The sequence below is a fragment of the Spermophilus citellus genome (assembly GCF_964194105.1).
Source record: "Spermophilus citellus genome assembly, chromosome: 10".
Taxonomy (NCBI): Eukaryota; Metazoa; Chordata; class Mammalia; order Rodentia; family Sciuridae; genus Spermophilus; species Spermophilus citellus.
Genome location: NC_138197.1, coordinates 127,044,187 through 127,104,406, shown reverse-complemented (window position 1 = coordinate 127,104,406; position 60,220 = coordinate 127,044,187). Strand labels below are relative to the sequence as shown.

At 57.7% G+C, this 60,220-nt stretch overlaps 5 protein-coding genes and 2 long non-coding RNA genes across 14 annotated transcripts in view; 2 read left to right on the top strand and 5 right to left on the bottom strand.

The window, feature by feature from the left end:
* Positions 1–2,280: 2,280 nt before the first annotated feature.
* Positions 2,281–8,618, bottom strand: NOL12 (nucleolar protein 12). 2 transcript variants are annotated; one of them, XM_081311407.1, is made up of 6 exons: positions 8,375–8,618; positions 6,796–6,901; positions 6,477–6,525; positions 5,882–6,024; positions 2,947–3,044; positions 2,281–2,714 (listed from the first exon to the last, which is right to left on the bottom strand). In XM_081311407.1, exons 1-6 carry the CDS (start codon positions 8,458–8,460, stop codon positions 2,549–2,551), a joined length of 648 nt encoding a protein of 215 aa, XP_081167533.1. In that variant the 5' UTR covers positions 8,461–8,618; the 3' UTR covers positions 2,281–2,548. The 2 variants fall into 2 exon arrangements, with proteins under 2 accessions (XP_081167533.1, XP_081167534.1); XM_081311408.1 differs by lacking the exon at positions 8,375–8,618 and adding an exon at positions 7,870–8,213.
* A 4,164-nt stretch (positions 8,619–12,782) lies between these two features.
* Positions 12,783–15,964, bottom strand: LGALS1 (galectin 1). Its single transcript, XM_081309214.1, has 4 exons — positions 15,824–15,964; positions 14,519–14,598; positions 13,132–13,303; positions 12,783–12,980 (listed from the first exon to the last, which is right to left on the bottom strand). Exons 1-4 carry the CDS (start codon positions 15,830–15,832, stop codon positions 12,834–12,836), a joined length of 408 nt encoding a protein of 135 aa, XP_081165340.1. The 5' UTR covers positions 15,833–15,964; the 3' UTR covers positions 12,783–12,833.
* A 135-nt stretch (positions 15,965–16,099) lies between these two features.
* Positions 16,100–26,450, top strand: LOC308657484. 6 transcript variants are annotated; one of them, XR_014023939.1, is made up of 6 exons: positions 16,101–17,047; positions 17,904–18,009; positions 18,884–18,984; positions 19,076–19,201; positions 19,463–21,920; positions 23,930–25,355. It is a non-coding gene; the product is annotated as an uncharacterized lncRNA (long non-coding RNA). The 6 variants fall into 6 exon arrangements; XR_014023943.1 differs by lacking the exon at positions 23,930–25,355 and having other exon boundaries at positions 16,108–17,047; positions 19,463–19,565; positions 20,176–21,446; XR_014023941.1 differs by lacking the exon at positions 23,930–25,355 and having other exon boundaries at positions 16,100–17,108; positions 19,463–21,446.
* A 131-nt stretch (positions 26,451–26,581) lies between these two features.
* PDXP (pyridoxal phosphatase) lies at positions 26,582–32,690 on the bottom strand. Its single transcript, XM_081309213.1, has 2 exons — positions 32,051–32,690; positions 26,582–27,835 (listed from the first exon to the last, which is right to left on the bottom strand). The coding sequence occupies exons 1-2, from the start codon at positions 32,634–32,636 to the stop codon at positions 27,519–27,521; spliced, it is 903 nt and encodes a 300-aa protein (XP_081165339.1). The 5' UTR covers positions 32,637–32,690; the 3' UTR covers positions 26,582–27,518.
* A 3,314-nt stretch (positions 32,691–36,004) lies between these two features.
* On the bottom strand, positions 36,005–46,685 carry SH3BP1 (SH3 domain binding protein 1). Its single transcript, XM_081310760.1, has 18 exons — positions 46,434–46,685; positions 45,217–45,259; positions 44,898–45,002; positions 43,791–43,867; positions 43,452–43,563; positions 43,287–43,363; positions 42,707–42,848; positions 42,375–42,443; positions 42,144–42,234; positions 41,631–41,776; positions 40,907–41,018; positions 40,527–40,608; positions 40,372–40,452; positions 39,584–39,700; positions 38,974–39,071; positions 38,539–38,692; positions 37,839–37,933; positions 36,005–36,772 (listed from the first exon to the last, which is right to left on the bottom strand). The coding sequence occupies exons 1-18, from the start codon at positions 46,490–46,492 to the stop codon at positions 36,360–36,362; spliced, it is 2,073 nt and encodes a 690-aa protein (XP_081166886.1). The 5' UTR covers positions 46,493–46,685; the 3' UTR covers positions 36,005–36,359.
* LOC308658136 lies at positions 40,559–42,302 on the top strand. Its single transcript, XR_014024147.1, has 3 exons — positions 40,559–40,622; positions 40,888–41,039; positions 42,169–42,302. It is a non-coding gene; the product is annotated as an uncharacterized lncRNA (long non-coding RNA).
* Positions 46,686–51,453: 4,768 nt separating the features above from the next.
* GGA1 (golgi associated, gamma adaptin ear containing, ARF binding protein 1) overlaps positions 51,454–60,220 on the bottom strand; it is a 19,224-nt gene continuing 10,457 nt past the window's right edge. For both annotated transcript variants that reach the window (XM_081310160.1, XM_081310161.1), the window contains exons 8-17: positions 59,614–59,754; positions 59,455–59,536; positions 58,279–58,386; positions 57,252–57,404; positions 54,611–54,675; positions 54,098–54,270; positions 53,548–53,735; positions 52,740–52,909; positions 52,411–52,521; positions 51,454–52,326 (exon numbers count right to left, since the gene is read on the bottom strand). In XM_081310160.1, the coding sequence (XP_081166286.1) occupies positions 52,216–52,326; positions 52,411–52,521; positions 52,740–52,909; positions 53,548–53,735; positions 54,098–54,270; positions 54,611–54,675; positions 57,252–57,404; positions 58,279–58,386; positions 59,455–59,536; positions 59,614–59,754 (1,302 nt within the window). In that variant the 3' untranslated portion in view covers positions 51,454–52,215. The remainder of the gene's footprint in view (positions 52,327–52,410; positions 52,522–52,739; positions 52,910–53,547; positions 53,736–54,097; positions 54,271–54,610; positions 54,676–57,251; positions 57,405–58,278; positions 58,387–59,454; positions 59,537–59,613; positions 59,755–60,220) is intronic.

Here is a 60,220-nt window from a genome sequence, read left to right as displayed (position 1 = left end):
AGAGTCATATCCTTCTTACCTTCTCCTTCATCCTGCCAGCTGAAATACAGATTTGATGGCTGCACCTCAAGCAGCCATCTTGGACGATGAGGCAGAAGCCATGTGTTAAGAATGGCATAAAAACTAAAACACTGGTAGAGAATCCCTGGGTTCAATCCCCAGTACCACAAAAACAAACAACTAAACGCCAACCTTCCCACCCTTCAGCCTTCCCAGCTCCAAGCTGGTAACCTCCTATGTCTGCCAACTAGAGAATTAGTTGTTTCTTAGTTTTGTTTGATACATACAGCTAAAACCCTTTTAAATTTTATTTATTTATTATTATTATTATTATTATTATGTGTGTGGTTCTGGGGTTGAATCTAAGGATATTACCACTGAGCTACATCCCTAGCTCTTTTTCTATTTTTTCTTGGGACAGAGTCTTGCTAAACTGCCCAAGCCTCAAACATGAGATCCTCCCGCTCAGGAGTGGATGGGATTAGAGCATGTACCACAGGCCCAGGTGGAACCCTTTTTTCCTTCAGCCCTGAGGATTGGACCCAGGGTCTCAGTGCTGCAAGCAAGTGCTCCAGCACTGAGCTGCATCTCCAGCCCTTTTATTTTGAGACAGGATCTTGCTAATTGCCCAGGCTGGTCTCAAACTTGCTATCCTCTGCCTCAGCCTCCTGAATTGCTGCGATTACAGGTGTGCACCACCGTGCCTGGCTTCACCCATCTTGAAGAAACTCCTAGAGGCCCAAGTCGTCCCCCAGGATGGAGGGCAACAGGAAGGGAGTTTCAACTCTGTGTTCCCTGATCCCAGGATTAGCTAAACCACTGTCACTCAATTTTCTGGCTGTCTGGAAACACCTTGGCACACACGGGAGGGGCAGGTCGGGACTTAACACTTGTAGACAAGGAAAACTGTGAGTGTGATGGGCAGGGCCTGGAGTCTGGACCTGTGGATGTCTCAGCTGAGACAGCGACAGAAGACACACCCTGAAGTGTCCAGTGTGGCCAAGTGGCTCAAGCAGGTGGTCTTGCTTTGGCCCTGAGGGAGGTGTTTTGTCATCTTCCATAAAGCTGCGCACGGTGGTCTGCAGGATGAGACCCACCCCCACACTGGGCCGAGTACCAGAACCCCTTGGAGGGCCTGGAAACAGGTGCATCTGCGCAGCAGGGAGGCGGCCAAGAGGAGTCACCACACCCCAGGCACAGGAGGAAGGAGGGAAGGAGCCTGAGGCCTTCCAGCCAGGAGCCCTGAGGCCTGTTCCCATGCCTGGGTGTGGCCTTCAGACGTGAACTAGCTGTCATTAGACACCCCTGGGTGGGTTCTGGTGGTGCCAAGGAGGGAGGCCAGGTTCCCTAGGAATGGCCTGAGCCATGGTTCCTGAGCCTGCCTGCCAGAAGGGTACGGCTGCTCCTGGCACCCCCAGTGGAGTTGGGTGAGGCCCATCCTTGATCCCCTCCCATGTTCTGAAGTGAAGCCTGTGGCCCCCCAGGCGCTGCCCTGCACCATCTCCCACACTAGCCCGCGGGCTTTCCTGGGAGCTGGGAATTCGACTTATCCTGCCAGGACTCACGGCGCCAAGAGGGAGCACAGCTGCCTTCTGAAGCCACAGCGAAGCTCTCTCTGGCAAGAATATGAAGTGGCAGCCCCGGGCGATGGCCAGGGTGGGTCAGTTCTGGAGGGGCCGCACGGTGCTGGTTGGGATGTACTTTCTTTAACAACTGAGGACGCTGGGGTGGGGCTCAGCGGTACAGCTACCTAGCACTGGGATCCTTGGGTTCCAGCCCAGCCCAGCCCCACCCAAACAAACATACAAACAAAATGAAAGAAAGAAAAAGCCGAGGATCAAGGATCAATGAATGCTCCTTTGTTGGGCCCTGGGAAGCTGCTGGCAGCCTGAAGTGGTCCCAGATCTGGGCTCTCCATCACCTCAGCTCCAGCTGAGGAGCCTGATGAGGCCCTGGGGAAGTCTGAGAGGAGTGCAGGGCCTGCCACTGTCCAGCCACCCAGAGCAGCAGGTGGACTCTGGACTTTGCCATGGACATGCAAGAGGGACCCAGAGCTAACATGACCTTAGCACACCCTCAGGGAGAGATGCCAGAGAATGAGGATGGGCCCCGCCCCAGCCATTTCCACCACCCCAGAGGCCAGCCCTTGGGACGTGGAGACAAGTGCCCTGGGAATAGGGTGGAGGGGCAAGGGCTAAGGGCACACCAGCATCCAGCCAGGGGGACAAGCCCCAAATTCACCCAAGATTGGCCTTTCCTGACCAAACCGCAAGGCACACATTTGGAGTTTCAAAAATCTGATGAGTTCCAGACAGGGGTACATTTGGGAAGATGCCTGACCTGGCTCTGAAGTCCCCTGCTGGGGCCAGCTCTCAGCTGCCTGCTCCTTCCGGGGTTCAGGCCCCAGAGTGGTCCTCGGACAAGGACAGTCCCAGGCCTGGGAGCCCTCAAGTTTGGCTGTGGAGCCACCACCTCAGTGCGCAGGTTATGGCCAAGCTGAGGCAGGACAGGACCTGCAGCCCAAGCTGGCACTGCTGGGCTCTCAGGGTCACTCCCCGCCATGCCGGGATTTGCCTGTCAGCCGGCGGCGCTGGGTCTTGCTGGTGCGGGTGGCACTCGGGGGCTTCTTGGTGGAGTCCTGTGCCCGTCGGGGATGTTTCCTCTTGACCTTTTTCCGGCTGTGGGCATGCAGCGACGCTGTGAGGGAGGAGATCCTGTGGAGGGTGGAGGGGTGAGGCCCGGCCTCAGTGGGCCCTGGGAATAGGGTGGGGGGGCAAGGGCTGGGGGCACACCATCATCCAGCCAGGGGGGACAGGCCCCAAATTCACCCCAAGATTGGCCTTTCCTGACTCCAGAGAACCTGCAGTCCCACACCTGGCCCCCTAGCTTCCCCCCACAGGCCAGGAGGAGGTAGCTCCACAGGCATGGTGACAAGCCAGGGCTCACCGCTGAGACAGCAGGGGGTCTTTGGACTTCCTGGGTAAGGCTCTGGTTGGTTTCTCCACAGACGACATCTCCTCCTTGGACCCGTCCCCAGCATCTGGCTAGAAAAGCACAGGAGAAGAACTGTCACAGAAAGTGGATGGGGCTGGGGACGCAGCTCAGTTGGTAGAGGGCTCGCCTCCCGTGCACGAGGGCCGGGGTTCAATGCCCAGCACCACAAAACACAAAAAAAGGGGAGTAGATGGATAGGGACCAGGCTGGACACCCTAAGTGAGCATAGCTATGTCCAGTGGTGGGCATGGCCTGCTGCCGAACTGGCCTGGAGCCAGGGCAGAGAAGGCCTTGGCCAGATGGCCCACATCCACCCGAAAACCAAGATCACACAGGGGACAGCCCTATTTCAAAGTCCTTCCTGCCTCAGCTTGTAGCTTACAGGACAGTCGAACACTCATGAATAAAAAGTGAGCAAACAGGTGACAGGACTGGTCCCTGCATCAGATCTCACACAGGGGCCAGCACAGTGGCAGATGAGAGTGAGATCCTTACGGACAACACAAGGCGGTGGCTTCGGGCAGGACACTGCAACCATGGGACGCAGGTGGGTCTCTATACCCAGGTTCACACTCAACTGAAAATATTTGGGAAAAAAATTATTGCTTCTGTGTTGAACACGACAGACTTTTTTCTGGTCATTATTCCGTAAACAACGCAGTGAACTATGCACCTTACACCGGGCTGGTATTAGACGTCACGAGCCATCTAGAGACTATTCTATTCAAGAGACACAGACACCGGCAGATCTTGGAATCGGAAGTCCTGGAACCAATCCTCCTTAGCCGCAGAAGGACAACTGCACATAATAAATCCTGAGGCGAACCAGGCAGATGCAACTGTGATTGCAAGTGGTATTTCATGAAACAAGGTTACATGTACTCACGAGGAGGCTTTCTGCTATTTTCAATTACTTTCTTTTTTATTTTTATTTTTTTGGTACCAGGGGTTGAACCTAGAGGCATTTAACCACTGAGCCACATTCCCAGCCCCCTTTTTATTTTTTCCTTTCAGACACAGTCTCACTAAGTTGTTTAGGGCCTTGTTAAATTGCCAAAGCTGGCCTTGAACTTGTGATCTTCCAGCCTCAGCCCCCTGAGCTGCAGGATTACAGGTGTGCCCGCTACCCTGATCAATTATATTCTTTTCTTTTTATTATTTTTGCCATGCTGGGGATGGAAGCCAGGGCCTCGTGCATGCTGAGCAAGCACTTTACCACTAAGCTACCTCCTTAGTCCCTCTTTTTTTTTTTTAGAGAGAGAGAGAATTTTTAATTCTTTTTTTTTTTTTTTTTAAGTTTTTCGGCTGACACAACATCTTTGTTTGTATGTGGTGCTGAGGATCGAACCCAGGCCACATGCATGCCAGGTGAGCGCGCTACCACTTGGGCCACATCCCCAGCCCTCTTTTTATTTTTTTAATATTTGTTTTTTATTTATAGTTGGAGACAATACCTTTATTTCATTTATTTTTATGTGGTGCTGAGGACCAAACCCAGGGTCTCACACATGCTAGGCGAGTGCTCTACCGCTCAGCTACAATACCAGCCCCCTGCCCCTCTTTTTTTTTTTTTTTTTTTTTTAAAGAGAGAGTGAGAGAGAGAGAGAGAGAGAGAGAGAATTTTTTAATATTTATTTTTTAGTTATCGGCGGGCACAACATCTTTGTTTGTTTGTGGTGCTGAGAATCGAACCCGCATGCCAGGCGAGCGCGCTACCACTTGAGCCACATCCCCAGCCCCTGCCCCTCTTTTTAATGCTGTGAACTACTGATGATTCACAACCCACAGGTTGAAAACTCATGCTCAGTGTACACAGATGTGCCGTGTTACTGCTGCTTATCACGCCAGGGGAACAATCACAACAAACAGCAATCTTTGAGCACTCATTGCTGGGCAGGCAAGGTACCAAGCGATTCACATGGATTGGATTCATCCCCTTTTGAGAATTGAACCCTGGGTCACCACAAAGATGTATCCTTTTTTTTTTTTTTTTAACTTAAAAAAAGAAAAAGTGTGTTTGTGTGTGTGTGTGTATATATATATATATATATATATATATATATATATATATATATATTTACTTATATATTTATATTTGTAGTTGGACACAATACCTTTATTTTATTTATTTATTTATATGTGGTGCTGACGATCGAACCAGTGCCTCGCAAGTGCTAGGCGAGTGCTCTACTGCTGAGCCACAACCCCACTCTCCCCTTTTCATTTTTTAAAACAGGGTTTAAGTGGCTGAGGCTGTCCTCAAACTGATAGATCTCCTGCCTCAGCCCCCAGAGCTGCTGGGATTACAGGTGAGTGCCACACCACACCTGGCTGGAGTCACCACTTTTATCTTCAGAGCAATGCCACAAGGCAAATGCTACCATGAGCAGCTTCCAGTTTATGGATGAAGACAGGGAAGAAGGCAAGTCAAAGAAACTTGCCCAAGCCGGCTGCGGTGTCCCACACCTCTAATCCCAGTGGCTTGGGGGCTGTGGCAGGAGGATCACAAGTTTAAAGCCAGCCTCAGCAACTTATGAATCCCTAAACAACTCAGCAAGACCCTGTCTCTAAATAAAAATATAAAAAAGCACCCCTGGGGGGCGGGGGATATAGCTCAGTTGATAGAGTGCTTGCCTCGCATGCACAAGGCCCTGAGTTCAATCCCCAGCACCACAAAAATAAATAAATAAACACACACCCCTGGGTTCAATCCCTGGTACCAAAAAAAAAAAAAAAAGAAAGAAAGAAACTTGCAGCTCCTTTACTCCCCAGTGGTGCAGCCAGGGACTAAAGGGTCCAGACCGCAAGAGCTCCTTGCACTGGGATACCTGTGACATGGGCAGTATCCGGCAACCCCGTGACGAGCATGCCCCAGAGCAGGACCCACCTCAGGCAGGGGTAGTCCGAGCAGTCGGGCTCCAGAGAGGTCCAGGTCGCTGATGGTGGTCACGGTGACTGTGTGGTTGGGGTGGTCATACTGCACAGACTCTGTCTTTGCCGTCACCAGCTGGTCTAGCTCATCTGCCTCCTCTGCAGGGCAGCCACAGATCAGGCCTCAGCCCCACAACAAGCAACGGAGCTGCAGCCTCCCTCCCAAGCCTGGACTGCAGGGGCCCTTCCACCCTGGCCCAGAGCCTGGCCTGCAGACAGATGTTACCAATTACCCACTCTTCCCTCCTTGCTCTAGGCCAGACCCCATTCACAAACTGATACCAGAGCTGCCACCGCCCCTCTCTCCAACTAGTTCCTCCAGTCCTTGGAAACTGGGTTCTGCTCAGGCCCAGCTTACCATGAGGTTTGGGTCTCCTCCTGGTCTCTGATCCACTGTGCTTAGAGATATGTGAGGCCCACCCCTGGTGCCCAGGTCATCACCAAGGCTCCTGAAGCTAAGGAGGTCACCTGTGCAGTTCTCACCCTCTCCCCCCAACACCAGAAGCCCAGCCTCCCTGGATGTTCTCCAGGTCAGGCCAAGGAGGACTCACCCAGCGCCTCCTCTCTCTCTGCCAGCATCTTCAAGTATTCTTGGTGGCGCTAAGGGCACATGGGAAGGGCACAGTGAGTATGGCCTCTCCTTCAGTCTCAGCAGGGGCACTGCTGACCTCAGGGCATGTGGACCAGGGCTGATAGTTCAAGGTCAGGAGGAGACTCCATCCTCCACCTTCCCCAGTCCCAGGCCAGAGTCTCTCCCTGTATAAAGGCCTTCTCAGTCCTGTCCTGCCCCACACCCCTCCACCTTCCCTGTGGCCATCTCTATCAGGGCCATCTGGGGCTGTAAGTCCCCCTCCATCCATCTTCCTTCACCTCCTCCCGGAGCTTCTTCTGCTCCTCCTTCAGCCGCTGCTTAATCTCCTCGATGGCTGCCTTCTTCCGCTCCACTTTCCGCTTGTGGAAGCCGGTCAGGTACTCCCTACATGAAGGAAGCAGGCCAGAGGCAGGAGAGTTTGGAGGAGATAAGGAAAGAACTGGCTTAGGAAGAGAGTACAGCCAGTGCTGCACCATGTGTGCAGGGCTCTACCCACCCACCCTCCTCTCACCTCACCCACCCTCCTCTCACCTCACCCACCCTCCTCTCACCTCACCCACCCTCCTCTCACCTCACCCACCCTCCTCTCACCTCACCCACCCTCCTCTCACCTCACCCACCCTCCTCTCACCTCACCTGTAGGGATCAAGCCCCATTAACAGACAGGGACATGGAGGCACACAGTCTAGGTTACTTGCCCCAGGTCACACAGAGTACAGTCATGCACCATTTAATGGTAAGAACACAGTCTGAGAAATGAGTTGCTAGGTAATTGTGTTGTTTACATATCACAAAGTATATTTACACCAACTTAAATAGTATAGTCTACTACACATGGAGGTGGCATGGCACACCATCATTACGTGAGCCATCACTACCAAATCATCATTATGGAACATCTGACTGTGTAAGCTGTTTTTCTTTTTTTTGTTTGTTGTTTTTGTAGCAGGGATTGAACCCGAGGTGCTCTACTACTAAGCCTCATCCCCAGCACCTTTTATGTTTTATTTTGAGACAGGGCCTCACCAGGTTGCGGAGGATGGCCTCAGTCTCCCAAGCTATGAGGTTAAAGGTGTGCGCCATCACACGGAGCTAGACGTTCTAAGTTTAGCAAAATTTGAGATATGTTGCCTCTTTCCACTCTACACTCTCCAGAGCTCTCAGCTTCAAACAAGAGCTGATAGTGGACACACAGAACTGGCTGAGGCCCCTTTTATACTGGCAAATATCACCGCTCAGGGAATTGAGCCACCGGCAGGGCTTTCAGGAACACCAGATCTGCAGAAGTTCTCCACTGAACCAACACTCACTTCCTCAGGCCCCTGGCCCCACCCTAGGACCTGCTGATTTACCCTCGGAGTTTCCGGGTGAGACCCAGGCATCTCGCTCCCTACCCCTGCCCTTTTACATCTCCTAGTGCCGGCTGCTCTTTAGATCTGAACCTTTTGGTTCTGACGCCCAGCACTGGGTTTTTCGCAGGGTCGCCACCCTGTGCCATTTGTCTAGCGGGGCGCTGGGCCTGGGGCACTGCAGGAGCTCAACAGGCGTCTGGGGAGTGAATGAAAGCAGACAAGCCACTCTCGTTTCATTGGCTCATCGATCATCAGCGACGGCTGAGCGCCTACTGGGCGCAGTGTCGATGGAGCCAGCTGGACTACCGAGGTCCGAGATGCGGCTCTAGGCGAGCCGGGGGAGACGGGCCACCCCAACGGGCGGAGCTAGCAGAGCCCGAAGGACAGTCTGGCTACGCCCCGGGGCGGGGCCGGAAGAGCTCTCCACGCGGGCGGGCGCAACCCGGACCTGACCTAGGCCTCGCCGGGTAGCCCGAGGGGGACGCTCTCCCGCCCTGTCACTCACCGCCGCTTCTCTTCATTGAAGCTGAGAACGAGCCGGGGACGCCGGTCGTCGCCATCTCGCTGCTTCTTTTTCTTGTTGCGACCCATAATGCTGAGGTTCCCACCGGCACAGCTTCCTATATCGCCTAAGAGACTTCCGGGTGTAGCGTTCACGGCCTTCCGGGAGCACTTCGCAGCGTGGATCCGCAGTTCCGCCCGTCAGGCCCCGCCTTTTAAAGGGGCCGCCTGTTCTGTCTCCTCCCGCAATGGGTTGTATTCTGGTTATAGTCCTCCCAGACCCCATGACTCGGACAGTGCCTGGCGCTAGAGGGTGCTCAACGTGGAGTTATTCGTGAATGGCCAAAATTCTCTGGTCCTAATTTAGGTCTGATGCCAACTGGTTGGTGATTTCCATGAGAGAGCCAAACTGCTTGGATTTGTAGTCTGGTACCCCGCCTACAGGCTTGTGACCCAGGACCAGTTGCCTTCCTTGTGTTTCATTCACCCTATTCCTAAAATGGCAATAATATTCGTGACTTTGTAGGTTTATTGTAGAACGGTGCTTCTGGAACTTTGACATGCACTAGATCACATGCAGGGCTTGCTAAAATGCAGATCCCTGGGCTAGCAGGTGTGGAGGTGCCCGGCTGTAATCCCAGGAGCGCAGGAGGCTGAAGCAGGAAGATCACGAGTTCAAAGCCGGCCTCAGCAATTTAAAATGCCCAGTTGTGAGACCCTGTCTCAAAATAAAAGATAAAAGGGCCGGGAGCCTTGGCAGACGCCTGTAATCCCAGCAGCTTCGGAAACTGAGACAGGAGGATCGCAGGTTCAAAGTCAGCCTCAGCAAGAGTGAGATGCTAAGCAACTCAGTGAGATCCTGTTTCAAAATAAAATACAAAATAGGGCTGGGGGTGTGAGTGTGTACTGTGTGCTTCGCACACAAAGAAGAAAACTAATTTCTGAGAGAAGGGACTGGGGCAAGGCTGGAACTTGAACCTGGTTCTTTGGCCTCCTTGTCCAGCTCTCTGGGCCACTGGTCTGTGGGACATTCGCCCAGTAGCCAACATGCCCCCGGGTGGGGGTAATATGTCACAGTCTCCCTCCCCCACTCAGAGTGGCTGTAGATCAAGCGGAAAGGCCCTGCTTGATAAACAGAAACTGCCTCTCTCTCCCCCTTCCCTCTCCGTAGTCCATTCATTTGGACTTCGGGCTGAGGCATGTTCCCAGAGCAGCTGTCACCCCTGCTTTACAGAGGACAATGCAGAGGCTCCGAAAGGGAAAATGACTTGGCCAAAGCCACACAATAAGCGATGGGATCAGAGCCGCCCACTGCCTGCTGCCCCAGACACAGAGCAGCTCGACCTTCCCTGGGCTTCTTGTCGGGCTCAGAGATGGGAATGAGTGAGGCAGCTGCTGGCCTGGGACCCAGGTGGCAGGCTCTGCAGGGTCACCCCTCTCCCAGCCCAGCCCCAGCCACAGGTCCTATGGGGCTCGGGAGGCCACATCCATGAATGTACCCAGTGCAGAGTGAAGTCGGCAGGGAGTCTCAGGTCCCTTTGTCGCAGGAAGGGAGACAAGGACCACCCACACCCTTGTTGACTGGGTTTCTACTTAGTTATTTTTGCATCTATTGATCATGTCCTGTGTGCCAGGAGCAGCGGGACACGGCGTGTTCTCTGAATAGAAATGAGGATAAGACGAGCAGGGAGAAACACGGTGGCAGCTGCCACTTGCTCAGCAGGTCACGTCATCATTTCTTGGGGGGCATGATCCCCATTTTGCTGAGGAGGAAACAGGCTCAGAGAGATGCAGTCTCTTGCTTGAGATCACAGGCAAGAGCAGGAGATGCAGATGACGTCCAGGGGTCTAAGAACAGAGCTTTTCTTAATTTCTGTGGACCCAGTTTCTTAGGCTCTTGGGGTACCCTGAGTCTTAAAGCGGGTGAGGGGAATCACATCTACAGGGCCCCTGTCGGGTCCAGGCACAATACATTTCTCCCCCCGCTCCAGGTCCCTCTGCCTTCCCCTCAGAGTCAGGACCCAGGGTTGCTTTAACCACTGAGCCGCATCCCCAGCCCTTTTTATTTTTTTGATTTTGAGGCAGGGTCTAGCTAAGTTTTTTAGGGCCCCGCCAAGTTGCTGAGGCTGGCTTTAAATGTGTGATCCCCCTGCCTCAGCCTCCCCAGCCTTTGGGATTACAGGTGTGGGCCATCATGCCTGGCTCCAGCCCTTTTTATTTTCTGAGACAGGGTCTCCCTAAGTTGCCAAGGCTGGCCTTAAACTTGTGATCCTCCCAGGCACCATACATTTATATACCTTACCTCAGCTAATCCCCACCACCCCACAGGGAAGATACTAGTATTAATTTGACAAATGAGGAAACTGAGGTTCAGAGATGTTAAGTAACTGGTCCAAGGACACATAGCAGTGGAGTGAGGTTTAAACACAGGTCTATCTGATTTCATGCTCAGTGGTCTCTTCTTGGCCCCAGGGATCTCCTCTGCACACTGTAGTCCCAGTCCAGAGTGCGTGCTCGGCTAGTGTTGGAGAATCAGTATGGGGGACTGCGAAGACCTGAGACGGGCCAGGTGCCATGGAGCCTGCCTGTAATCCCAGCAGCTCAGGAGGCTGAGGCAGGAGGATCTCTAGTTCAAAGCCAGCCTCACCAACTTAGACAGGCCTTGAACAACTTATGAAGACCCTGTCTTAAAATAAAATATTAAAAAATGGGCTGGGGGTGAGGCTCGGTAGTTAAGTGCCCCTGGGTTCAATCCCTGTACCAAAAAGAAAAAAAAAAACAATTTGAGGCAACCTAGGGGACATTTCCCTGGTGTCCAGCAGAGGGCGCTCTTGGGAGCCCCAGGAGAGCATGGAGATTGGGTGTGGCTCGTGGGACCGGCCACCTTTATGATGCCTCTTCTTTGGCCTCTAGGGAGGTGGCCCACCAGGTCCCAGGGAACCCACCAAGATGCAGCTCATCCATCCACAGTGACCCCCACATTATGGGTGAGAACACTGAGGCAGCATAGCCGGTGCCAGATGTCCTGGAGCACAAGAGTGGCTAAGCAGCTGCCACCGCCCTCAGGAGACTGTGCCCAGGGTTGGGGGAGCCTGGTGATGTTCTGACTTGAGACTTCCAGAACGTTGACGGAGTTCCCACAGCTGCTTCCCAGGGAGGTAGAAGGGCCCCTGGAAAAATGTGGCCCAGCAACAAGCGGAGGGAAAAGGCACAGGGAGTGACCGGGCCACCCACCCCGGTCCCTCATGAGCACCGGGTCAGCATTGTCAATCAGGTTCGGGCTGCTCGTGAAGAGGCATCCTCTTTGAAAACCATGGAGGACCAGCTCAGAGGCTTCATCAGGCCCAGAGTGACCTCTACTCTCCTGTGCACCAAGGAAGAGGCTGTGGGCAGCAGGAGGCCTCACATTAGCCGGCCTCTACCTCTTGTACCTTTGCAGGGGTCCAGTTACCTCCCCAGCTCCTCCAAGCACAGAAATGGGGGCTGGCAATAGGGGTCAGGGGACCGTGGCTTTCAGATTAGCCTCCTGGTTGTCCTTGCTCCAGCAAAGGGGCACCAGAGCTCGGATGCATGGGGCCCGCTCAGCCTCAGCTGGGCCTGGCACAGGACCAGGGCTCCTTTTTTGCATTCAGAGCCCATTTCCTCCTTTAAACTGGAGTCATGACATCTCAAAACGCAGTGCAGTGAGGAGGAAGGGAAAACCACCACCCACTGGGCACTTGCCATGAGCCACGCACTGAAGTTGTCCTCCTTCATGTGACATCTCATTTAATCTTCACAACAACCCTAGGATAGGCTGTGTGTAATATTCCCTTTCTATAAATAATAAACTCAGGCCCAGAGAGGTCAATTAATATGCACAAGACCACACAGCTGGCAGCCCCTCCTTCAACTCCAGGTTGGTTTTTTTTTTTCCTCCAAAGTCTTTTTTTTTTCTCTCTTCTTCCTTTTGAGACAGAGTCTCACCAAGTTGCTGAGGCTAGCCTTGAACTTGTGATCCTAATGACTCATCCTCCCAAGTTGCTGGAATGATAAGCATGCATCTTTTTTATCCCCTTAAATGGAGTCTCCTGTTCAAACCCCAGCACTGCACAACAATCAATCAATAAAGACGGTTTGCTAGGTTGGCCCCAAACCCCTGGGCCCAGGTGATCCTCCTAAGTAGCTGGAGCTGCAGGCAGAGGGCTGCTGCACCTGCTGACTCCACGTCTTTGAGCTCCTGAAGGTAAATGAGAGGGGGCTGTTGTTCCTCCACCTTCTCCCATCCCACCCGGCACCAGGACCGAGTGGGTTCAGTGCCCTCAAGGGTGGGCTGAGCTCTGCTCTGTCTGGGGAGCCCGGGGGAGATGGTACACGTGGAGGAGGTGAAGGCAGGGGACCTTTCACCCCGGACACACACACAAGAGGCTGGCTCAGGGGAACAGAGGCAGCTGCCTTTATTGGCGGCCTTGGGCCGGCTGGTGTCACTCGAAGGCTATGCACTTGATCTTGAAGTCGCCGTCCGCTGCCACATAGTTGATGGCCTCCAGGTTGAGGCGGTTGGGGAACTTGAACTCGTGTCCATCTGGCAGCTTGATGGTCAGGTCCGTCTGGTCAAAGGAGAAGCACACCTGGAGGTGGAGAGGGACGTGAGCCGGGCCGCAGCAGGACCCGGCCATGCTGACCCCGTGACCAGGCAGTGAGGGAGGGACCCAGGGTGGGGCCCAGGTCTAGAGACCTCAAACCCAGCACCCCCCCCAGGGCCCTGCCCCCCAGAGCCACCTCCACGACACTCCCAGGCTGGAAGGGGAAGGCAGGCTCCCGGTGCTCGGCCCCCCAGGCCCCGCCGTCCTTGCTGTTGCACACAATGGTGTTGGCGTCCCCGAAGGCGTTGAAGCGAGGGTTGAAGTGCAGACACAGGTTGTTGCTGTCTTTGCCCAGGTTCAGCACGAAACTAGGGAAGAACAGGTGAACTTGAGGGTACCTTGGCCAGCTGAGGCCACCTCTGGTCAGTCCCTAAAGCAGACTAGTCTGTCACCCAATACACCACTACTGCACCTTGCTGGGAGACTCATCCAACCAGACCAGAAATCCGTATTCTAGTCTGGCCTTGCTGTGTGACTTGAGCTAGTCTCTGATCCTCTCTGGGTCTCAGTTTGCTCGCTTGCGCAATGGGGGCTGCAGAAGAAAGATCTCTAAGGGTTTTGCTGTGCTGATGGCCCCAGACTCTTGCAGATCTAACCTTTTTTTTTTTTTTTTTTTTTTTTTGTGGTGATGGGGATTGAACCCAGGGCCTTGTGCATGTGGTATCCCCAGCCCGTGATCTAACCTTTTTGGTCAAGCTCAGGGACCCTCTCCAGATGGTGACCTCTGGGAGGGCAAGTGTCCTGTCTTGTACATTTCTGAATCCCTGTTGCCTAGCACTGAGTGGGACACAGCATACACTACCGCCTGAATGATCCGAGGTTTTTTGGGCTGGAGTGTGGCTCCGTGGCAGAGTGTGCACTTAGCACGTGGGAGGCCCTGGGTTTGATTCCCAGCATCACGCAAAAAAAGGAAAAGATGGCTCTTTGCGTGGAGCGATGAGTGTGAAAAGAGTGGGTGTCTCTTACAAAGAAACCATCGCCATCACTGACATACCCAGCCTCTGTCCTCCTCCAACTCACCCCTGGCCCCGTGTTTATTGATTAAGAAACAGGCCCAGAGAGGTTGGTTGACTGGTCCAGGGTCATAAGGCTGCTGAGAGGAAGGGCCCTGGATGAGCGAATGAAGGTCTGAAGATACAGAAGGGTGGGCCAGGGACGAGCAGCCCTGGGAAGGAGGGTCTCTAAGGGAGAGTGGGTGGCGCCCCCCTGTCCCCTTCTCCAGGCCCCAGCCTCAGATCCTGCCCGGAGTCGGAAAGGGAGGGGGCCAGCCAGGGTAAAGATGAGGCCTCAGCTGGTTTAATTTAGAGGCTGGGAGGGGGAGGGGGCGAGGATGGTGGGGGCGCCAGACCCGGCGGAGGAAGTGACTCACCCAGAAACGCAGCCAGCAGCTGGCCGCGGACCCACTGGAGAAGCGGGCTTCCCGCCGGCCACGCCCACCCCGCCGCCCCACCCTGGCCTCCGAGCGCCATCCCCGCCATCGCCATCCCCGCTACCTCCCACCGCCACCAGCGGTCACCTCTCACCTCTTGGCGTCGGGAGCCACCTCGCCGCGCACTCTGAGGCACTCTCCGGGTTTGAGGTTCAGGTTGCTGGCGACCAGACCCTGTGGCACACAAGACCCGCCCGCTGGGTTAGGGAGAGGTGGCTTCCTGGGGCGGCTGGGCGTGGCAGTGGGGTCTTTCCCACCCTGTATCCTCTGACCAGGCCACCGGGAAGCCTGGGGGACAGGACAGGTTCTTACAGGGAAAGCCCCTCTCCCCACAGGGACTCTGAAACATGGGGTGCTCCCCACCAAGGGCTCTGGATCTTGCCCTGGGGCTGCGGGACCTGGTTCAGAGCAGCCTGGGAGGCGGGGTTCAATGCCCCTCATTTAGCAGAGGCCACTGGCAGCGCTGCAGCCACTTGCCCAAGGTGACACTGGAGGGGTCTGTCCCTCTGCTGGAGAAATGGCCTGGGGCTACAGCAACCTCCCCCATCCGGGTCAAGTTCCTCTCTGCAGAGAGGTGCAGGGGCCAAAGAGGACACCGAGGACTATGGCCAGGCCCTTCTGCAGGAGGGAGAACCCCCAAAGATTAGGGCTGCCCCTCGGGATGGTTCAGGGTTAAGGAGACTGACCAGGACGCCGGCCACTGCCTGGCACTATGAGCCCTGGCACCAGGGCGGTGGGCAGGAGTTAACTGGAGTTAAGAGGTTCCTTCTGCCAGAAACTTGAAACCTTCCCTAGGGGCCTAGGGAGACTCCGGCCTCCCCTTCCCTCCCTCACCAGCCCCTTCAAGCGGGATTCCCCACCCCCACCTGGTCAGCCCAGAGGAACCAGCCCCACCCCCGGCCCCAGGAGACCTCCACCGGCAGCCCCCTGGCTCCTGCAGACTTTTTAGAGCTCTCTGGAGCAGAGGGTGACTTGGCCCAGGAGCAGTGACTGGAGACAGCTGCAGGGGGGGAGGGGACATGAGGCTCTGGAGTGCAGGAGGGGGAAAGGACAGTGGCCTGGACCAAAGTGCCCCCCCCACTGTGGCCACACCCTTCAAACTCCCACTTCTCCGAGCTGCAGAACTGAGCTGCAGAATCGCAGAATGTGGGACCTTGGCAGAACCAACTCCGCTGCCCCACCCTGGAGCAACCAGAAAATTCTTAAGCCACAGAAGGCCCTGGGGGACCAGGCGCCCACCCCCATTTTACAGATGTGGCCACTGAGGATCAAAGAAAAGAAGGCACTTGCCCAAGGCCATACAGCTGGGACTAGAGCCCCGCTTCGGAATGGCCCTGCACTCCCCTGGTCATCTGCTCCCCGCTACCCCCAGTCCTTGGGGTAGGGGACCCACACTCACACAAGCCATAGTGAAGCCTAGAGGGTGTTCCCGGGGTCTGCTGCAGGGCTGTCAAAGGACTCCTCAGAGAGATGGGCCGGCCGCTCCCACCCTTTTAACTGGACCGACCCGCTGAGTCCCGCCCCCTGGAAGCTCAGCCAATTGCAAGTCAGGACTGGGATAGGGGCCACCAAGGCGGGGTCAATGGAATTTCTAAATCAATTCTGGAGCAGAGGTGACCAATCAGAGTGGCGATTCCCCTCCCTCCTTCCTAGCCACGCCCCCAGGGTCCCACTCCACCTCCTATCTTTCATACTCCCCCCATCCAAAAAAAAACTTATGCGGTGGCAGAGATTGGGGGGAGCCAACGGAAAATAGTTTGAGGATGAGCTAGACCCAAAAGTTGGCGGAAAGGGGCCTGAGGCCGGCAGCTGAGCACAGGGGGCGCCCAGAGAAGAGGGTCGCCCAGAGAAGAGGGCTGAGGGGAGCAGGATGCGCCAGGGAACTAGAGCTGGGGTAGGAGAGGCTGCGACCTGGGAGGACCAGGGCGTGGCTCCCGCTGAGTGCCACTGCGGAGGGCTAGGGCCCGTGGCCACGAGGCCCTGGCCCCACCCGTCCCCCACCCCGCCCCGGAAGCGGTGCCTGTAGCTGCCGCACTCGCTGCTCACTTTGCGCTAAAGAAAGGCTGGGCCCCGCGCCAGGGCTGAGGCTGTCAGCCGAGGCCTGCACCTCGGGTTGCCTGGGCGGAGGGGGCGGCCGGGGATTCTCTCTGAGAGTCGCTGCCCCCGGGAGCGCAGGCCTGGGAGGTGGCCTTCGGTGCGCCAGGCCCTGAGGGTTGGGGTCTCCACTCTGTGCACCCCTGCTCCTCCCATCTCCTGTCTGAAGCCAGCCTCCTCTTCCCCACGTGCACAGCAGATATTCTCCTGAGCACCTACTGTGTGCCTGTCCCTGCTCCGACTTCAGAGGATACCGAGAGGAGCCCCTCCTAGTCCCTGTCCCTCCCGAGGAGCCCATGGTTGGGGTTAGGCGGAATCTGACCAAGAAGCTAATGAAGAAACCCGGCGGTTCTAAGGCGAGTGGGATGGAGAAAGGGAGGCAGGTGGTCTCAAAGTGCGGCAAAGAAAGACTGGCCTTCCCGCAGGACACAGGCCTGAGGACAGGGAGTGTCTGAGCATGAGGAGAAGGTGGGGGGCGAGACTGGAAGAAAGCCAACTGTACCCGGTCATGAAGGGGCTCGTGGGCCAGGTAAAGGGCTTGGCAAGTTTCATCCGAGGGTACTGGGGAGCCACGGAAAGTTGTAGGGAGGGTGAGTATTGAGACTAGACATGGGATATAGGGAAGGTTTCCGCAGCAGAGTTGAGGGGGCCTGCGGGCAGTCACCTCACATTCGGGACCCAGTGAAGGGAGGGGCACCAGGGGCTTGCCAGGGAGTTGCCAAGGGGACCTGCTCTGTGTGGCCGCCCCCCTTCTAAACTGTCAGCACTGAAGAGGGAGGGAGATGCGACGAGGAGTGAGTCACATCTGGAGGCCAGGCCAGCACCACCCACCCCTCCCGGCCTCCCCAGCCGCGCCCCCACACCCCCACACCCCACTTTTGTCCAGATGACTGAAGCCCGCCCCCGCACCAGATGACAGGGGTGTGTGTAGGGCCGCCCTCTGTGTGGGGGACCCAGAGAAGGGGGCTACACCCAGGAGCCCCTTCCCTCTCCCCAGGCCAGTGTTGCCTGGTAACCCAACCACAGAAGCTTCACTTTTTCCTGTGTGCCTCCCCCAAACCTCAGTCCTAGGGAGGGGCCGCCGGACCAGCCCAGCTCCACTCCTCTCCCAGAGATGCACCCTGCCACGTCAGAATGGGGCCTCAGGAGGTGCCCCACACCGAGGACCAGCCAGGAGTTGGGGTCTCGGGTCCTGGGAGCTGCTCGCCCAGTCTCACCTGACCTGGAGGGTGGCCAGCACCAGGGAGTGGTGGCTCCTGGGCAGGGACGGGTCATTTCCGTCAGGGTCCAGCAGCATGGCCAAGGGTGCAGGTCCCCAGGAATGCCCCACTGGGGTCTGGGGACTTGGGTGCTGCTTCTAACCCTGTTGTGCTCCCCACCCCCAGGGAATCCCGGCCGCCCGGGCTCTTGGCTTGCCTCAGTCTCCCCATCTGCAAACTGGGCCTGTGAAATGCTGCTCTCCTGCTGAGGGTCACACAGGGCCTGACTCAGGTCAGTGACTCATGCATCTCAGGTTTCAACTTGCCTCTGGCCCTTAGGGCCCTTTCTCCCAGACTGAGTTTATCTTCCTGGGGGATCTGTGAGGACTTTCCCTCTGGTTCCTAACACGATAACTGGGCTCTCAGGGAGACAAAAGATATCCATGCCTGGCACAGAAGCCCACGCCTGTAATCCCAGCTTCTTGGGAGGCTGAGGCAGGAGGATGGAGAGAGTTCAAAGCCAGCCTCCTGGGCAAAAGCAAGACACTAAGCAACTCAGAGAGACTCTGAATCTAAATAAAATACAAAATAGGGCTGGGGTGTGGTTCAGTGGTCCACTGCCCCTGAGCTCAATTCCAGGTACTCCCTCTGTCCCCCCCCCCAAAAAAAAAGAGAGACCTTTACTAGAGACCCAGATCTCCGAGCATGCCCAGCCCTTTGGTTAGATGAACAAAGTCTCCAGTGCGTGCGTGTGTTCCAGATCAATTCGAACAAAAGCGTAGTCAATTTAAATGTCACCAGATTCAAAGACCTACACAGCGAGCCCACAGCTGATTTCAGGCTGGACTGCTCAACCAGGAAGCAACATTCTGAACCCAAACATCAAAGGATTGATGTGGGGTTTAATTTTCCCAGAAGCTTGCTGGAAAGTCGTACTTTTCTTCCCAGGAAAACCCTACGTATAGTCAGATAGCTCTGCCCTAGGACATCGCTCTCTTCCCTGAATGAGGGGTCTCTGCACCCTGCTTTGGGATATGTATACATTTGCTGTGTTTTATTTTTATTTAAATTTTTTTTTAATTTTTTTTTTTTTTGGTACTGGGGATTGAACCCATGGGCACCTAACCTCGGAGCCACATCCCCAGCCCCATTTTCATTTTGTTTAGAGACAGGGTCTCACCGAGTTGCCGAGCGCCTTGCCATTGCTGAGACTGACTTTGAACTCGCCATCCTCCTGCCTCAGCCTCCCAAGCTGGTAGGATTACAGGTGTGTGCCGCCACACCGGGTCTGCTTTGCTGTTTTTAAACAAATCTTTGCTTGTGACTTGCTCTTGGTGTGTCTCAACGTGTCTTTTCAGTGGTGTAAGCCGAGAACCTGCCTGGCGGGGTTGAGGACCCACTGCCCCCCTTGGAAGGGTCTTCACAGATCCTGGGACATTCCTTTGGCAATCCAGATGGCACTCTAAACTGAGGAACCACCCGTGGTGAGTTGAACTGAATGCTTTCTCTCTTTCCTTTTTGTACCAGGGATTGGACCCAGGGGCAAGTAGCCACGGAGCCACATCCCCAGCCCTTTTTATTTTTTATGTAGGATAGGGCCTCAGCTATGTTGCTGAGGCTGGCCTTGAACTCATGAACCTCCTGCCTCAGCCTCCCTTGCTGCTGGGATTGCCCGGCTACATTCTTTCTCCTATTTCATGCTGCAGAGTTTCTGCTTCTGACCTGCTGCTTTTTGTTTCTCACAGTGCAAGCCGAGCTCCTGCTTCACCCTGATCTGCGGCCTCTGGGATTGAACCCTCTTAAAGGACACGCCCAGCCTCTTCATTTTTAGCATTTTCATCCCTCCAGGTCTCCCACTGCCCTTGCATTTCTCTTAGCCCAGCCCCGGGATGTAAAGTTGTGAAACACTGAAACGCCTCACCAGCACAGCCCCAAAGGAAAATACCCAGTTGCAGGGTTTGATTATTTCTGAAGAACACACCCCCCTGTTGGCTTTGTTTAAGGACCCAGTGGCTGCCCCTCCCCGGCACCAGACAGTTCCCCTTAGGCTCATCTTGTTGTGTGCCTCATGCCCACGTCCGCCCCAAGGAATTCTTTGTGAGGATTTTGTGTCATTTCTATTCTATTCTTAAGGAAATTTGTTTCAGGGCTCACTTGGGTGAGATTAGACTTTGAACTTAAAGACTCAAGGGGGGGGGGCTCTGGTTTTCCTAAGTTTGGGAACCAGAACTCAGAAGCTTTGGAGTGTCTGGTAGTCAGAGGGGTTGCATTTCCCCTGAGTACTCGGGGTATCTCCAGGGACGCGGGGAGCAAATGTTGCCCCAGGAGGAAGGCTTTGTCCTTGGCTCTTTGGTGGCAGCAGCAGCCAGGTGAGGCTGGCCGAACTGGGGTACTGGAGCTCCGGGGGAACTGAGTATCCCATAGTCTTTCTTTCTTTCCTTTTGATCTCCACCTGCAGGTTCGAAATTCTTTCAGCTGTTAAAATATGGGAAATTCAACGTCTATCCCTGTAAACTCACTTGGGATTCTATATTAAATAGTTGAAATTTCTACACTCAAAGCACAGATCTTACAAGGCCCGGCATAGGGTCCCATGTTAGTGGAAGGCATGAGAAAGATCTGTGAGGAAACCAGTGAGTCGTGATCAAGTCCCGGGAGTGAGAATGGGAATCCTGTTTGGGGCTTAATTAGACTGAAACCTTGAGAAGTGAACGAACACTGACCCAAGTTCTCAGGAGGGACGGAGTCTCCTGGGCACCAGCTGCAGATTTGAGGAGAGAATTTCAAAAGCCAACTCCGGGTCCTCAGTCCCCTGTCACCCAATTTTTAAATTTGACCTTTGGGGCATTCAACAAAAAAGATAAGGGCCCCATGAAACCTTGGAGACAGCGACAGCAGGCGGGAGAACCAGCCCAGGGCTGGCCCTGGCCACAGGCCCGGCCCCTCAGAGATATCCAAGGGCTCCACGTGAAAGAGGGGAAAAGGTTGGAGACCTAGAGGACGTCACCATGGCAGACTGTCCCCAGCAGGGCCCATGGACATAGGGGCCGTGCCCCCTTCATAGAGAGGGGGATCCTGGGGCAGAGATCGCCTCACCTCCGGAGAGGGACAGAGGCCATCCGCCCCATCAAGGTGCCCTGGAAGACGGATGCCTGAGGCCTCTCAAGTCCCCTTTGACCTTCTGGCCATCACCACAGAAGAGGCTGAGTGGCTCCTGATGTGGCAGCCTGCTGGACGCTGGAGCCCAACCCCTGCCTTCCTTGACCCCCAGGACCTTTCTAATCAAACTTGTGTGGCCACTGCACCCTGAGGCCACTTGACTCGCAGAACCTTTCACTTGCAGATTTAAAAACTTGATTTTCAGTCCAGTTCTTCAGGTCCTAAGAAAACCTCCTCACTGGACCCACTCCTTCCTGAACCGAGGGGCCCCTTGGGGATCTTTTAAGCAGCCCACAGGCGGTGCCTCACAGGGACACCCTTCAAGGAGTCACTTACCCAGCAGCCCTCCTGAGACCCCACAGGATTTTTCCTTAAGTACAGCCAGCCCCTTGCCAGGTGCCGCGGGCACGCCTGCGATCCCAGCGGCTCAGGAGGCGGAGGCAGGAGGATCACGAGTTCCAAGCCAGCCTCAGCAACTTAGTGAGGCCCTAAACAACTTAGGGAGACCTTGTCTCTAAAATATGTATATATGTATATAAATACAAAAATGTAAATATAAAAACATAAAAATATATACGTATATACATTATATTTTTTATTTTTTTAGTTGTAGATGGACACGATACCTTTGTTTTAAATGGGCTGGGGATATGGCTCGGTGGTTAAGCGCCCCTGGGTTCAATCCCTCATACCTACTCCCCCCAAAAAAGCAGACTAACAAAAACTCTCCAAATCTCCAGCACATGTGCATACCAGATCAGCTGGAACAAAGGCACAGTCAATTTAAATGTCACCAGACTCAGAGACCTACACCCGCTGCCCACAACTGACTTCAGGTTGGACTGCCCCCAGGAAGAAACAATGTGAACCCCAAACATTGACATGGGATTTGATTTCCTCAGAAGCTTGCTGCAAACTTGTACTTTTCTTCCCAGGAAAATCCTATGTGTGGTCAGAGAGCTCCACCTGGACCGTCACTGTCATTGTCACGGGGAGGTGAGGGGTGTCTGCACCCTGCCTTCGGGATGGGTCTGCCTTTGCTTTGCTGTCCTTCAATCAATCTCTGCTTGTGCCTCAACATGTCAGTCAAGAACCTGCCTGGAGCCGGGCACGGCAGCAAACGCCTGTGATCTCAGCAACTGGGGAGGCTGGGGCAGGAGGATCCTAAGTTAGAGGCCAGACTTTGTCTCAAAAATATAAAGGGCCAGGATGGATGGAGCTCAGTGGTAAAATACCCCCGAGTTCGACTGCTAGTACCACAAAACAGGGGACCTCCTCAGACCCATTTGGTGCCAAACAATCTCCTCTTGCTTAGGCTGGGGTGGGGAGTTGTTCAAGATTCCGGAGTCCCCTAGAACAGTGACTCTCTCCTTTTACCGTGTCACCCCCTACTTGGTGGCTGCCACCGGGTGGAACTTCAATGCCTCAGTCTGGCTGGGCACAGAATCACGAGCCACTCAGGCAGGAACAAAACTTTATTTTTGAAAAAGCCGCCAATACTCCGTGGGGGGGGGATTCCCCGGAATTCCCCCCTACTATCCTTCCCCAACCAATGGGAACTCTCTTTTTTTTTTTTTTTAAAGAGAGAGTGAGAGAGGAGAGAGAGAGAGAATTTTTAATATTTATATTTTAGCTCTCAGCTGACACATCTTTGTTGGTATGTGGTGCTGAGGATCGAACCCGGGCCGCACGCATGCTACCGCTTGAGCCACATCCCCAGCCCCCAATGGGAACTCTCCAGGAGTCCGGTAACATGAGTCCCGTAGCAGGCCAAGGTGAACAGCAGGAGTCCAATTTCCATATGAATGTAAATCTTAACATAATCATATCATCTCAATGGCTAGCTGGCGTCACCTTACAACCGAAAGTGCCATGCATCATATTATTTGCTTGTGGCTCCTAGCACTTCAATAGGAGTAGGAAGGCAGGTTTGAATGGGGGGCCGCCCGGCTGCAGGTGTGTGACTTCTTTGAATCAGTCCCAGGCCTGGAAAGCGGGCATGACCGCATTCCCAGTATTCCTGGCTGCCTGTGAGGTGTAAGGATGCGCCCTCCCTCCTGTGGCCCCCAAGGCCAGGCCTCGCCCGGGGATTGTCTGCTCCCCTGGGTGCAGGAGCGCCTGGCAGTGCTCTGGAAGCCCCGTCCCTGCAGCCTGGCCTTTGGCTGCTGCTGAGAAGTGGACTCCACTTGTCCAGATGGAATCTGGGCCAGCGCAGCCCTTCGAGGCCTCCCTTCCACCTTGCCCAGATGGAGGCTGTGCTTCCTCCAGCTGGCACTGGCTGGAGGGCTGGAAGCCACAGAGGCGCCATCCCCTGCCCTGCCAGCTCAGAGTCCTAGATATCAAGTAGGAGGGACCCGGGAGATGGGCCTGCCCTGCCCCCTGCTTTTCCTCCAGTACTAGGGTTGAACCAGGGCACTATATTTTAATTTATTATTTATTTTTTGGTACCAGGAATTGAACCCAGGGCCCTTAATCATTGAGCCACATTTCCAGCCTTTTTTATTTTCAGAGACAGGGTTTTGCTAAGCTGCTTAGGGCCTCACTAAGTTACTGAGGCTGGCTTTGAACCCGCGATCCTCCTGCCTGAGCCTCCCGAGCTGCTGGGATTCCAGTGTGCGCCACTGTGCCCAGCTATATTTCATTTTTTTTTTTTTTTAAAGAGAGAGTGAGAGAGAGGAGAGAGAGAGAGAGAGAGAGAGAGAGAGAGAGAGAGAGAGAGAGAATTTTTTTTAATATTTATTTTTCAGTTCTCGGCGGACACACATCTTTGTTGGTATGTGGTGCTGAGGGTCGAACCCGGGCCACACGCATGCCAGGCGAGCGCGCTACCGCTTGAGCCACATCCCCAGCCCCTATATTTCATTTTTTGAGATAGGAAGTTTCTCACTAAGTTGCTGAGGTTGGCCTTGAACTCTGGTCCTCTTGCCTTAGCTTTCCCATCATGCCAGGTGTCTGTTCCCCTGTTTCGTGACACAGCTTCATGGTGCAGAAACCATCTAGAGAGGGTGGTCCCTTGACCGAGCCCACCCAGGGAGCTGAGCCAAGGAGAGAAGGCTGTGGTCCTGGGCACCTGCCCGTTTAACCACTCCTTGCTCCAGTGAGCTGCTGGCCCTTTGCCTCTCATCTGGGGTCTGTCCCCCTTGTGATCACAGACCCCCCACTTCCTTTGGGGAACTGTCCCTCCTCTGAGTGGAGCCCAGACTTTTTTCTTAATTGGCCTGACCCTGCAGGGCTCAGGTCTAAGCCTCTTTAATTTAGCATTTTATTTTGAAGTCAAAGACTCACAGGAAGCTAAGCTCAGAAAATATTTGAGACCCAAAGCAGAGGCGCGGGGGGTGGGGAGGAATGTATTGGCTCCAAAACATAAAACTTCAAAGCTGAAATTAACACATTTACTGTGCTCAAACTTAATGAAATATTAGCTTGGTTGGTCATAAAAATGTCATTCCATTGGAAAACAACTTTGTAGGTTGGGTTTTTCTCACTTTGAAAGTGTTTCCAAGTATTTCTAGAGGTCAGTCAGTCCTCAATATGATCCCGACAGAGAGATAATGTCTAAAACAAAAGTATAAAAGTATACTTAAAGTTATATGGTAGAGAGATACAGATATTATGTCTTGATAAAAAAGTGTTTAAAAAGTCTCTAATGTGGTACATGGCGATCTTTGAGCGTTTTCTCTGGTGGGTCTGACGCTTGTGTACCAGGAGGTTTGTATCTGCAGGTTACAGAAAACTCAACGAAATTACAATCAAGGGAAAGTGTTCTCTGAAGTCGGGGGCTGTGGAGGGTTTTGGCAGGATTATTCAGTGGTTCAGGGAAATCATCAGCAATCTAGTCCTTGAGCAATCACGGATTGCAGCTACGTAGCCAGTCCTTGCCCTTACGAGGACCAGCTGAAGGACTTGGGGAGTGAACCCCGATAACGCCTGTTAACATCTGTAACAGGTTTACAAATGGTTCGAAATGTAAATATGTAAGCCAGGCGCCGTGGCGCATGCCTGTGATCCCAGGGAGGCTGAGGCAGGAGGACTGCGAGTTCAAAGCCAGCCTCAGCAACTGCTGGGAACTTGTGGGAAGGCTTACCTCACTGTTAAAGGCCACAGTGAGCAACTCGGTGAGATCCTGTCTCTAAATAAAATACAAAACAGGGCTGGGGATGTGGCTCAGTGGTCGAGTGCCCCCGAGTTCAATCCCCAGGACCAAAAAAAAAAAAAAAAGTAATATGTAGAGAGCTGTTGGCAAACTGGGCAAATATGAACAACTGGCGACACTTGGTGAAGGACTTGGGGGTGTTGGAGCCACTCTTGCACTCTTCTGTTGGTTTGCAACTTCTAGACTAAAGCGGGTGGCCCCAGCACTAGGAGGGCTGGGGCAGGAGGACACCTCAGGTACAGGAGTTGGAGCCAACCTGGGCGACAGTGAGGTTCTGTCTCAATAAATAAGTAAACAATAAAGTTTTGGGGAAACACTTGTAAGTTCTTGTGGCCTCTCTGCCCTGCCACCTGCAGCGGAATCACGAGGCAGCCCCATGTCACAGTGGCTACAGCAGCCCCCAGCACCACATCTGAAGCGGAGAAGATCGAGCCCCTCACCGTGGCCTTTAACAATGAGGTGAGCCTTCCCACAGTTCCCAGCAGACCCTCTATGTCTCCTTGGTCACTGTCTACGGCACACCTAGGACCATCGAGACCAGAGGAATCAAGTAACCGAGACCGTTTCAACTCAAGCTTTAAACTCACCCACTTCCCTGCTCGGAGGAGTGTGCCTCCAACTACACCCAGGGACGTCAGGGTTCCGTTGGCAAAGAAGGTAGGGAATGGCTGTCAGGTGTCAGTTGGGACCCTGGCCAGGGGAGAGGCCCATGATCCAGGTGGCGGACAGCTGTGTCCAATCCCCAGGGTATGGGTTACCACGTGGGCAGGTGACATAAGCCGGGCCAATGAGAGTCTGCCCTGGGACACTGGGTGCTGCCTGGGGGGCAGAACCAGAGTTGCCTGGCCGGTGCCAGAACCACCTCAGAGAACCCATACCTTTCGACTGCATGCTGCAGCCAGGCTCTGCCCAGGCCTCCTTCTCCCCCAAAGAATCCTGGCGGGAGAGGGTCCCTGCGCAGGAACCCCAGCCCTGGCTCTGCAGACACTGAAGCTGAGCAGGAAGGAGCTCGAGAAGGCAAGTCAAGACAGGCCTGGAGCAATCCGGTCCCTGCCCCTTGGTGGCCCTGGGGTGCAGCAGGGGGACACACTCCCGAGCATCTCACCTGAGCTGCTGGGGGTGGGAACCTCATCCTGCACCTTCCTGTCCTCTCCAGAGGGGCTGCAGCGCCTGCAGTCAAGGCAAGTCCAAGTCACAGCCCAGAGGTGTGCCCAAAGGCACCGGCCTCACCCCCCACCCTCAGCTTCCTGAGCTGTGAAACGGGACGAGTGGGGGACGGTGGTAGAGACCCGAGGGTTTCCAAAGGGCTGAAAGAAACTGGTGCAGGCCCAGCTCCCTGGCAGAGCACCTGCCTGGGCAAGGCCTGCGTTCTACGCCTGGCACCACCAGAAAGAAAAATGACTCACTAACGTGGGGGTGGAAAGTGAGGGCACTACTGCAGCAGAGAACACTCCGGAACCCGCAGATCGTCCCATGAGCAAGGTCACGGGTGGGCAAGCACCGGGAAGGCAGGCCCCGCAGGCCCCGCTCCTGGGCCAGACACGCGTGTGCACTCCCACTCAGACTTTATTAAGCAGGGAGGACTGGTTACAACCAGGGAGGGGGCAGGGAAGGCCCAGCCCCCCCACCGTCACTGTCACACAGTATAAATAAATAAATAACAGGAGGGGGGTAAAGGTGGCACAGCAAACACTGACCACAAAGGGGGCAAGAAGCCTGCCCGAGCCGTGGCCACCTCAACACTAGACAGGTACGGGGATCAGGCAGGGGTGGGGCTCTTGGTCAGTCTTTGGGGAGGGGTATCTTCAAACTTGGCCCCTTAACGTACCGACTCGGAACCCCTGGCTGGTCCATTTGGACCCAGATTGTCAAGAGGCCACTGTCTCTAGGACTTTTGGATCATTCTATTTGGGATCTAAGAGACCAGTGGGTCGTTATTACTGACGGGTCCACCCAGGACCTAGGACGTTCTCCGATCATTGTCACCTAGCCCTCTGACTGGCACCCCTGGGCTCCAGGACATGCAAGGGTCACTGTTCCTTCAGCTCCTATTTGGTCCACTCAGGACCCAACACTAGTGAACCACTGTCACTTGGCTTCAGAATGGAGCCCTCACGGCAAGGGCTGTGGTTCTGAGACCTCCGACAGGTCAGGAACCAAGGGGACAAACCCCAGGGACAGGCAGGGCTCTGGAGGCCCCAGGGAGGGCGAAGGGGCAGGGAATCCTCAGTTGGCACCAGCGCCCATGTTTCAAGGAGGGGGAGGCTGGGTCAGGCCAGGAGAGCCTTCAGGCTGCTGGGGCGGCTCCTGGAACAGCAGAGAGCCTGGCCATCGTTGGGAGAGGGCAGCGGCCTGCAGACCCTCCCTGGGTCCCAGCCCCCCAGTGCAGAGGCCAGAGGAGGGGGCTGTGGGCCACGGAGACTCCTGCCTGGGGCCTCCACCTACAGGCTCAGAAAGGGGAGGACGGGGCTGGGCTGCGGCGGGTGGGCTCAGTCCTCCAGGCCCTCGGTCAAGTCCGCGATGCTATCCACGTAGTAATGGGGCACCAGGTCGTGCTGGCCGGCCGCCAGGTAGGCCTGGGCCTCCTCCAGGCGAGAGACGCCGGTGAGCGTGAGCACGGTGGTCATGCCACAGCGGTGGCCGAAGAGGATGTCGGTCTCCAGGCGGTCGCCCACCATGAGTGTGCGGGCAGGGTCCACGCTGAAGTGCTCGGTGATGCACTCGAACATGTAGGGGCTGGGCTTGCCCACCACCAGGGCCTCGCGCCCCGAGGCCATCTCCACTGCGGCTGCCAGGCTCCCGGTGCCTGTGGACAGAAGGGGCAGCGGTCAGCGGGGCTGGAGGGGCCAGGGACGGCATCAGGCCCTGGAGCCAGAATCTGGGAGGCAGAGTGGCCCAGGAAAGGCCGGGCACGGCTGTCGGAGGCTCCCAGGTGTGTGTGGACGGCACGGACCCCACACCCAGAGGCCTGTGCTCCGACTCCTCCACCGTCCCTCCTGGGAGGGCTAGTTAACCTCCCAGTGCCTCTGAATCCCCAGCTCTAAAGAGGACATTGGTGACACTCATCTCCCATGGGTACTGTAAAGGCTCAAGGGGCCACTGCAGGTAAACGGGGCTGATTCAGTCAGTCCTGCCTGAAGTTCAGTTTTACTCTGGCAGCTGTGTGCCTTCAGGCAAGCCACTTAACCTCTCTGGAGTTTCCAGGGACTTGCTGCAAAATAGGAATCCAAGTAATACCTTCCTCCAAAGGGATGCTGTGGGCACCACGGGGGCCAGGGCTTTGTAAAAAGAAAAGCACATCACCAACGGCACTTGTGGCTGGAAACTGGCCCAGCCTGTGTGGAACGCAGCGGGGTAGAATGTTCCCACTTCTGTCCTCAAGGCAAGGGCAGTGATCACCAGAGAACGCCAACTAGACACAAAACGCTACACGCCCGCAGAGTGGGGTACAGTAACCACTGCAGGCCAAACGTGGAACCAGCCCAAGAGTCCAACGATAGGTGGACTGTCAGGAAAGGCCAGTCCTGCCCCTGCCCAGGACCAGCCGGCTGCACAACGGGAGTCCTGTGCCTGTCCCACAGGCTCGCCCCTTCACACTGGCGTCCTGAGCGGTGACGTGAGGACCCACTGACTAGGCACGTCCTGGACTGTCAGAGGCTGAGCTGGTGCTCATGGGTCCTGCGTCACAGATGGGAAAGCTGAGGCTCAGTGACACCAAGGAACTTACCCAGGGGCAGCAAAGCACCTTGCACTTGGGTGGGCCTCACCCAGTCTTTGGCTGGGCTGGCTTGGGAGGGTGGATGGTTTCATTTTATGGGGAATTTTGTGAGCTAGTTGTTAAAAGAAGACACAACTAAAAAAGTCAACTACCGCTGGCCGCAGTGGCACACACCTGTAACCCCAGCAGCTTGGGAGGCCGAGGCAGGAGGATTACCAAGTTTGAGGCCAGTCTGGGCAATTTAGTGAGACCTTATCTCAAAAGTAAGAAGGGCTGGGGATGTAGCAGCTCAGTGGTAGAGCTCCTGGCTTGGGGAAAAAGAGAGAAAAAAATAGACTCTCAAAACCCATCATTAACTAATTATTATATCACTTTTTTTTGGCAGGGCTGAGGATTGAACCTGGTGGCGCTCCACCGCTGACCTACAACTCCAGCCTTCCTTATTTTTTAAATTTTGAGACAGGGTAAACAAGGCTTGCTAAATTGTTCAGGTGGCCTCCGACTTGTGCTCCTCCTGCCTCGGCCTCCCAGTAGGATTACACGCGTGTACCACTGCACACAGTTCACCGTTCCACACGTTTACCAACCTGCGCGCTGAGGTAATTTACACTCGTGAGGATAGAGATGCCACTGGATCTCCCCAGCTCTGAGGTCAGGGGCCTCCCGCGCCCCGCGGTAGATCTGAGCCAGCCACGTGTGAGCGCTCACCCCCAAGCCAGTGAGCGGCGTCAACTGAGCTCGGCCAGCTATGAACCACTTCTCAGCACTCAGCCACCCGGCCAAACACCCTGGGCCCCCTCTCCCTTCTCCACTCCACTTTGCTGAGCCAAAGGCACAGAAAGGAAGAATGGGTGGGGACAGCAAGAATCCCTAGCCCTGCAGCCTTCAGATAAGGAACTTCGCCAGTACCACAGCATCAGGGCAGAGGCGGAGGGAGGGCAGGACCCAGAGCAGCACCTGGCAAGCCTCTCCCTGGCACTGCCCCGGAGCACCCTGCCTGTTTTCTGGTTGGTTTGTTTTGTGCCGCGACTGAACTCACACACTGATTGAACTCAGGCTGCTCTACCACGAGCTATGCCCAGCTGCTTCTTTCCTTAAGAATGGGATGGGAAGGACTCCCCCGAGTCACTCCAAAGTGGTGTTCTTGGCTCAAGAAAGGTCTCAGGCACCAGCACTTTCCTTTCCCAAGATGGAGTGGTCACCCTTGGGCCCCACGTCCCACTTTATTCATTCTGCTCATGTTTACTGAGGCTCAACCCGATGCCAGACACAGGACAGAGCAGCCCACACAACAAAAGTCCTTCCTCCGGTGAGCACGGGTAGGGAAGTCTGTGGATCCAGCTGCCTGGGCGGCCACAGTGTCCACCAATCACCTTCCGCAACCCAGCTGCTGTCTGGACGCTGATAACTGTATTTGCAGTTCAAGAGGCTGCCGTGTGGCAACAAGGTCCATGCACAATCTAGGAGGCCCATGGGGTGGGGGAGGGGACCTTCGGGTGGGGGATCAGTGTTATTTTAGATTTGATGCACACCAGGAGCCTCTATTAACACTTTTACCATTTTGAAACAGTGTTTCCCATCGGCACTCTTCAGTCCCACTCTTCAGTCCTGCAGGACATGACCACAGCGCTGCATGTGTTGAGCCTCTGCCTCCCCCTCGAGGCAACAGGAGTGACCAGCAGGGCGGGTGGTCCCAGCCTCATGGGTACCCAGACCCTGGGGCTGGTTAAGCAGCAGCCTGGAGGGAGGCCTGGCAGGGCACCTCTCCCCAGCACCCCACACCACCCTTCCTCGGCCCTGGGGAACCTCTCCCCCCAGAGCCTTAACCTGAGCCTCGGGGACTCCAGGGAAAACACTTCCCAGCGTGGCCCGCAGGCGGGGAGCTCAGCAGCTGTGACCACCTCTGCGGCCCTCCCTGCAGATTTATGGGGAAACTGAGGCTGATGGGGTCAAGTGGCAAATAAGTCCAAGGCAGAGCCAGAAAAGGCCAGGGACTAGAGAATCCCTTCCTGCCACCCCATCATAGCACTGTGTCTCCTTGCTCCCTGTCACCCTGCCCTTAACTTGCCTCCTCCAGGAAGTCTTCCCAGGTGCTGTCAGCAGGAGGCCCTCCCTCCAGCCCATCACTATCCAGGGCCTACCTCCCCTCATTCAATACTACTCCGCCCCCCAGGATATGGTATCAAGGACTGTCTGGGGCAGGGACCCACAGAGAGGGAATGACAGAGATCTGTCCCTGTCCCCTGCCTGACCGTCATACACACTCATCACTGCCCGCTGGCTTCTGCCACATCCTGCTCTAGTCCACCTTGAACACTCTGTGACCAAGGAGCTTCTGCCTGCACCTGCCCTCCCCACAGGGTGGAGGTCTTGGGCCTGTTCTGGCTCTGCCTGGACTTCTCTTTGCCTCGGTTTAATTAAGAAGTGGGACAAGCTGGGTGTGGTGGCGCACACCTGTAATCCCAGCAGCTCGGGAGGCTGAGGCAGGAGGGTCGTAAGTTCAAAGCCAGCCTCAGCAGCTTAGCAAGGCCCTAAGCAACTCAGCAAGACGACCCTGTCTCTAAATAAAATACAAAAAAGGGCTGGGGATGTGGCTCGGTGGTCGAGTGCCCCTGGGTTCATTCCCTGGTACCAAAAAATGCAAGCGGGATAATACTCCCATCTCTGGAATAATTTGGAAATCAAATGAAAACAGACGTCAAAATGCTTCATGAAGCTCCTCACACGTGGGAGGACTCGGCTACAACATGCACCATCTGACCAACTACTAGGTGCCAGTCACTCCCTCACATCACTGTTCCCTCAGGTGGCCGGCATTTCCATTCTGCACCCAGGCAGCCGCCTGGAGGTTACGTAACCCAAAAAGATTACACAGCGTACAAATGGAACTGGAAGTCAGGTCACACTCCACCTGCCTGCTGTCCACACACCTGCCTTAGCCTGCCTCTGGGAATGCTATTCCCACCCTCCCACGGGGGTAGGGGGAGAGACGATCCTTCCAGGCTTCTCCAAACCCGAACCCATGGTGGATAAGGCAAGAATGACAGGAGCCCAGGAGGCTAGTTCCGGAAGTCCAGGACACCTGGATCCCACCTGCTTATCTAACTCACTCCCTGGGCTTATCTTCAAACAGGGAACCCATCACTGCCCCTCTCAGGTAGGAATTACCAGGTGCGGACACAAAGCACCCTGGGCTCTTGCTGCGTGGGGGCTTCCTTCGCATCTCTCCTGTTGGCCACCTGTACCCGCCCCAGGGGTGAGTGGTCATCCCACCACCTGTTTCCCTGCCAGCTCTGCGCTCACCCGGGGTCCGGCTGCCGTCGCTAAGCGGATGCCAAGGGTCGCGGTCGGTGGCCACAAGGAGGCACTCAGGGTCGCGCAGGTGCGCACACGCTTCGCTCAGCTTGGCGAAGGAGAAGTGCTCATCGTAGCCCACGAGCACGGCGCGCACGCGCGTGGCTGCGCCGCCCTCCACGCCCGGGTCGTCGCCGGGGTCCCCTGCCAAGCGCAGCCCCGCGGCGCGCAGCTCGGCACGTAGCCCTTCGCCTCCGAGCACGAACACGACGCCCTGCGCGTCCGGCGGCCCGGGCAGACGCTGGCGCAACAGACGCGCTGCGCACAGCGCGGAGCTGAAGAGCTGCTCAGCGCGTAGCCCCCCGAATCCCAGGCGCGCGAAGCGGAGGGCCAGCTCGGGCCGCGCGCGCCGGCTGTTGTTGCTCACGAACAGCGCCGCCTTGCCGGCCCGCGACAGCCGCTCCACCAGCTCCGGAGCGCCCGGCACGGCGCGCTCGCCATTCCACAGCACCCCGTCGCAGTCGAACAGGACCCCCTGCGTCCGGCCCAGCACGTTGCGCAGGGCCGCGCCGCGCAGCCGCTCGCAGCGCGCCATGCAGCCGGCTGGCTGCCTGCACGCCCCTGCCGCTCTCCCTCCGCGGGCACGGCGCGCTCGCCCGACGTGCAGGCCAATCAGTGCGCTGGAAGGGCAGGGGGCGGGGTCTTGGCTTGGCCTGCGGCCAATGGGAGCAAGAGAGTTCGAGAGGAGCGCGGACGCTAGCGTACAGAACTTAGAGAAAGGGGCGGCACTGCTGCCGCCACCGAGAGGAGGGCACCAATGAAGAACCGGCTTGACCCTTGGCCCCGCCCCCTCGCTCTGCTGGGCCAGTGGAGGCTGTTTCAACTCCCACTTGCTCCTTAAAGGGGTGGGAGGCTGGGAGACGGTCGCTCATTCTAACAAATAAGGAGCTATGAAGAGAAGACGCGGAGCAAATAAGCCTCACCGTCGCCAACCAATCACAAGCTTAGGAGAAGTGGTTGCTAGGAGAGATGTTTTGGGCTCAAATCTCACTGACCTTTGGACCGTGGTCCAATTCTAAGCAAATCCTGAGAAAAATGTTGGGACTAGAGGCACACGGTATCTTAGACGCGGGGGCCCTTGGTTTAGGACAGTGGTTCTCCATGCTGGCCGTGCTGTAGAGTCCCCTGGGAAACATTAATTTTTTAGGTGTAATTTACATCTGATAAGATGCTTAAGGCCTGAAATGTCAATTTGATGCTTTTTTTTTTTTTTTTTTTGGCGGGCGGTGGGGGGAGGAGTTAGGAGTGAACCCCAAGGGCTCTTGCATGCTATGCAAGCACTCTGCCACTGAAGTATACCCCTGGCTCCTTTTTAAAATTTTTATATTATTTTATCTTATTTTGGGAGAGTTCCAGGGATTGAACTCAGAGGCACTCAACCACTGAACCACATCCCCAGCCCTATTTTGTATTTTATTTAGAGACAGAATCTCACTGAGTTGTTTATGCCTCACTTTTGTTGAGGCTGGCTTTAAGTTTACAGTCCTCCTGCCTCAGCCTCCTGAGCTGCTGGGATTACAGGCATGCACTGAAGTGGCACCCCCTTGCTCCACAGAAAAGCCCTCTTCACCATGGATGATTTTAGGACTGTCAGAAAAAGAATCCCTGCAAAAGAGTCCAATGTAGATAAACTTCCTATTTTCTTGTCGCCCTGTTTACTTGGCCACTGGCCGGGAAGATACCCTTACTAGTTTTCACAAACATGTATCCAATATATTAGTTTGTAGAAATGTGCAAACCAGGCCTCTGGCCTTGAGCTGGGCTTCACAGAGATGTCTACATTTTTAAGATAAGTTACAACTGGGCCCATGGTAACAGCTGGAGGGGGAGGAAAGAAAGGGGAGAAGAAGCTCTCCCCTTCTCAGGTGTGGTCCTTGAAGGGTTAACTTGCCCAGAACAGTGAAAGAAAAAGCTGCTTTGATGTGAACTTCTGCAGACTGTGAGCTTCTGAGCCCTCCCCTTACACACTGGGGATAAAACTCTGAAACTCCCTGAACTCGGGGTTCAGGGGATTGATTGGTTACAGCAAAGGCTGTGCCCCCTGAACCTGGCTGCAGCCACATAAAACTGTTTCCTGCTGTCTTCGGTGCCTTGCCTCGTCTGTCCCTACAACAGCACCACTGCACCCAGCTAAAATTTTATTTTGAGGCAAGGTCTCACCAAGTTTCCAAGGCTGGCCTCGAGTTTGCCATCGTCCCTCGCCTCTCCTATAGTTGGGATTACAGGCGTGAGCCACTGTGTCTAGCAGTTTGATGACTTTTTAATTATCTATTTAGTTTATTTAAAAATATATATCTATTTTTTTAAATTGTAGTTGGACACAAAACTTTATTTTATTTATTTATATTATTTTTTTTTAGTTGTAGTTGGACACAATACTTTTATTTTATTCATTGTATGTGGTGCTGAGGATGGAACCCAGGGCCTTGCACGAGCTAGGCGAGTGCTCTACCACCGAGCCACAACCCCAGCCCTATTTTATTTATTTTTATGTGGTGCTGAGTATGGAACCCAGGGCCTTGCACTTGCTAGGCAAGCGCTCTATTGCTGAGCCACAACCCCAGACCAATCTATTTTTGGTACTGGGGAATGAATTTAGGGAAGCCCCCAGTCCATTTTATTTTTTATTTTGAGACAGGGTCTCACTAAATTGCTGTGGGTGCTAAATTGCTGAGGCTGGCCTCAAAACTTTTTTTTTTCTTTTAAAAAAATTTGTTCTTTTTAGGTACACATGGCAGTGTATTTTAACATATTATACATGGGGCTGGGGATGTGGCTCAAGCGGTAGCGCGCTCGCCTGGCATGCGTGCGGCCCGGGTTCGATCCTCAGCACCACATACCAACAAAGATGTTGTGTCCGCCGAGAACTAAAAAATAAATATTAAAAAAAATTCTCTCTCTCTCTCTCTCTCCCTCTATCACTCGCTCTTTTTAAAAAAATGAAAAAAAAACATACATACATGGAGTATATCTAATTCTACTTACGATCCCATTATTGTCTGGTCTCAAACTTGCGATCCTCCTGCCTCAGCCTCCTGAGTAGCTGGGATTAGAGGTGTGGGCCACCGTGTCCACTGGAGGCTTAACCCTTTCTTCTCCTCACCCCCTAGACCCCCTAGGGGACTATTTCTATTCCCCAGTGCCCTGAGCCTTTGGCCTCTGACCTTTGCCTGGAATGTTTCTGCTCTTCCTCGACCTTCTCACCTGGCTGGCTCAGGAATTCTTCCTTGATGAACCCTCCCCTGAACACACCTCAGGGTCTGTTGGGGGTCCCCCTAACTAGGCTGCTAACACAGGCCTCCAGTGCCCTGACATAAGCTCCTGGGTGCAGCCTGACTTGGGGAGCCAGCACAGGCCGGCCACACAGCAGCCTTGGGAAGGTTGTGAAGGGATCCCTTCCTGCTCCCGGGGAGTCCTGCCTGCCCCCCGCGGCCCGGGGTTGGGAAATGCAGTAGCAGCAGCCAGCACTGCCAGGCGTGTCTGTGCACAAGGTGGTGCTTGGTGCTCACAGGAGCGTCCCACTGACCCTCAGAACACCACCATCGTGGAGGGACTGTCTCTTACGAGGAATCGGCGTTCCGGGGAAGCTGAGTGGACTGCCCAGCTGTGGGGAACCTCAGACCTCATTCCGGTCCCAGGCCCGCGCCTGGCTGCGTGACCTTAGCAGTCACTTATTTCCAGCCTCAACCTCCTCCCCTGCAGGAGCTAAGGGCATCCACTCCCCTGGGGGATTGAACAGAGAAGCACGGGGGACGGGTGCAGCTAAGAAGGGGCTCTCGCGCTGGCTGCTAGCGTTTCAGACTGGAAGGAAGAAAGGAGCCAGGGGACATGTCATTCTTCCCCTTTATAAAGTGGCTTCTTTATTTTGAGGACAAAAAATAAAAACTATCATTAGGGCAGGGCTCCAGTTTTATCCAAAATAATTTATTGACCTGCCTTATAAAAAATATATTGGCAAGAGAAAAATAAGTCTCATGAGCAGGCAAGCCTGTCCTTCCTTCTGGTGGCTTCCCTGGGACCCTGCCAGAGAGTGAGGAGTTGGGTGGGGGCCTAGGTCCAGGCTGGACAAGGAAAAGGCAATTTCTGGAGGACTGTCCTGAGCCCTCCTGGCCGTGGGGGTGACCCAGTGGGCACAAAGGCACTTGTGGGGGGAAGCTGGAGGTTCTACTCCTTGGGAGGGGCAAGGCTGTCCTGGGAGGTCCAGGCGGAAGGGGACATGGAGGGGACGCGGAGGGCTAGCCAGGGAGGAGCTGCCTGCTCAATCGGTCTCCGAGGCTAGGCCCCTGGGCCGGGGCTGAGGGGGAACAGCTGGGGGAGTGGGGGCCACAGCTGCAGCCTCAGGGACCCCTCTGTCCCCTGTGGTCGCCCCCAGGTCCACCTGTGCAGGCAGACTCATGGAGACTGGGTCAGGGGAGGCTGGCCCCGGGGAGGCCAGGCCAGGAGAGGCTGGTGAACGCCGGCTCTGGCGCCGGGCTGGCTGGGGGGGCACAGGGGGCAACGGGGGTGGCACAGTGGGGGCCCGGAGGCTGCTACCCACCAGACGGCGGGGCATAGCTCGGGGTGTCACAGGGCTGCTGGAGCCAGGGGACAGGGGCGGGGCTGGCGGGGATGAGCGGGTGGTGGAGAGCTGCGGAGGTGGCATGGTGGGCCTGGCTGGCGCCGGGCGCTTGGCTGTGGAGGAAGGAGGGGGACGAGGTCAGTTGGCCACACGCTGTCCCCCTCTGCCGGGGATTCCCAGCTGGCCCCTCCTCTGGGTCTCTGTCAAGCTCCTCAGCCCTCCAGACCCTGCGCTGCCACCTGGTTAGAAGAGCAGCCCGGTCCCTCCCTGCTCCTCTGCCGCGTCGCCCAGTTTTCTCTCCTCACTGGACTTGTCCTCTGAAATCACCTTGACCCTTTGATCTTTGCTGCTGGTTGCCTGATCCCATCACTAGAACTGACCCCAGCGTGGCCACCTAATCAGCCCGTGGGCACAGTGCAGGGACGTATCCAATCAACGTGTGCCACCTGTCCCCATGACACTGGGGTCTTGTTTCCCCCTCTCAGAAACTCCGGCTCTCAGAGACCGTCCCCCCCACAGCTCTGACCCTGACGCAGTTGAGGGCTGGGGGGAGCCAGGAGGAGGCCTGGACTCTGACCCTAGCTCCACTGGCTGGGACCTGGGGTGACTCTTTTGCCCACTTTGACAAACATCTTCCCCCTCCTCCAGGAAGGTCCCTGCGTGGCCTGGCACCTCCTGACACTGCTGCGGTGCCTCTCAGCTCAACAGAGTGTACCACGTGGAAAGCTCCAGAACCCTGGCTGGGAGGGCTTCCCGGGGTTGAATGACCTGCTCCCCAGGCCACCTCAGCCAGGTTGACAGGTGAACAAACCAGAGGTGCCCAGGCCCTCCCCCTCCCCTTTGAAGACGCCCCTCTGCCCTCCGTGGTCTTGGGCTTCTGGGGCCCGGGACACACCCATGCTCATGCTGCCCCACTCCCCCTGCAGCCCGGCTCATTCCCACACAGCCTTCCCGGGTAGGTGCAGTTACTGTGCCACTTCACAGAAGATGAGTCGGAGGCCCAGGCAGATGATGTCACCTGCCTAAGGTCACAGAACTGGAATTTGACCCTGGACTGCCCAGGTGGCAAATGTGGGCTTCTGACCACCTCTGTTCCTGGCCCCTGTGGTCTAAGAGCTGGGCTGGACTGGGGCTGCCCACCCTCTGTCCCCTTCTCTGCCTAGACCCCAGGTAACTCACTCCTCCGAGCCGTGTCCTCTGCTGGGGCAGCTGTCTCTGGGGGGCTTCTGTTGACCTTGGGGGAGGCTGGTCGGGGTGGGGCCTCAGCCTCTGTCCTGCCACAGGAAGGAGAGGAGCAGGGTCAAGCTGGCCTGTGTTCCAGAAGTCACCCGGATCCTGGGGAGACTCAGGCAGAGTGGGTCCCCCAGTTCACTCCTGTCACCTTGTGGCTGTGCTGGGGATGTGTCCCCAGGTCAGATCTCCTTGGGAAGATGCTTCTGGCATTGGCCAGGGTTTGTGGCCTCTGAGTCCCTGCCTGCCGTGTGACCTTGTGGCCTGGAATAAGAGCTCTAAGGGCAGTGTTTGACGGGCTCATCTGAGTGCTACCCGCTGGGTTATGGAGGCAGCATGCCCACGATCTCTTCCAGATTTAAAGGAGCAGGGAGAAGACTAGAAGGTGTAAACCAATTCTAGAAAAGTCTCCTCCCAGTTTCCTAAATCCCAAGGGCCTGAAGCGTGCTCGGCACACAGCAGGTGCTCCGTCAACACCACACAAGGGGACGCGCGAGGCTGAGGAGCATGGCCTCAGTCTCCATCACCCCCTCCTCACTGGGAGACCAGGCTCAGGGCTGAAAATGCTACAATCACATTTCCCACATCCAGAGGGTGCCTCGCTGAGGTTGCAGGGCCGGCAGAGGGCCAGGCAGGCTCATCCTCTCACCTTTCCTTGGGGGCCACTGAAGCTGGGGCTGGGGCCAGTGTGGCAGCTGGGGTGGGCCCAGCAACAGGTGGCAGCTCCTCGGACGCAGGCCTGTCGCTGACCTTGTCCTGAGGGGCGAGGGCTGAGAAGAGGCCTGACACGTTGAAGTTGATGTCTGGAGACGGGAGGAGCAGGTCTCGAGTTCAGGTCTCCGCCGGCCTCTCAGGGTCAGGGCCACCCTCCCTTCCTGTGAAGGACCTGGGCTTCACCCTCCCACCCCACATGAGCTTGGTGACAGTCCCAAGAGGTCGATAGGATCACCCCCATTGCTCAGAAGAGAGACTGAGGCTCGGGGTAGAGGAGGCTCCGGATGAGCTCCCGGGAACTGAGGCTGGTCTCGGGGCCCAGGGCTGGGAGGCAGGTGACCATGGGGACATTCCCGATGACAGCACTCACCTCCAGGGAAGAGGGTGTCTGCGTTCTGGATCAGCGCCTCGACCACACCCACCACCTGGATGGAAGATACGGAGGCCGCGTCCAGCTGGGCCTGGTCCCTGGCACAACACGGGGGATGCAGAGGGTCATCCACTAGGTATCATTTCGGTGGCCCCAACTCTGGCCCTGTGCTGGGCACTGGGGACACACGGATGAAGTCCCAGTTCTCAGAAAGCTCAGAGACCATCCGTTGAAGGCAAACGGACACGTCCCTGTCCTTCACCCAGGACAGACATCACTGGTCGATCACGGGCCCCTTCCCCACAAGTCTTGGGTCCACAGGGTAACTCCCCAAGGCCCGTCTGGATGGTGGGGTGGAGAGGGAACAGGAGCTCTGGACTCCCAGCTGCGGCACCAGGCTGTCATCCACCCATCACTGCCAGTCCCCAGAATGCCTGTTTCCAAAGCTCTGTGGGGTCCCTAGTCCCTTTGGGCTTCTCCTCACAGCAGACTTGGGAATAGGAGCTGCCCAACCCACTCCACGGTGGAGAAACTGAGGCCCAGCAAGGTAAACAGCAGGTGGCTGGGGAGGGGACTGCTCCCTCCTGGTCCCCCGGCCCTCGGTCCTCACCCTTCCTTCTCAGGCGGCCACAGTAGGTTGGGCCCCAGGACGATGGCGATGTTGCTGGGCGTCATCTTGTTCACCTCCTGCTCCTCGGCCAGCCGTGCCAGAAACTTCATCAGGTACCTGGGGCAGGAGGTTGGCTTGGGCCACGGACACCCACCGGTGCCCCTAAGTCCCGAGGACTTCCCAGCCCAGGGTTTCCAAACAGGGGGCTTCACAGGAATTTTTGTTGTCTCACTCTTACAGTCCTGGGGGTTGAACCCAGGGGCGCTCTGCCACCGAACCACGTCCCCAGCCCTCTTTAGTTTTTATTTAGAGACTGGGTCTTACTAAGGTGCTTAGAGCCTTGCTAAGTTGCCGAGGCTGGCTTTGAACCTGAGATCCTCCTGCCTCAGCCTCCCGAGCCACTAGGATCACAGGTGTGCGCCACCGCGCCTGGCTGATTTTAAACGTTTTAATAGTTTAGCTGGCCCAACTGTGTTGGCAAGGGCTAGGATGAGAGTCCTCCCAGCTACCCTTGAGGCAGAGACTTAATGACCAGGTGCTGACACCAAGTTTCTTGCCCAGGGCCAGCAGTGGCAGGGGCGTGGCTTAGGGGTGTAGGTTTCGTTTATTTCAATAATAGTATTAAAAAAAAATATATATATATATATCCACTAAGCTGTGTTTTCAGAACTACTGCTTGGGACACAGTGACAGACCTGGACGGAGGCCTGGGGCTCCTGAGTCCCAGCTAGTCTCTGGGACTAGACTCAACTTGGGGATGGCCAGAGGTGGAGGTGGCCCAGGCTCACCTGAGGTTGCTGAGGTTCTCCTGGGGCAGGCGGTGACACGCTTCTCGGAGGGCCTCCAGCCGGGCCGCAGGCTCCTTCAGGCTGAGGAGGGAGAGCAGCCGGTGAGCCCAAGGCTGAGCCTCTGTAGCCGCCTCCTCTCCACCCCAAGTCCTCACCTGGCTGCCCTCATCCAGTCATCGTAGAGGTCAAAGGTCATCAGGGGCTCTGGCAGCTCCCGAAGATAGGACTTGAGGGCACCTGGCAGGAGCAGGGTAAGTTCAGAGGCAGCCCCCAAATGGCCTCTCTGCACCCCCAGGGCCCAGCTCTCCGTGTGTCACATGGACATGTCCAGGCCTGAGAGTTTGGCAAAATGTTTAGTGATCTTGATGCTGGGAAAATGCACTTCAGGGGGTCATCACCAACAGGAGCCCCAAGTGTCCTTGGGTGTCTTCTTGGTGAAGAGAGATCTTAAAGCCAAACTGTCTGGGATTATCTCAGGCAGCTGTGCCCCGTCCCCGTGTCCCCGGTCCTGCCCAGGGCTCCCTCCAGCAGGCACCTGCCACGGCGTGGGGGTCCGAGCAGAACGCCTCCAGGCCGCGGGGGTCCGAGGCCATCGTCTGCTTGAGGCGCTTCAGCACCGAGGCCCCAGCGGCCAGACGGAAGAGGCCCTGGGGGGGCAAGAGCAGCAGGTGAGGGCGGAGAGGGGGCCGGCAGGGCGACAGGCTGGTGGCCGGGAGGCCCTGGCCTCTGCGGCAGGCCTCACTGGCCTGGGTGTCCCCGCCGGCTGGCGGGCGGGTGCACACCACAGGGTCTGTGAACCTTCCAACTCTCAAAGCCCATAATTCTGAGCAAGAGGCAGGGTTGAACCCCAGGGGAGAGCTGGGAAAGCTGTGAGACAGGAGTCTGGCAAGGAGCAGGGGGAAGAGGGGAGGCCCAGCACGGGCTAAAAGGGCCAAGGTACCCACAATGCTAAGGTGCAGGGGACAGATACGGGCCAGCATGTGACAGTGACGGCACTGTGGAGCTCCTAGCAGCAATGACACCTCCTCGTGTGACTCCATTTTCCCCTTGCAAAATAGAGCCAAATGGTCTCCCTCCAAGGGCTGGAGGGTCATTAAGTGGAGCATCATTACGTGGAGGCCATGTCGGTTCAGTAGTAGGAGTCCCGGCCTTCTCTGGGGACCCGTGCTCTAACCGGGGAATGACAGCTCCAGGACAGGGCTGCCTAACAGTCCCAATGCTAAATCCTAAAGGCCCCCCCGCTGCCCCAGTGGTCCCACCTCTTCCTGCATGCCCTCAGAGAGCAGCATCAGGACGCAGGCCTCGATTGGCAGGGCAATGTCCCGGCCCAGCTCTTGCAGGTGGCTTGCCAGTGACACCCCATACACCCTGGAGAAGGGGGCGGCCGTCATCGAAGGGGAGGGGTCTGCAGGGATGAGACAGGTCAGAGGCCCAGGGTCTTTCGGCCCCTGGGCTGTCAGGCCAGGGTGGACAGGCACCCCAGTATCCTCAAGGTGGTATCACCTTACCCCTTACTCCACACACACATTGAAAGCACCCATGATACTTCTTGAACTGGCCACTGCCTCTGCCTAGGCCAGGCCCCTCTCCTCCCTGTGACTCCTAGGCTCACAGTGGCTCGAGCAACTCGTCCACACAAACCGGACCCAGACTGCCCCTGCTCCAAACTCAACCATGGCTCCCTATTGCCCTTCAGGATGGGGTGCAAGCTTCTTAACTGGCTCTGGGCAGGGCACAGTTGGGGGTGTGGGGTTGGCCAGCCATGTCTCCACCTGCTTGACTGTGATTGTCCCTCAGCTCAGCCAGGGCTGTGTCCAGTGAAGTCAGCGACCTGCGATGATAATCAGCCTGAATCTCCAGGAGCTGTGGGGACAGACAGACATCCCGAGGGAAGTGAGGGAAGCTGAGAAAGATCCACAGAGCGGATCCCCTGCCCCACCGCAGGCCCTGGCCCTTCCTCCACCCGCCGAGCGGCAGATGGCGAAGCCGGGCCTTGGACTCACATGAATGAAGTAGTTGGCATATGAGTCCTCCTTGGTGGCAAAGTGGTACAGATCTGCCAAGTACTCATCCTTGGGACAGAGAGGGGAGGGCATATGCCAGGTGAGGCTGGGGGCAATCGTCCCGTCACTCACTCATTAGCAAACACACCGCGTCCCGCCTCCCGGGGGTTGGCATGGTGCAGACAGTGGTGCCCACGAGGTGGTGGCCGAGCAGATTCTGCCTGGATCCCAGCTCTGCCGCCTTGGAGAATCAGGTCATTTCTCTGAGCTTCCTTTCCTCATCTGTGAATGGGGACAGTCCCACGCTGCCACCCCGCGCCCGGTGCCCTCACCTTGCACTGCTCCACCTTCCTCTTCAGCTCCTCCTCCTCCTCCTTGAGTGTCTCCACCTTGTTGGCTGTGGTGGGGTGGCCGTGGCCGCCTGGGCCGCCGAGGCCTTGACTGCTGCCTGAGTTCTTGGCTGCCTGGCTGAGCCTGGGGGTGATCCCAACGAGGGGTGGTCACCAGTCCCACGGCGTGTCCAGAGCCAAGGGTCCCCTCCGCACACCTGACCACACGGCATTCTAGGGTTGGCAGACACAAATCCTGGGCCTCTTCCTGGCTTGGGTGAGAGTGCTCTGGGGTGACCCCTGGTGTTGGGTGTGGTGATTACAACCACTAAACTCAGGGAGCAGGATGGGCCTCCTGCCGTTCAGGGATCTTGGAGATTGCAGGTATCCTAGGGGTCACCGTGACACTGGGTTCCCCGTGACACTGGCTGTCACCAGCACGTACACAGACTCTCATGTACCCTCCCCACATGTGTTCCCACGGACCAGCCATGGGCCCAAGCACACACTACCCAGTGGGCCTGCAGTCTCCTAGTGCGGCAGGGGTCTCAGAGCTGTGGCCTGACCCAGGCCCCGGCCCTACCTGCTCTTGAGGGTGTTCCAGTCGGAGACCAGCTTCTGCAGGCTTTTCTTGTGCTTAAGGATGGTTGGCAGCTCCTCCTGCAGGCAGGGAGGGGAAGGTTCGGTGGGCAGAGGGAGGGAGCTGGGAGCTGGGGAGGGTGGGACCTGGTGCAGGGGACAGGGTCACCTCACTCAGCCTGCTGAGTGGCTGCAGGACATCCCTCTCCAGGGTCATCTCAAACTCGGCCAGGATGCGGGCCAGCTGGTTCTGGATGACACAGCTCATCTCCAAGGCCTTCCTGTGGAACAGCGCCCGTGGGCCAGAGTCCCGTGGCCCTCGCCTTACCTGGAAGCACTTGGTGGGGCTCCTCCTCCAGGCTCTCTCAGGCCTGGCCACCCTCACCAAATGGGACCCTGTCCCCAGCCGGTCATCTTTTGGTGTGGATGCTCTTGCCGACCTGGACCCCTCCCAACCTAGGATCACTTTCCAGTATCCTCAGATGAGGGTGGGGTCCTCTCTGCTCACCCCATGCTGGAATCGGGGTCCAGCTCCTTGAAGCTCTCGGCCATGGTGGTGGACAGGGCCATGAGGGGAAGCTTCTTCTGCAGGGAATGTGGGGTGGGCTGTGAGCGTGAGGGCACCTGCCCCCCCCCCCCAGCTCCCTTGGGCAAGCCCCAGGCAGAGGGGAGGGAACCCAGGAGGGCCAGACACAGGCACTAGTGAAGACTGAATGACAGGGACAAACAGGTGACGTCTCCCTATAACCACGTACAGAACCCCCCATCTGAGGTCCCCTTCCCTCTCTTCTAGAAGCCACCTAACTGGGCAGGAAGGAATCCCAAAGTCCCATCAAGGACTAGGAAACTACTGCACAGAGGGTAGGGAACTTACCCAAGGTCACACAGTTGAAGGGAAAAAAAGGAGGAGCTAGCCTTGGAGTGGGACTCTTTCCCCTGGCCCAGGGTGTAACAGTTGGCTGACCTGGCCACCTCTGAGTGCTGAGCTCAAACCTGCCATGGCACCCTCTTGTCAACCCCATGTTCTGGCCACATTAAATTGTTGACTGACTCCCCCACTCTCCCACCTGGAGTGACAGACAGCACCTAGCTTTGGGATCAGAGACCAAAGGTCAGACCGGACTTCTGTCCCTTGCTAGTTGTGGATCTTAGGCGAGGGACTTTAAGCCTATTTTCCTCATGTGTAAATAGCATCTCCTGCTGGGGCTCTCAGCCCCCCGTGAGACAGGCTTGATCATGTCTTAGCAGCAGAGTGGCATGGAGGGATCAAGATAATACCAGCGAGTGTCCCTCAAAATCCAGCATGAAGGCCACTCCCTCCAGAGGCTGCCCAGGGAGACTGCTCTGTGAGCTAATTGGACAGAAAGGTTCAGGTGCTGTCAGAGGCCAGCGGGGGGCCCACAGGGATGGTGCAGAGGGGCAGGGCCAGGAAGGGATGGGGAAGCCAGGGCTTTCAGGAGTGAGGTACTTTCAGGAGGGCTTTCAGGGCCTGGGGACAGCAGTCTCTTGACCTAGGTGCAGAGGTTCACACTGGCAAGGGAGAGCCCAGCCCTGACCTTGCCCCTGCACTGGACAGAAACCTCCTGCCTGGGTCCTCCCAGGAACCCCCACTCACCACCCGCTTGTCCATGTCGGCCCCACTCTGGCCCTGCAGACAGGCCTGCAGCCGTTTGTGGACATTGTGGGCTGCTCGCTTGGCGGGCTCCAGGCGCTGCTCCACCTGCGAGGGAGAGGTGGCTGTGGGCCGGGGTGGCTGTCCTCCCTCACTGCCCTGCTGCCTCCCTAGAGCAGAAACTGCCTCCTCTTTCCTCCTCCTGCGACCCCGCAGCCAACAGCAAGGGGAGCGACTCCAATGGGGCCCAGCCAGTGTCCCCAAGGGCCTTTCTGAGGCAGCCTGCTCAGGCCTGCCTCCCTCAGCGGGCCCAGACACGTACCTGCTGCAGGTCCTCACCCAGGAACTCGGCAGTCTCAGGAGTGCTGCGGGGAGGGGACAGTTGATGTGGAGCAGGTTCAGAAACCCCTGCCTCCCTGCCCCACCCCCCCCCAGGGCGCCGGGACCCCAGTGGCTTCCAGTGCCCCTCCCAGGTGGGGCCACGCTGGGTGGCCTGCCTGCCTCATCCCAGTTGGAGCACATTCCAAGGGGTGGAAGAGGATACATGACTTCCTCCTCCACCCGGGGCTGTGTCCTGAGTGGGTGGGAGGGCCACAGGGCCCGGCTGTGGGTGGCAGGGGCGAGGCCTCTCTTCTGCCCGCCTTGCAGACTGTCAGCCTGCCCGGAAAGAGGAGGCCTAGGCTGGCCCCAGAATGGGAAGTGTGGGAGCGGGGACTTCTGGGCTGTTGGGCACAGGAGACTCTGGACAGTAGCTGTGGGCAGGGGCGGGCAGCCTCTGGGTCCCTGCTGGGGGACACACAGGGACGCTGAGGCCCCTCGCAGGGTGGCCTGGCTGCCCAGGCGCACACAGGCGATTGTGCCAGTGTGAGACTAGAACTGGTCTCTGGACACGCGGTCCCTTCCCCTGGGACCACAGAATGGGGAACTCAGCTGGGGAAGGAGCAGAGGACAGGCCTTCAGAGGCTCCCCAAACTTCCGGCCTCTGCTCCGCCAGCTCAGGAGCTGGGGGAGGGCACCAGGAGACCAGGGGACATTTCCACCTGGGCTGGAGAAAAGCAGAAGCAGGACCAAGAAGCAGGAGGCCTGTGGGCAGGAGGAGGGGACAGGAGGGGGCAGGACAGGGACAGTGGCTTCTCTCCAGACCAGGACAGGGTCTGTTCCCCTGCCGCAAGGTCTGGGTCCCTCCCCCACCTAACAGCCAGAAGTGGTTAACTGTCCCCATTGTCCGGAGGGCACAAGTGAGGTCAGGGAGGACGATCACTCCGAGGCTGCGGAGGCAGAGAAGAGCCAGGTCCCTGGTCGGGGCGGTCTCCCCCGCGCAGCCCCCTCCAATCGGGGCTGGGGCGCCCCTTCCCCAGAGGCCAGCTCTGCCCGGGAGTCGGCGGCCTCGGTGGGGAGGAGAGGGCAGGGTTCTAGCGGCTGGAGGGCGGCTGCCCAGCTGTCCCTGCCTCCCCCACCCGTCCCCCACCCGTCCCCCACTCTCCGCGCCCTCTCGGGTCCTGCGGGGCGAGAGCGGGGCTGGAAGCGGGTGACACTCACCGTCCCAAGCTGCCCGTCTGGGCCAGCTGCCGCATGCGGTGCAGCTGCCGCTTCATCATCGTGGGGCCGGCCTGGGCGCGGGGTCGCGGCGGGGGTCGGGGCGGGCGCCGGCGCTGCCTCCCGCGCCGCCTGGCTCGGAGGGGTGGGCGGCGCTCGGCTTCCTGGGCCGCGCGCCCCGGCTGCCTCCTCCCGCCGACTCCGCCCCCGGCCCCCAGGTCACTCCTCTCTCCAAGTTATCGTCCCGCTCTCCCCGGGCTTCCGGGCCCCCCACGACCCTTGCTCGGCCGCCCCGCGAGTGTCCCTTCGGCCGGCCGCCCGCGGTCCCCAGGTCGTGCGCCCGGCTCCTCCCCGCCCGCCTGGCCCCGCCCGTGGCGGGAAGCAGGTAAGCCGCGGCCGCCACCGCCCTCCGTCGCGCGGGCCTTGGGTACAAACAACCTTTGCACCCCTCTCAAGGAAAAGGAGGGCTGCGCGGCTGGGAGGGAGGCCCAGGACAGGGGCCTCTCTGACCCATGCTGTCCCTGGGGCCGGCAGAGGGATGTGGCCCCGGCTCCCGGTCCCGGAGCACCTCTGACCCGGCTGCCCCTGCTGGCTGGCGGGCTGGGAGCTTTGACTTCTGGGACCACCGGCTGCTGTTACCCTGGGACAAGTCCCTGGCACTCTGCACCCCAGTCCCTAGTGCACTGCTGTCTTGACCCCGCCCATCTGCTCCTCCAGCCTCCCAATTCCTGCTTTTGTCCCCCTGTGGGGGACCTCAGCAGGGACAATATCTTGCATCTGTAAAGCCCCTTCTCCTCTCATTCCTCCTGGCAAATGTCCCCAACTCCTGCCCTTGCCTTTTTGTAAGTCGGTGATGTGGGCGCTGTTTGCCGGAGTCAGCTCTTTGGCCTGCCCAGCAGGTACTCTGGTTATACAGGACAAGAGCCACTGAGAAAGGGCTGTCCTTTCCCTTCCCAGTGTGGCCGGCAGGCATCAGGGGAGGGTGTGTGGGAGAGGCCCCAGCTCCCTCCACTTCATGAAGTCAGTTTCTGTTTTGTTCCAGCTCTGCCCAGCACCAACTGTCTGTGGTGGACAGACGGGCACTCCCCAAAGGGAGCACCTTGGCTTCAGACATCTCCACATTCCTAGGGCCCAGAACAGGGCCTCACTGGAAACTGGCTGCCCCTCCAGTCCCTGAAGGAGGGTCTGGCAGGCCCCATGGAGGCTGGAGGAACTGAGATGGAACCCAGCAGCTGCTCCCAGCTGGGAGCCCACCTGAGTGGAATCCTGGCCCCAGGATCAAAGGCTCAGGTCTGGGTGAGGGGATCCCTCCCCACCTCCTTTCCCCCACAGGAAGGCTGCTGGCCAGGGATCCTGGGGAGGGTGTGGGGAAGCTCTGGTGAGCAGAGTGCATATTGTGGGCCGGGATTTGGATGTCGGGGTTCTGGTCCTTCCCTTCCACCTTTCCCACTAGCCAGATCCTAGAACTTCCTTGTGGCTCTGTTTTCTTGTCTCTGCAATGGGCACAACCTGTTGGGCACAGCCTTGGGAAGCTGAAGATTCCCAGGCTGGCAGCCTGACCTCAGGTGCCAGCTCTCCCACCCTGGGGAAGTCTCTGGACTCCACCGTGCTCCTGCCCTCTTCCAGCTCAACCTCCAGCCCAAACCACAGCGGACTTGGGCTTGTCCAACTGCTCATCTGGTCTGAAGGTTCCTGAGGGTGAGGCCTGGCTTGGTCTAGGAGGGGACCGGTCCACATGGACTTAGCTGCAGCTTCTGTGGAAACAGCCAGCATCCTATCAGGCTGTCCCCTCTAGCCAGGGATCCAGGTTCCCCTCTAGCCAGACCCAGGAGACTTCTGGTTCTGACCTGGCCTGGGCTGCTGTACCTCTTGACTGGACGACTGGTGTCGTCAGCAGCTGGGCACCGGTGTGTTTTAGGGCCTCTCATGTCACACGGGGCTGTTGAGTCATAGAAGGCTGGAAGCCCCAGAGCTTGGGTCTGAAGCTGTCCTTGGAAAGATGTTGTGATCAGATGTGCTTTCCATCAGTGAATGCTGGGATCACTGGGATTGTGGAATTTTTAGAAACTGCAGGTGTGGGGTCTGGGGATATGGCTCAGTTGGTAGAGTGCTGGCCTCACATGCACAAGGCCCTGGATTCAATCCCCAGCACCACAAAAACAAAACAAAAAGAAATGCAGGTGCGGAAAGGCCTCAGACCAGCTGACCCCTCCCACGTCCCTTTCCTAACCAAGGGGCCTGTGACTTACCTGGCTCTACACCAGGTTGTGTCTCCTCCTGAGGGGAGTCCTGGCACTCATCTGGCCCATGCAGGATCCCTGGGAGCCCAGCAGTGTGTGTAGTCCCGGGAGCCCTGTGGACATAGCCCACCCGAATGGCAAGAGAGGACCTGGCATCAACCACTGTGAGGATAGAGCTGTAGGGGGCCATGGAGCTGGTGGGCCCAGCTTCACCTCTCAATCTTGCCCAAGATGGTTCACCCCCTGCCTCGGTGTCCCCATGGTAAGATGGACCATGGGGGCTGGGAGGCTTAAACGGATTAATGTGGAAAATGCTTAGAAAAGTACCTGGCCATTTCTGGTTTCCTTTGTTTTCCAGCCCACTGAAAGCCCAGTGGAAGGAGCCCTCACCCCACTCCGCCTAGCTCGCCCTTGAGATGAGTCTGCTGCCTCCCACAGTCCTTAGCACATCCTCCAGTGAGCTTTGTCTTTGTCCCCATTTTACAGATGAGATGGCTGCTACTGGCCCAGTGCCCCTTGCTGGCTGAGTGGTAGAGGGCAGATGTCAGCCCCAAAGCCCACAGTTGCTTTCCTTTCCGTGGTGGCAACGCCTGGAAACTCCATTAGTACTGGCCCTCGCCCCTGCTTCAACCTGTGGCCACTTGGAGGGGCCCCATGGTCTTGGCACGGATTTTCCTGCACCAACAAACGTGTGACAGAGAGGTGTCTGTGGGGAGGCAGGGTGCAGGCGGGGCAGCGGCTGCTGTGAGGTCGGCAGTGGCGGGGGCAGCATCCCATCTGAGACACTTGTACAAATTGCTAGTTTGTGGTCAGCCCGGCACTGCGCTGTGTGGCCTCTGCCCAGAGCAGCTGGGCACTGGTGTGCTCTCTGGGATTCTAGAACTCCTTTACCCTTGCTCCCAGCCAAAGGACTTTCCAGGAACCCTCAGGTGGGGCTGAGGCACAAGGCCTCCCATCAGTAGCCCCAGGATAGTGTGTGCCCTTGCCCCCGGCTCCAGAGGACCACAGTCAGGGCTGACAGAGACTGGAGGAGCAGGCTCTGGGGCCGGGAGTGCTGTGCGCCTGGTGGCCAGCTCCTCTCTAGACTGTTGGTGCAGACTCCAGGCCCTGCATGTGTGACCTCCGGAGCTGGCCCAAGCCTCAGTTCCTGTCTTCCCAGGGGAGTTGAGACTTCATGGAGGGGCTGCAGGTGTGGCCTCAGGCCAGGCTGGCCTCCTGGGTCCTGCGCCCTGGCTATGAGGCTGCGGAGACTGAGGGAGCGGGGGAGGGCTCCCATTGCTCTTGGCGTCTGAACAGGTGAGTGGTATGCCGTGGTTACCAAGACTAACTGCTGCCCTGGCCTAACGGTGGCCGGAGTGTGGCTTCCATGTCGGGAAGTCCCATGGTCTTGGCATGGTGGTGGGGGTCACCCTTCAGGAGAAGAGCTGCTTCCCCTGAGCACCCTGCCCAGCCCAACTCCAGGCCTGCCTGAAGCCACACAGGGCCTTCCAGGCAGTGGGGACAAGAGCGCCTCTTCTGGTCAGAACCTGCTGGGACCCTCAGACTGCTATTAGCCCATGTCCTGCCCTGCCCCACCCCTAGGGTGCCAGCGTGAGCTGAGGACCGGGCCTGCCTTGCACCGGGGCACCCCAACAAGACTGGCCTGGTGGGCAGCAATGGTGGACAAGGACAGGAGGGCAGAGGGTCTGAGGTTGAAGGGATTCCCTGTCCCTTAACTGCCTGGGTCCTTTGACTCAGGGACTCTTCTGAAGGGCCTTTAGGCCCAGTGGGTCCCTCCCACCTTTTCAAACAAGAGACCTCAAGGCCAGAAAGGGAAGCACGTCCAGTAGTCACACGGCAGGCCAGCACCAGCACGGCAGCTGGAACCAGCCCCGACTCTAAGCCCACCATGCTGTCTCCAAGCCAACCTGAAGCCCTTCAGGGACAGTAGGACAGTATGCTTGAGATGTGACCCTGAGACTCCAGGTGGGCACCTTCCAACTGCAGCTACTTTGGAGGTGTCGTAGCATTCAGGGAAGGGGAGTAGGATGAGATCACACGGCCCTGTTCAGGTGGGACACAGGCATGAGTCACACTGTGGAGATCTGATAGGGAAGAGGCCCCAGTGGGGACGTGTCTCCTGTCACCCTGCACCACCAGCGTGGACCTGGCTGTTCTGTGGACAGGGCTCAGCAGCCAAGTTCAGACCAGGAAAACACTGGATTCGACAAAGTAAAACTGGTTTCTTAAATGTGGGACCTCCCAGGTCCTTAGGGAGTGTCTGCTGAGAGGTGGTGGCCAGCCTCCCCTTCACAAGAGAACCCTGGCTCAGGATGGCACGCGGGGTTGGGGCCTCCTCACCGCGTGACCTCTGCCTGCTCCGGGTTTGCACCCTGGCCCCCTGGGTGGGGGTAAGCCGCAGCTGGGGACGGCCTCCTGCTGGGGTTCCAGGCCCATCTCTGCACAGGCCATGCTGGGGGCCTAGGGGTGTGGGGCTCAGGGTCCCTCCAGGGCCGTGTGGCCCTGTGAGCTGAGCTCAGGAGGAGGAAGTGCTGAGGGCAGTCCCCCCTTCACATCGGACCCCCCCACTACAGGCTCCCAGCAGCCCCGCCCCCCACCGCTGGGTGGGACGCTCTGGTGGCTCAGCAGCCACAGGCCCCTGAGCAGGGCCTCTTCTGGGCAAGGGGGGGTGGGGGGGATGATGACACCATGGCTGACCTCCCAAGATGGTGACAGAGTTTCACAGGCAGCCCCAGGACCCCTCCTCTCTCTATCAGCCTCAGAAGGGCCAAGACAGCGGCTGGTCCAGGAACAAGGACGTTTTATTTTCATAAATACTCGCACCCCCGCCCCCGCCGCCTCCACTGCTGACCGTGGACAGATGGGTGGACAGGCGTGAGGCGCCCCAGGAGGCCCGGCAGAGACGAATGAGAGCTCCGGGAGCCCTGCCTGGGCCACCCTCTGGCCTCACCAGGGCTCTCACAGTCCCTCTAGAGACCTTGAAGTGAAGAGAGGCCCCCAGGAGGCAGGGCCTGGGTTGCGGCCACTGGCTACTCCGAAAGAAAAGCAAAGGAGCCAAACCACACAGCAGAGTGCAAACAGTGGGGGCACGGGTGTCCCCCAGTCACTGGGTTCCTATGAGGAGGCCTGGCTGGTCCCCAGCTCCAGCTTGACCTCCCGTTTATGGCTGGGCCCTCCCATAAGGCATGAGACAGGTGGGGAAGACCCCACCTGGGCTGGGGTCAGGGCTGGGCCCGATGGCCAGGCTCCTTCCCTTAGACCCAAGTCCTTCCATGGCTGGGCAGCCCCTCCCTGCTCCAGGACCCCACCAGTTTTGGGGGACCCTGGTAGTGCGAACCCAGGCCCAACCTCCCGCTGGGTTTGGCTCAGCAGGTGGGGAGGCAAAGCAGGAGGGGAAGAGTCACTTGGGGCCACAGGGTGGGGAGAGAAGCACCAGGCCAGGGGCACGTGGCCACGGAGAACAGAGGGTGTCCTGGGCCACCACAGCCTCTCCCCAGGCTGGACAGCAACTGGCCCCGTCCTCTCCTTTCCCCAGCCCCTCTGTTCTAGAGGCTGCCCCAGGTCTCAGGTGGGGGGAACTGGTCCACGTCGCCCATCTCGCTGTAGGTCTGGTCGCCCATGGTGAAGATGAGCTTGTAGCGCAGGCGGACCTTCTCCTGGGCAGATGGCGAAGGCAGAGGGTTAGGGGAGGAGAGGTGGCCCCCGCCCACAGCCCCGCCCGGCTCAGCTGGGCCCTTCACCTTCTGGGGGTTGGCGAGGAGCAGGACCTGAGTGATGGCTGAGGGGTGGACAACGGGGTTGAACGCCGGCAGCTCCGTGCCTGAGGGGGGCTGCAGCTTCACCTTCATGACCTGTGGCAGGAGGGCAGACGGCACAGCTAGCCCCGGTCACCTCCCATGGCCCGAGGAACCAGGCCAGCTCCCCCCTGAGGGACTCTGTCCTTTGGCTCCCTTTTACCCCCAGCTCCCCAGCAAAGAAGGGAGACCCTGTCCCTGCCTGTCCTCAGGCAGTGGGCTCCCCAGCCCAGCCCTGCCTTGAGGAGGGGTGCCCGTCCGCCCTGCAGCGTCACCTTGGGCACTGCTGACTGGAACACGATGTTGCGGATGGGCTGGGGGGCAGTGCTGAGCATGGATACCACCACCACCAACACGTCAGCTCGCCCAGGCAGCGGGTCGCGGGCAAAGTGGAAGAGGACACGGAAGCCATGCTGGTCATACACGGTCACGGGCAAGATGCTGCCTGTGGAGAGAAGGGGGGACAATGGGCTCCCCAGTGGGCGAACTCCTCACCCAGCCTGCCTCCGCCGGGGCAGCAGTGCGCCTGGTCCACAGACAGGGGCAGGACGCCCCTGCAGCAGAGCCCTGTGGCTCTCAGGCTGGGGTGAAGGGCTGTGCTGAGTTTGGGTCACACACTCACTGTGACCCCGCTAATCCCCTTCTCTGAGCTGTCTTCCTACTGGTAAGACAGGGACATGGAGGGCGTGATACCCTGGGTCACAGTGAGCTCATGGAGACGGCCAGAAGGAGAGGACAGCTAGCCCTCGTGTCTGCTCAGGGCCTGGTGCTGGGCAGTGGTCTCCAAGTGCTCCTGGGGGACATGTCCCAGGCTTAAACCTGCATTTTTATTACAGTTTGGTTTCATAATCTTGGGGCCCAAACCTTTGTATCCCGATTCCTGCCTTCCTGGGGAGCCGGGCCAGGGTCTGCCTCCCAGGAGCCCCGGCTGCAGGACCTGGGCTCACGCAGCAGCTTTGCAACTGCTCTGGGCTCCAGGAGGAACGGCCTGCTCAGTGCTCCCCACTGAGGTGGCCAGTGGCAGGGCCCAGGGGGCAGCCACTGACCTGGCCAGGCCTCCCCCTCCCACCCTGCCCCACTCACTGGGTTTGATGGACTCCAGGGGCACAGTGATGTTGGCCAGTGAGAGCTCAGTGGGCAGGGGCTGCTGTGGAGGCCCAGGGGGCTCTGGGGACACGGCGTGGAGGAGGCTGGCGGCACTGGGGCTGGGTGAGCTGCTCTTATTCTGTAGGTCCCGGAGTGTGAGTCGGGGGGCTGGCTGCTGCTTCTCCCTTATTGGGGAACAGTGTGTTAAAAGTGACTCTTTGGTGGTCAGGAGATCAGGGGACTAGGAAAGGCTGGGCTTCCTGGCCCATCCCCACACATCACTCTCTCCCCGGCTTCCGGAAACCTCGCCAGTAGAATGGCCAGCTCCTGTTCCCCCCGGCACCCCCCCCACCTGCCCACTTTAGCTCTGTGTCCTTCCTATTGCTGGGGACTTCTGGGGACATGTGAGTGGGCACAGATTCTCTCCATAAACCCCACTCTGGAACCTTCACTGAGCCTGCTTTGGTCACTCTGGGAACGGCGAGCCTTCCTGCCAGGCTCGCGCAGGCCCAGAACAGCTGGTCTGCGCGGAAGGAGGCTCCCTCACCACCGCACTTGCTGGGCCTCTGGGGGCAGTGACTGCTGCAGGAGGGTCTTCCCCAGGAGGTCCAGGTCATCCAGGCCGCTGCTGGCCGGCTGGGGCATCTGTCCTGGTGGCCGGATGTCCGTGCTGGGGACCTGGGCTGAAGTAGGGGCTGGAGGCTCAGCACCGTCTGAGGACTGTGGGGCAAAAAAAGCGGTTGGAGGGGCTCCTGAGGAGGGGACAGGGTCCCGGCCCTGTCGTGAGGTTGAGTGGCTGGGAACTCCACATTCCAGATACTTCAAAGTCACCCTCCAGGGACCCCAAGACTGGGCTACCGCCCCAAGGGAGAGCCAAGGCTAGGACCTGGGTGTGACGTGGCCAACAGCGAGGACAGGACAAACTGCTTTTCTCTTCCCTGGGTGTGCCACCAGGGAGCCCAAGATCCCTTCACTGTCACCCTCAGGCTGCTCCTCCCTGTCCCCCTGCCCCACTGCCCCAGGGGCTGGGATAAGTGGGGCTGTTCCAGGCCCCTCCTACCTGGAAGCTGTTCCATCCAGCACCGTCCAAGCTGGGGCCTGTAGGGGGTGTGGGGTCACTCAGGCCTGAGGAAGGACAGGAAAAGAAGGGGCTGGACTGGGCACACAGGGGTGAGGGGTGAGAGGCCTGGGCATGGCTGCTGATCTGGGGTTCCCCAACCCCCGTTTCTGAGAAGCTTGGCTCGGAAGGGAGAACCCGCACTTTCAGAGGGAACTAGTGGTGGACAGAAATAGTGAAGTCCCAGAAGCCCATTTTGTAGCCACATGTGCTTCTCTTCTCAGCAGGGCCACTGTGAAGCCGACTCAAGGACACAAGTCAGGACTTCCCCTTACGTTCCTCAGCTGGTGGCTGAGGGGGGTGCTGGGGTGGTGGTGAGGGGAAGAGACTCCTAACCACACAGGTCCAGGCAAGCAGGGGTCAGCACTGTCCTCCTGCCTGATAGCTGATTCAAGGGGTGTCGTCTGAGCAGCCTGAGCAAGCACTGTGGCGGCTAAGCCTCAGTGTCCCCATGTATCCCCTGGCATAGGTCAATAAGGCCAACTGACTGGTGTCCAGGAGCACTGGGCCCTCTGGATGGCTCTAGGGACTGGCCTGCTGGTCAGCAGGAGGTCACTAACTAGCCTGACCTCCACCTGGAACACCCCCAGCCTCGCTCACTCTGGGGTTTGATCTAGAAAAGATATGTGACCCTGCTTCCAGCAATTTCTGAGTGAGGTAGGTCCAAACAGAAGTGCCCTCTGGCAGGCAGAGGAGAGGGCTCCAAGAAGCTGGGACTGTTGGTCTCCAGCCAGTACAGACCTTTGAGACCAGAGGTAACAGTGTCACTATTGACATCTGCTGTGCCCAGAGTGTGGGCACTTTGGAAGTGCTGGCACACACCTGCCATCCCAGTGACTTGGGAGGGTAAGGCAGGAAGATTTTAAGTTTGAGGTCAGCTTCAGCAACTTAGCACGACCATGTCTCAAGGTATTAAAAAAAAAAAAGTGGGTCTTGCTTAATCCTCAAATGACCTTAAAAGGTAGGTGTGAATTCTTTAAGGGATGAAGGGTTAAGTCACCTGCCCCAGGTCACACAGTTGGAAAAGTGACAGAATCCAGACTTGATCAGGCAATCTGATTGCTGGTGTCTGTAGGCAGCTCTGTCACTTGGCCTCCCTGGGTCTCACCTTTGAACTGAGGCCACAGCAGCGGCTCTCACACCTGAGAGATCGCTTGAGCAGGCCAGAATGCCCTGACGGACAGGAGCCCTGACCACCACCCACCCCTCCTGCCCCAGGGAGCAGTCAGGACCAGACTCCCCTTCCCGTCCCCAGGGCTGGGCTGTGAGCCGCCTGCACTTCTGGTTCCTGTCCCACACTCTGCCCCCGAGAAGAAACCAGAGGAAGCTGGAGGCACAGAGCTCTGCGGAAGCCACTGGGGGACAGGAAACGCCAAGCAGCACACCTTGCTCGCGTGCGCGGGCTGCTCTGCCACAGGGACAGAGTCCTGTCATCGTTCCCCTGTCCTCCGCTGCCTGGCCCAGCTCTGCCAGGCACAAGCAACCTGCATGAGCGTCCTTGCCACAGGTCACCCCGGGCTCTGGATGGGTCATAGCCAGCCTCTTAGGCAGGTGCTCGCGGGGAGACCACAGTCTGCACTGCCCTTTTCTTTTTTTCTTTTTTAAAATTTTTCATTATTATCTCTCACAAGTTTTTGTAAGTCACTGTCCTTTTCTTAAACGGAACAAAGGAGAGCAGTGGAGCCCGCTTCACCCCCAGAGCCCTTCCCGCTGACTCATCTGCACAACAGGGACCCGAGCAGCACCTGCATCCCACGTGCATCCCAGGGTGCTCGGAGGCTTGTCCGGGACACAACGCGGCACTGGGCGCTGTGCTGCAGGAACACTCCAGAACACCAGGCAGACCTGCCACCCAGGCAGCTGTCGCTCGTGAGAGAGAAGATGCTGGGATGGCACCCGGCACATGCCCAGCGTGTGCTCTGAGCTGCAGCCCTGGCTCCAGGTTCAGTTTCTACTCAAGAACTGGCTCAGGAAAATGCAGCGTGGCTCTTGGCTTCCAAGCCATGGCTTTCCCACATACCCCCACATACTCCTTGACGGGGCCCTGGCACCCCTTTTCTTGACCTCAGTGGCTATCACGAGGAGAATGTTATTCATGCCTCTTCTAGGCTCCCGGGTGGGGCTGCTGCACCCAGAGGGGTTTGAGACTGGAAAACAGCTTTGCTGGCTGAGCCACCTGCTTCTCCCGCGGGGAGCCTGGTCCTCTGCCACACTCCAGTGCCAGCAGCCTGGCCCAGGACTACCATGGGTCACACAGCACCTTGAGTGCCCGTAGCTCCTGGCTCCCGAGAAGGGAAGTCCCTGAGCCTTCCTGCAGGTGCTGAGCCTGGGTGTGGCTGCTCATCAGGGCTCCTGAGGCTGGCCAGCCTCGCCCTTTGACTGTGTGACGTCACTCCTAACTTCCTTGAGCCTTGGCTTCCTCAGCCAAGGCCTTCCGCCCACCTCACGCCCTCACCAGATCCACCTCTGGAGTGCAGAATGCTGGTGCCCAGCGAGCTGCAAGGTGTGCCCTGGGGATCATGCCCCAGCACATGCCCACTGCCAGGGCCTCCCCTCCCTCCTCCAGGGCTGGCTCCACCCTCACCTAGAGACATGAGCTCATCATCCAGCAGAGAAACTGAGGTGCTGAGCTGCTCGGGGCTGGTCTGGTCCGAAGGGTGGGGGGGCATGGCTGGGTAGGTGGTGCCCGTGGGTGGGAGATCCAGGCCTGACAGGTCCAGCAGGGCCGAGGTGCTCCCTGGGTGGGAAAGGAGAGTTGGGCCAGTCCTAGGTGGACGCTTGGCCCTTGGAGCGTGGGGGCTGAAGGCTAGCGACACCCATCCTCCCACCCTTAGAATGGCTTCCTGCTGCCCCTCCATGGCCACACCAGCCCAGCTGGAATCAGCTCATAGGCCCTCCTTAGCACACAGTGGTACTTCTGTTTAGAACTCAGTCACGCCTCACTTAACAACAGGGACACGTTCTGGGAGATATCATCACTGGTGTGAACACCACAGAGTGTACTCATGTAAACCAGGTAGCAAACAATGCTACGATGTCATAAGGTGACACAATCTTATGGGACCACCACTGAATGTGTGACTGGTCACTAACAAAACCCTCACTCGGCAGGATGTGCCCGTGTTTCCTTTTCTCCCATGGTACCGCTCCCCATCCCTGAGCCCTGCTGGCACTCTGCCGCTTCTGTGGTGCCCCTGCCACCCAACAGGGCCAACTCGAGTCCTGCACCATCCCAGGCTGCGGTTTCACCCTGGTGTGAGCTGAGTCCGTTGTCTTCTCGTGCCTGATCCTCCCTCCTGCTTTCTGTGGTTAAATCAGGCCTTGGGGGTGTCACTCAGCCCACAGAGCAGGTGCCTGATTCACCAAGTGGAAGAAAGGCCTCCTTCTCCTGTCTGTTCTCGCCCAGTGCCCGCTCCCGCCCGCTCCCTGACGTCCCCCCAGCTGCAGCCTCGCACAGACGTAGTCCAGGCTTCTCCCCTGGGGCTTCCCCATCTTAAGGGGCCAGGGTCACCTTGGCAGTCATGTCAACAGCTTTGGGACCAGGGTGCCTCCTTCCACTCTGTGCCTCCAGCCTGGAGGGTCCCTTCCCAGCTCTCCTGCCACCTCCTCACCAGGGATGGGGCCGGCGGCCGCATCGCCGTTGACCTCCTCGCCCCGCACCAGCTGCTTGTACAGGTTGATCACCTGGGTGAGGTTGTCGTTGGCCTGCAGGATTTCCGCTGGAAGAGGCAGGAGGGGAGATGCCGGGCTAAAGGAACGTGGGGCCTCGGGTGGGCGAGGGGAGCACTCACAGCCCCCAGCCCCAGGCAGTGGGGTCGGGGGTCCTGTCTCGACTACTCAGGCCCAGGCCCCTGCTCTCTCCACCTCGCACCCCACCTCAGGCTCCCTCCACGCTGCCTGCTACCCGAGAGTCCCAGGAACACTCCTACCTCCAGATGTCCACACTGGCTCTGCGTGGGACGCCTCAGGCCTCGGTGGCCTTGGCCCTAGTGCCTTCAGGTCTTCCACCAGAGGCAACTCAGGGGTCCTCCCCTACCCACCCCTCGTCTCCTGCCTCCTTCCTCCAAGCAGCCACCACTGCCTGACAAGCTGCCTGACAAGCAGGGCATGAGTCCTGGCCATCACTGCTTCCCTTCATTAGGCCACAGCGCCTCGAGCAGACGCTGGGCAACTTCCACATGGCTGTACCCCAAGGGCCGGAGTGCCTGGGACAGACTAGGTCCTCACACTATGGCCTCTTTGGGCGCCAGAGCTAAAGCAACCTGGGCATTGAGGATCCTCATGGGAGAAGCCAGGTGCCTGGCGAGACAGGCGCTCCGGGGGCTGTGCCATAGCACCAGGGGAGAAGACACCACCGACCACTGCCCAGGGGCTCTGGCTGATATGCAGGCAGAGGACAAGGAAAAGAAACTACTGTGTGGCCCTGCAGAGGCCACCAGGCTCAGTTCTGTAACTGCTAGGGCTTCAAAATTCAATCTGAGTTTCCAGCTCAATCTCAGCAGCGGGACTGTCTACCCCTCGCTGAGCCCAGCTGTGAAAAGGAGACAATGTGCAGCTTGTGGGCAGTAAATGAGATGTCTGTGAGGGGCCTAGCTCACAGGGTCTCTTAAGGACACGGCAGTAGCCCTGCTCTCTGCCTCCTCCTTCCTCAAGGTGGAGACACCACAGTCAGGATGGAGGAGGAGGCCCCCTGGTGGCGGCTGCTTCCAGCTGCCCTTGTCTGGCAGGACCTGGACAAGGTCGGGCAAGAGGCTCAGGGATGGGGCTGCACCTGACCCCAGGCTCACCTAGGGCCTCATCATTGTCTTCTGTGTCACTGGCCAGTCGGAAGAGTGTGGGCCGCATCCGCTCACAGCGCTGGTACAGCTCCTGGGGACAGCAGGGTAGGGGTGTCAGGGTGGACATGGGCTTTGGAAAAGTCTGGGAGTGGGGAGGGGCGGACATACCTTCATGAGGTCCTCGCTGCTGCCGGACGCCGTGCCGCCCTGGCTGTGGCTCATCACCATCTCCGTCAGGAGTTTCACGTTGTTGTTCACCTCCTCGATGGCATTCACCCGCTTGGAGATCTTCTCCATCCGCTTCTGGTCCTGGGAAGCAGCAGCAACACCCCGAAAGCCTGTGTCAGGCCCAGTGGGAGCCAGGCACTGCCCAGCCCACCCCAGAAAGTGTGCACTGGAGTCTGGCAGAGGGGTGGCTAGCGTGCCATCTGCTCCAGGTGGGGCCTGCTACACCTTACAGAACCCAACACTCGGGACAGGGTGCTGTGGCCCAGGAAGCCCCCTGCAGTCACTTCCTTCCCTTCTGACAGCGCCCCCTGGGCCCAGGCCTCTGCACAAACTCATCAGAGTCTCCAGAGAGAGCCCAGGAATCCAGTGTCTCATGCTCTCACCAGGTGCTTCTGAAGGACCAGGGCCTCAGAGCCACACCTGTGGTTCCAAGCAACCCCCGCCCCTCCTTGTGTTTGTTTCTTGAAACCAGGTTCCTGTACTCGACAGCGAAGGGGGTCAGTCACGGCCACCGAACCACCCTAGAAGTGAGTGCAGTGCCCTTGCC

Coding starts and splice junctions, on each gene's coding strand:
- PDXP (XM_081309213.1), bottom strand. CDS start 32,636: ATGGCGCGCTGCGAGCGGCTGCGCGGCGCGGCCCTGCGCAACGTGCTG. Junction 27,836..32,050: donor CGACGGCAGCCGGACCCCGG/GTGAGCGCAGAG, acceptor TTCTGTCCACAG/GCACCGGGAGCCTGGCAGCC.
- LGALS1 (XM_081309214.1), bottom strand. Junction 13,304..14,518: donor GTGGCTCCCGACGCCAAGAG/GTGAGAGGTGAC, acceptor GTTCTTCCCTAG/TTTCGTGCTGAACCTGGGCA. Junction 12,981..13,131: donor AGCCTGGGAGTGTCGTGGAG/GTGGCTCTGGGG, acceptor CTCCACCTCCAG/GTGTGCTTCTCCTTTGACCA.
- NOL12 (XM_081311407.1), bottom strand. CDS start 8,460: ATGGGTCGCAACAAGAAAAAGAAGCAGCGAGATGGCGACGACCGGCGT. Junction 6,025..6,476: donor AGAGAGAGAGGAGGCGCTGG/GTGAGTCCTCCT, acceptor GCTGCCCTGCAG/AGGAGGCAGATGAGCTAGAC. Junction 2,715..2,946: donor GACCCCCTGCTGTCTCAGCG/GTGAGCCCTGGC, acceptor CACCCTCCACAG/GATCTCCTCCCTCACAGCGT.
- SH3BP1 (XM_081310760.1), bottom strand. CDS start 46,492: ATGATGAAGCGGCAGCTGCACCGCATGCGGCAGCTGGCCCAGACGGGC. Junction 45,003..45,216: donor TGGGTGAGGACCTGCAGCAG/GTACGTGTCTGG, acceptor TCTCCCTCGCAG/GTGGAGCAGCGCCTGGAGCC. Junction 43,868..44,897: donor CCGACATGGACAAGCGGGTG/GTGAGTGGGGGT, acceptor CATTCCCTGCAG/AAGAAGCTTCCCCTCATGGC.